Source organism: Dipodomys merriami, unplaced genomic scaffold (genome assembly GCF_024711535.1).
Source record: "Dipodomys merriami isolate MVZ:Mamm:240054 unplaced genomic scaffold, mDipMer1.0.p SCAF_17, whole genome shotgun sequence".
NCBI classification, from domain to species: domain Eukaryota; kingdom Metazoa; phylum Chordata; class Mammalia; order Rodentia; family Heteromyidae; genus Dipodomys; species Dipodomys merriami.
In genome coordinates this window covers 17891090-17963178 of record NW_027203048.1, presented here as the reverse complement: position 1 = coordinate 17963178, position 72089 = coordinate 17891090, and the positions used below count along the sequence as shown (strand labels likewise).

The following is a 72089-nucleotide window of genomic DNA, read 5'->3' as shown; positions in this document are numbered from 1 at the left end:
ACAAAGAGATCTATATAAGACTATTCAGTGAACATAGGTATAACCCAAACATTCATCTATAGAAAAATGGATGACCATACCATGACACATCTATGAATTAGAATATTAACTAGAAATAAAAAAGAGAAAAGCTACTGCTTATTCAACAACTTGGACACCATTTAGACCTCCAATTTATGCTGAATAAAAGAAACTGGGGAGTGTGTGTGTGTGTGTGTGTGTGTGTGTGTGTGTGTGTGTGTGTGTGTGTGTGTGTGTGTGTGTGTGTGTGTGTGTGTGGGGGTGGGTGTGTGTGATTCCACCTATGTAGAAATCCAAACTTTGGCAGAACTAAATTACAGTGAAAAAATACATGAACAGTGGCTGCCTCTTATTTGGTATAGTCAATCATTATGAGATATTCAACTATCAAAATTATTGAACTGAATAGTTGTTACTTTTTTGGTATTCATAAATTGTACCTCACTTTAAAAATTTTATTGCCTTTAACTTTTTTATTATACCTTGATTTTTTTCAAAGCAACTGGATAGCAGCTGTGTAATTAATGGGATAAGGGAAAGTTTGTTCATCCAATGAACATGTTTGTCCCCACAAAATCTAAAAGAATATTATATACTTCCAATATATAATGGCACAAAATTCCAATTCCAAAATGGAGGAATAGAAGCCTGGCGCTATGACTCATGCCTGTAATCCTAGCTACTAAGGAGGCTGAGACCTGAGGAAACTAACCCTAAGGAGGAAAGTCTACGAGACTCTTATCTCCAATAAACTACCAAAAAGCTAGATGGCTCAGACACCTCCCAGGCCCCGAAGTGAAGCCTCAAGGTGGCACAAAAATGAAAAACAAAACAAGAGGGAGGAATAGGGGAATAGCAAGAAAGGACTGGACCAATGCCAGACCCAAATCTAGCCAGATAAACATTAAATCTTATGATTCCAAGTCTGGCATCCAGGGTATGTGGTGTCATTATCTAAAAGGCTCCAACAGGCTGGGACACTTCCACAATATGATCTTGCAATTTGTAGCCCCTTTCCTGGCTCCACTTGTTGTCTGCTGCTTTCCATGGGAGATATTCCTTGGTCCTGGTTATCTCCAATATTTTATTTCTGTGGTAGCTTATGCTTTACCCTCACAGCATCATGCTTTGCCTTCCTGGATGCTATTTGTAGGGATTCTGACTCTTTCACATATTGCCTGGCCTGCCATGCCTTCCTTTGAAATCTGTGCAGAAACCTTGCATGACCCCATAACTCTTTCATTCAGGACACCTGCAAAATCAGCATCTTATGGATGACACTAAGATCTACTGTCAGCTTGATTCAGCAGCCTCTGAATGCCTATGTGGCTGAACTTGGGGAAATACTTCCCCAGGCAGCCTGGAAAAGAAGTGTTCTCTTAAAAAACCAGGTTTAAAACTTATACCTTTGAATCTGCTATGAATGGGACCCAACTAGTTTCTGACCTCAAGGCATCTTTGCACCTTATCCAGATGCAAAGTGCTTAATGGCACTAATCCCTTCTGAAAGCTAGGCTCCCTTGCACTCAATTTGATGCAGACTTTTCTGACCAAACTACAAATGTTTCAAGTCTTTCTGCTCTGCTTTTTGCTCCTGATTCTCACGGCAAATCAGAGATATTGCTGGCTGCAATATTGATACAAGCCTGAATCTTGTGCTGAAATTTCCCCTGCCAAATTAATCATCCTGATACTTTTTCAGTTCAGATTTACACAGTCTCAGGATACAGACAAAAAACAAATTAGACTTTTTTTTGGCCAGAATATAGCATGAGTAGCCTATAGTCCACATTCTTCATTCCCTTCTGATACCTCATGATAGGGTTTTTGGTGTCATGTTCCTGTTGGCATTCTCCTGGGCTCCCACTGGAATTGCCCATTAATCCCTGTTTTCACCATCCTGGGACTTTTTTGTCTGCTTCTCCAAACTCTCCCAAATTCTTCCCACAAAACAATTCCAAAGGCTTACGAGCAATATTGTTGGTATAGTTGCAGCAATAACCCTAATTTTCTGTGTTGGTTACTCTTGTGTTGTTGCAATCAAACAAATACCTGATAGAAGCAACCACAAGGAGAAAGGCTTTGTTTTCATCATGGTTGTAGAGAATTCAGCCCATTATGGGAGGAAGGATTTGGGGGAGAGCAGTTCATATCATGGTGGATAGGAAGCAGAGGCATCCAGTGAACATTTATCAATGGCTTATTATAATAGTGCCAAGCACCATGTTAATCTCTGGGAATATCAAGCTCCACAACATGTGATCCCAGCACTAAGGAAAGCATTGATTCTGAAGGTGGGAGGAGGCACAAAGGATTTGAAACTGCTGGAACAAGTGCTTTAATGCAGCTATAGATGAGAGCAGTGTTTAGGAGCACAAGGAGTAAGCAAGCAAGATATTACAGAGTAGCATAATGGCCTCTTGTGTGACCCATGGTGGCTGCATCATTGTTTGGAAAGAGCACAGAATGTTGCCTTTTATTTTTGGCCTTTGGGAGGCAAGATGATATTTCATCAGGTATACAGACGCCCATCGTCCCCCCAGAACTTTAAGATAAAGTCCTTTTCACAGAGGGATATTGGAGAGATCTTTTTATCTCAAGGACAAACAAAATGAACAAAAGCTTCCTGAATAACAGAGTTAAGAGGGAAGGAGCTTTCTCAAACCCACGTCTTTGTGTCATGCCTGCACAGCAGCCACAAAACACCCCCCCACACACACACACACAACCCCACAACTCCACACCCCCTAGGAAGTAGCTCAATGGCCATATCCTTTTAGGTCTTGACAAAGAATGTAGGGCCTTAACCAAAAATGTTCTAAGAACCTTCCAGTAAAACCACAACCAGCAATCCACCACTGTGCGTGTGTGTGTGTGCGCGTGCGCGCGCACGTGTGCTCCTGTTTTGCCCAATCTTCCTTGTTTCCTTTGAGCTTCCTCCAATTCCCTCTTTCTGAAGAGGAAAAGAGGTGCAAAAGCCAGGCCAGTTTGCTTGCTTAATGTAGAGAATGAGGCACCTACTTTCAAGTCTCCAAGGACAGCCAGAAGGAGACTTCCTCTGAGTATCTTTAGGTGTCTCTTCGAAGTTCCAGCCTTGGAAGGATTGTGATTGTGACTCTCAGCAGATGGACCACCCAGACAGTGGTGGCTGTGGGCAGAGCTCCAATAGATGCTTTCCAACCACAACCGTGTAGGTTTCCTGTGGCTGCTGTAACAAATTATGACCATCTCCATGGCTTAAAACAACATTAATTTATTACCTTACAGTTCAGGAGGTCAAAGTCTAAAGCAGATCTATCTACAAAGCTGTGTTCCTTTTAGAGGCTTCCAAACAGAATCCACCCTATACTATAGTTTTCAAAAATAGTAGATATCTTTTAACTTGTGGTCTCTCTCCATCTTTAGATCTTTCTCTTTGCCTGCTTCTGTCACCACACCTCCTGTCTGAATCTGACTCTTACACCCCACTTTGAAAACCTTTGTATTTGTACTGAGCCTACCTAGATAATCTCACTATCTCAAGATCACATCTGTAAAATCTCTTTAATCATATAAGATAACATTCATACATTCCAAGGCTTAGGATATGGAGTTCTTGGAGGAGTCATTATTCAGCTTACCACAACAACTCTAAGCTAATCTTACCCTAATACAATAATAAAAATAAAAGCATTGAGTCATCAAGTACTTCCTGTGTGATTATAAATATAACTATGGAGATAAACATAGATGTATATAGAGTCCATTTATACAGACATATATTTATATGCTTAAATTCATAGAGTATACACACACATATATTTTTTGTTCAACCACAGCCCTGCCTGCAAAATAATTCTATCCTACATATGAAACCAAGGTGAAGGGAATCAAATCAAATCAAACACTGTGTACAGAGGTGTCAGTCAAACAGTTTTAGATGACTGTAGAGCTGGGAATGTGGCTCAGTGGTAGAGTGCTTGCCTAGCATGCATGAAGCTCTAGGTTTGATTCCTCAGTACCACACAAACAGAAAATGCCCAAAATGTTGTGGTCCAAGTGGTAGAGTGTTAACCTTGAACACAAGAAGCTCAGGGATAGTGCCCAGACCCTGAGTTCAAGCCCCAGGACTGGCAAAAAGAAATATACAGAGCCAATGTTCTTTACTTCATAGTCTCCCATTTCTGTTCCATATTTGGGTGAAAGACTCAGACTATGAATTCTTGTGTGTAACATCTTCAGTGTAGTTTTTAAGTATTTTTATCATCTATAAGTAGTCCTACAAAAGAGTTTCAATTCGAACACATCAGTTATGAGTATAATCTTGATTAATGCCATCCCTTCTATTGTTCTTTTGATCTCATACATCCCTATCAATCTAGCTTTCTATCATTCACTATAGGTAGAGAAGAGAAGCCTTATATGTGGCTTTAAAGACTAGGAATGGATTCTTTGCAGGTGAACACATCTATAGAAAGCACACAAAACTATTCGCTTCTGCCCAGTATGCGGCCTTATTTATTCCTTTTCTATAGCATCATGTTTTTTCCTTTCCACATCATTCACCAAACTCACAGGAAGATGAACAACCATTCATCATCCTAAAAAATGTTTTCATTTTTGAAATTCATTTTTTCGTAAGACCCATCACAAATTATTTAATCTTTGGGTAAGAAAGTCTGGAAACAATACAGCAAAATAAGCAAAGTGGGGCACTGAATAATATAAATATATCACACCAGGTTACAAAATAAAAATAAAATGGAAATCACTATTCCATAGTAAAGATTGATTTGTTTTAACATATTATCTGGACAGAACTATTATCTCTGTAGTTGGCTTTATTTTTTAAATACTTCACTGCATGAATTAAATCAGAATGATTAAATTTTCAGAAGGCAGATGCCTTTCTCAGAGACAGTCCTTAAATGGAGGTTGCTGCTCATGTTTGTTTGTGAGAGCCTGTTCATCTCCATTTTAGTTAATATTGCCCTTTTAAGACCTTTTTTGAGCACAAGGATAAAATATGTTCTTCATTTTAATATCCTTTGGTCGTTGCCAAATCATGTGCTTTGAGAATTCCAGGTCATATTGCATACATATTTTTATAACTGTCTCCTCAACAAAATGGCTTTGGGAGTACTTATTGATAAGTAGAGCTATAATAAAATCAGAATCATGAATAAATGAATAAAATTGGGGCAGTAGAGGCAGGAAGAGACTGAACCAAAATTGGGGTCCCAAATCCTAGACTATGATAAGCTAACAAAGTAAGACCACCTGAGTGCCTCTAAGTTATCAGACCCAGGCCCAGGGCCCCTCCTCATCCTGCCCCTGACTCACAGCTTTGGACTGACAAAAGTAGGAAATAGTCCTATTTTAATACAGGTGATCGCAAATGAGGTTCCTCCAATTTTCTTAAATATTTAAATGAATGGGATATTCATTATTTATTATTTAAATACCTATATAATATTTTTTGCCTTTGTGAGCCTGAACTTTTTAACATGACTTTTGCAATTAAAAATGAATAATATCCATGATGCTTCTATCAAGAACTTAACATATTCACTTTAGATATTGCTGGTTATTTTTATCAAAATATGTGTGATCACCTAGTACAAACAACATTCCGAACACTTTCAAATGTTCTGAATGTTTGCACCCAGTATCAAAGAATGCCATGTGCAACAGCCCTCTGAAACAGTCAAGGGGAGACAATGGGGGAACTCAGAGCTCGGGTTCTGTCCCTTAGCTTTTTTGCTCAAGACTGGAACTCTACCAATTGAGCCACAGCTCCCCACTCTGGATTTTGGTGATTAATTGGAAATAAGTCTCAAAGATTTTCCTGCCCTAGGTGAGCTTCGAACCGTGATTCTCAGATCTCAGCCTCCTCAATAGCTAAGATTACAGCATGAGTCCTTCTTGAAAAACAATAAAGAAGTAAGCAGGCAGCAGTTTGGTGGCCGGTCTTGATGAGGAGCTACAGAATAGCAGTTTGCAGAGGAACTGACCTTGGCTTTTTTCTTCTGTACTCTCTGTTCCTTTTTGCTCTTTGTTCACGGTGTAACTGGGAAATCTTAGCACTTTAAAACTGAAATAAGGGAACAGTCTTTTGATTTACCGCACTTGATTACTCATAAAAATGTTTTGCTATGAGCTGTGCTATAACTTCTGAATTATGCTACACAAATGGTTTGAGGGTTTCTCTTTATTGCAGAAGAGAAAAATTTACTGCTTTCATTTAAAGCCTTAGTACTCTCTACAGAAAAGCTGCAGTAGCCACATATCCTTATTACACTCACCCTGAGAACTAACATGGTAGAAAACTGGTGCAAACAATGGTGTTCAGGACAAGAAATTTCTTGATTCAAAGACATAAGGAAATATATTATTTCTTCCTCTTTCTCCCCTCCTTCTCCCCTGCAACCAAGTCTTAAATAGTTACCTTTGTCTTCAAGATAGACACTCACTTCAGTGTCTGCATTACATATGACTACTGGGACCTAGTCATTCATACCACTGTATACAACCTTACTCCTCCCTTGTGGGAGATGGTGTGTAAACATAGTTGCAACCATTCCCATTGTTCCTGTACAAGGATGTTACTCTTCTATCAAGAGGTAGAGTCCATTTTCCCTCTAATAGAGCTGGCCTGGCCTTGTGACCTGTGTTGGTCACAAAGATTTTGACAAAAATGATGTTTTATCAGTCCCTCGTGTTCACTTCATGAAAGCTGAGAGTTACTTCTGCCCTTGCCTTTGGACTTTCAGTCACCATTTGAGAAATTCAGGAATCTGAATGTTGTGAGGCTGTTCCACAGAGGCCTTGGGGATGGAGAGGCCATCCAAGATGGAGCTCCAGGCTTAGTACAGCCATGGGAATGATCCTAATTAGCATCACATTAATAACTATGATGGATAAAATACTCAACTGAGCTCAATAAACCCACTGGTAATAAAATAATCAATTTTTTCCAAACTACTAAATTTTAAGATAGCTTGTTACACAAAAATAGACAACCAAAACATAACACATTCCCTTCCTTTACTCTCCTACCTCCCCTCACCACTCAGCATGGCCTTGGCCAACCTCCTACACTTGCTGTCTATGCCTATTGCTGCCTTATTGGCCCCTGCTTCTTCCTAGACTCTTACATAGGACTGATGAAAATTTGGGTAAGAAGATGGTTTCTCTATTAGACTGAGATCACAATCAAGGCCATTTGAAGGAGTGAAAGGTTCAAATTCACAAATTGGAACCTGACAGAATGAGTCTGCTTTACAGAAGCTGATAGGAATCATTTAAGAAAAGAGAGAAAGAAGGAAAGGAAAGGAGAAGGATGAAGGAAAAGGGACGAGAAAGGAAGAGAGGAAGAAAAAAGAAAGAAGGAAGGAAGGAAGGAAGGAAAGAACAAAGAAAGAAAGAAAGAAAGAAAGAAAGAAACAAAGAAACAAAGAAAGAAAGAAAGATTTATGTGCTTCTTAGCATTCACATGCTTTCCTGACCTATTTTTCCCCACTTTGACTGCATTTCCAATGTAGAAGAAAACTTGAAATTTTCTGATTATATGTGTATCTTTGGCTAACTTTTGGGTTAATACATATAGTTGAATAAAATTATATAAACAAATATCATGTGGCCATTTTTTTCTGTTATTGCCAGTCTGGATTCCACTGACCACACAGCTTATAAATTTCATGGGAGCTGTTGCATGGAGACCACCATCACAGACTCACTTGTCACACAATGCTAAAATCATGTTAACCACATTTGACTAGAGAGTCCCCAAAACAAACTCAGTTTCTGCCAGCCTAAAATCTTAAATTATATGGAGGATAATCAAAGCAAGTTGACTCTATCAAGCCTGAAAGCTATGTCATCGTTGATCATCAGGCAAATTGTCACAGATGCTCCTCTGAACTTCCCACATGCTCAGCCCATAGGACTCTGTCCAGCCACTCCCATCCCCTTCCTCATAGCTAAGTTCTCTGGAACTCATTTCTATAACTCAACCACCATATACTTCAACTTTTTCTCACATGTTCCTTATACTTCCTGTTCTTAACCAAAACTTCTCTGTCCCTTGAGGACAATGCCTTTCCCAAGTAGCCTTCCAAGTAGTCTTCTCAGTGGAAGGTGATCCTATATTCATGAGGGTAGACAATGAGTATCTTAAATTTAACAGGGAGAAGTGAACTTGTCATCCTCCCTCTATTATTCATTCTTTTCCCCTGCTTCTATGACACCCAAAAGCCATCCAGTCCACCTAAAATATCTTTCTCTTTCACTCTCCATATTCTATCACCACATCTTGTTAACTGTTTCCTGCTAACATTAATCCATTCTTTCTCCTGTGTAGTATTATTGCATTTCAGTTCAAGGCCTTTGCTGTCTCCTGCCTAGATTGTGACCCACTTTTCCTGCTTTTAATTGTCTCAGGAAATCCATCCCATAGCCTGCTGCCAGGGGCATTTGGCCTGTTATTCTTCTACTTGATGTGATTCAAGTATTCCTCCAAGATCAGCTGAGTTCTCTCTCAAAACAGACACCCCATGATCTGTCCTTACCTACTACTCTATTCTTACCTCTAGCAAAAGGTTTCTTCCTTTATGCTTTAATAGTACTAAACCATTAGCCCTTCTCTGCATTTATTGTTAAACACTCCCATGCTTTACTTCAGGCAATTCCCTTGCCTGCAGTGCCCTCCTTCCCTACTCTTCCCATTCTTTCTCATGGTCCTTACGTGATAAGCATTGATTGCTGTCATTCTAGCTAGACATACATTTCCTGAACTATTCCACTAAGCCCTGGTTCCCTCTCTGTGCTCTCAGCTAATTCATCTTGGCTTGTATTAAGCCTGAGAGTATCTATCATTCCCCTGCAACTTTTCCTCCTGAGGTCAAAAAAGCAACTTTTTACATTTTTCAAAAAAACTTTTCCATACATGGTTTAGCAAAGTGATAGAAACATATTAGGTGCTTTGATTAATATTTGATACACCTAAATAACTTCTTCCAAAAATGGATTTTTCTGAGGCCTAGTGGACTTTATGCATGAAGAAATTCATTTATTTTGATTCATCCACCAATAGAATACCTACTAAATATTTATGTCCTATTTATCTAGCATTCTTGAACGGTCTGCTATTTAGATATGCTGTAACTTCTTGAAATGCTGTGGTTTCAGTTTCACTCAGAAGCACCATCTCATGTGAACTACAGCATCTGGTTTGTGCAAAATAACTGACAAAGGTGATCTGAGACCAGGCAAAACTGAGATAACCCATGTCCTAGTGGAATTTACAATTTGAAGTGACTGTACATATATGTGCTATTTGGCAATGCATAGTTTTTCTTAAACCTTTCAGCAAACATAAATTAATAAAACATAAACTGAATACCCAAGTGTCGAGAGCTCAGAAAGGAAAAATAAAATGGTCAGAACTGGGTGAACTTAATCAGAACCAGCTGCAAAAGGTAAAGTTTGTCTTTAATGTAAAGACTAAGTGAACATGAGTAGCTGAAAGAAAGAAAATAGAATTTCAGTTTAATGTAGTAACATAGGCAAAAAAATAATAAAAACACAAAAGCTCTGTTGAGAAAAACAGCAAACTAAATCACAGAATCTGAGCCAGGAAAAAAAGAGGTGGTTAACATGTTGAACTGCATGAAACAGTACAAATCTACAAGGCTGAAATTAGTCTTCAAAGTTAAATGTAGGACAGGATCTCCAAATCAGTTCTTGACTCCTTTTTTTCCCTACCAATACTGTTGTTTGACCCCATGTGAAACGTGATAATAATATTATTTTAATGGTAAAAGAACAACATAATGCAAAATGTTAAACATAATTGCAGATAGGTAAAGAAGGTATTTTAACAACTAAGAAATTTTTCCTTTTGCTATAAGGTTAGGGAGAAATTTAGAGAATTCTAAGCTAAGTTTTTTAAACTGTAAGTTTTAGTGGACATGATTCAAGTTTACTACAGAATATTTGTGTTATAATACAATATGTAAATCCAGGGAGACCACAAAGGGAATGCTGAATGGAGCCCAAAAGAAGGAAAGGGAGTCCAGGGAAACCATAACCAATCAACTAAGTGATTTGAGAATAAACACTGAACACCAAATTAAGGAAGTAAAGAAGTTCATACAAGATCTAAAACAAAGCTCCAACAAATAATTTGAAGCCATCAAAGCTGGAAAGGAAAGGAAATAAAAAAACATAGAAAGTCTCAACAGTAGGTTAGAGCATGCAGAAGATCGAATCTCGGGGATTGAAGACAGCCTAGATAATATAGAGAAAGAACATACAACTATCCAAGACAAATCCAAGAAATATGATAGATCTATTCAACATTTGGAAGACACCATCAGAAGGCCTAATCTGAAGATAATGGGTATAGAGGAGCACCTAGAGACAGAAGTTAATGGTCTAGGAAATTTATTTAACAGGATCCTAACAGAGAACTTCCCAAACATGCAAAAAGATAGGCCTATTCAGATACAAGAAGCTTTTAGAAGCCCAAATAGACCAGACCAGAACAGGACATTCCACCGTCATATTATAATCCTCACAGGATCAATTCAGACCAAGGAAAGGATCCTTAAAGCTGTCAAGGAGAAAAGATCAATCACCTATAAAGGGAAACCAATTAGAATCACCTCAAATTTCTCAGCAGGAGCAATTAAAGCAAGAAGAGCCCAGAATGATGGATGCCACGCCCTAGAGACAAACATCTATCAAGCAAAAATACTGTACCCAGCTAAACTCTCCTTCATAACTGAAGGTCAAATAAAAACCTTCCATAGCAAAGAATAACTGAAACAATATATCTCCAGCAAACCAGCCCTACAAAAGATACTTAAAGATGTCCCACACATAGAAAATCAACAAGACCACAATAAAGGCCAAGAAACAGCACCCAAATGGAGAATCCAAGAGCTATAGGAAGAACCCAGTTGTCTTGGCCCCCAAGAATGTGGATAACATGGCAGGAACTACCAAACACCTCTCAGTCCTAACTAGCAACATTAACGGATTTAACTCTCCAATTAATCGACAGACTGTCTAGTTGGATTAAAAAGCAAGATCCTCTGCTGCCTTCAAGAGTAACATCTTGCCCATAAAAACAAACATATTTTGAAAGTGAAAGGCTGGAATAAAATCTACCAAGCAAATGTCCCCCATAAACAGGCAGGAGATGCAATCCTAACATAAGATAAAATAGACTTCAAATTAAAATTAGTGAGAAAAGATAAAGAAGATCACTACATACTAATTAAGGGATCTCTCTTCAGGAGGATATTACAATTCTAAATATCTATTCACCAAACAATGGAGCACCCAAATTTATCCAAGAAACACTACTTTCCCTCAAATCTCACATAGATCCAAAGACATTAATTGCTGGGGACTTTAACATACCACTATCCCCACTAGAAAGATAAACTTGACAAAAACTCAACAGAGAAACTGCAGATCTAAACAACTGCGTAAATCAACTAGATTTAACAGATATCTACCGAATATTTCACTCAGCAGCATCAGAATACACATTTTTCTCAGCAGCTCATGGAACATTTTCCAAAATAGACCACATTTTAGGTCATAAAGCAAACTTGTCCAAATTCAGAAACAATGAAGTTATGCCCTGCATTCTCTTAGACCACAAGGGAATAAAATTAGAACTCAACACTGAAAGCCACGAAAGAAAGTCCTGTAACACATGGAGGCTGAACAACAACACACTGTTGAATCACCAGTGGGTCATGGAAGAGATTAGAAACAAAATTCAAATGTTCATGATATTCAACAAAAATGAACATACAAATTACCGCTCCTCTGGAACACAGCAAAGGCAGTACTCAGAGGGAAGTATGTAGCTCTGAGATCCTACATCAACAAATTGGAGAGATCTGAAACCAACAATTTAATGAGACATCTGAGCCTCTTTGAAAAAGAGCAGCAAGATAAACACCAATCCAGTAGATGGTAAGAAATAATTAAAATTAAATCAGAATTAAATGAAGTAGAATTAAAAAAAAAAAACCATAGAAAGAATCAACAAAACAAAGAGTTGGTTCTTCGAAGAAATTAACAAAATTGACAGATCCTTAGCAAATCTTATCAGAAAAAGAAGAGAACACACCCAAATAAACAAACTCAGAGATGAAAATGGAAACATCATCACAGAAAAAAACCAAGATTCAGAACATTATAAGGGAATACTTCTCAAACCTTCATGCTAATAAGTTTGAGAACCTGGAAGAAATGGACTATTTCCTAGCAAATATCAACATGCCAAAACTAAACCAAGATGAGTTAAACCAACTTAACAGGCCCATATCAAGCATTGAAATAGAAACAGCAATAAGAGACCTCCCATCTAAGAAAAGCCCAGGACTGGATGGATTTACAGCAGAATTCTACAAGGCCTTCAAAGCAGAACTCACACCAATACTCCTCCAACTCTTCAATGAAATTGAAAGAGAAAGTTCACTACCTAACTCTTTCTATGAAGCCATCATAACCCTCATCCCAAAGCTAGACAGAGACCCATCAAAGAAAGAGAACTATAGACCCATTTCTTTGGTGAATATCGATGCAAAACTTTTTAACAAAATTTTTGCCAATCGACTTCAACAATTTATCCAAAAAAAATCATACACCACGATCAAACAGGATTCATTTCAGGGATGCAAAGCTGGTTCAATATACACAAATCAATTAATATAATTCATCACATCAACAAGAGCAAGGATAAGAACCACATGGTTATCTCAAAAGATGCAGAAAAAGCATTTGACAAGATCCAACACCCCTTTATGATGAAGGCTCTGGAAAAATTAGGAACCCAGGGAACATTCCTCAATACAATAAAGGCTGTATATGACAAACCTATAGCCAGCATTATACTTAAAGGTGAAAAACTAAAGCCATTTCCTCTAAATTCAGGAACAAGACAAAGATGTCCACTCTCTCCACTTCTCTTCAATCTAGTATTAGAATGCCTAGCTACAGCAATAAGACGAGATGCAAACATAAAGGGGATCCAACTAGGGAAAGAAGAAATAAAACTCTCCCTCTTTGCAGATGACATGATCTTGTATTTAAAGAATCCCATGGACTCCACTCCCAAATTACTTGAGCTGATTTGAAACTTTGGCAAAGTAGCAGGGTATAAAATTAACACTCAAAAATCAATGGCTGGGGGCTGGGAAGGTGGCTTAGTGGTAAAGCGCTTGCCTTGCATGCTTGAGGGCCTGGGTTCAATTCCTCAGCACCCATAAGCAAAAAATAAAGCCAGAAGTGGTGCTGTGGCTCAAGTGGTAGAGCACTAGCCTTGAGCTGAAGAGCTGAGGGGCAGTGCCCAGGCTCAGAGTTCAGGCCCACGACCGGACCCAAAATAAACAAAACAAAACAAAACAAAAATCAATGGCTTTCCTGTATGCCAACAATGAGATGAGTGCGGCTGAAATCAGGAAAGCAACTCCATTCGTAATAGCCCCACAAAAAATAAAATACCTAGGAATTAATCCAAGAAGTGAAGGACCTCTATGATGAAAACTTTAAAAACCTGAAAAAAGAAATCAAAACAGACTTAGAAAGTGGAAAAACCTCCCATGTTCCTGGATTAGAAGGATCAACATCGTGAAATGGCAATACTTCCCAAGGCTATCTACAAATTCAATGCAATACCTATCAATATTCCAACCTCATTCTTCAAGAGAATAGAAGAGGCAATCCAAAATTTCATATGGAACAATAAAAGACCCTAAATAGCAAAAACGATCCTTAATAGAAAGAACAGTGCTGAAGGAATATCAATGCCAAATTTCAAACTCTACTACAAAGCCATAGTAATCAAAACAGCTTGGTACTGGCACAAGAAGAGACCTCAGGATCAATGGAATAGAATTGAAAACCAGAAATGAACCCACAGACCCCTAGCCACCTAATCTTCGATAAGGGAGCTAAAAATTAGAATGGAAGAAAGACAGCCTCTTTAGTAAATGGGCTGGCAAAATTGATTAATTCCCTGTAGAAAACTAAAGCTAAATCCTTATATGTCACTCTGCACCAGAATCAACTCCAAATGGATCAGAGACCTTGGAGTTAAAGCAGACACCCTGAAAACATTACAGGCTGGAATAGGAGAAACCTTAGGTCTCCTTGGCACAGGTGGAAATTTTCTTAATAGAGACCCAGAAACACAACAAATCAAAGAAAGGTTGGACAAATGGGATTGCATGAAGATGCAGAGCTTGTGCATGGCAAAGGACATAGCTATCAAGATCAATAAAAATCCCATGGATTGGGAGAAGATCTTCACTAGCTATACAACAGACAAGGGTCTCATATCTAAAATATACTTGGAACTCAAAAAATTAAATCCCCCAACAACAAATCTTGAAAGAAACAACTGCCCAATAAATAAGTGGGCTAAAGACTTAAAGAGACACTTCTCTGAAGAGGAAATAAGAATGGCTAATAGACACATGAAGAAATGCTCAACCTCTCTAGACATAAAAGAAATGCAAATCAAAACAACATTGAGATTCCACCTCACCCCAGTTGGAATGGCTATAATCAAGAACTCTAATAACAACAGATGCTGGAGGAGATGTGGCCAGAAGGGTACCCTACTGCATTGGTGGTGGGAGTGTAAACTTGTTCAACCACTTTGGAAAGTAGTATAGAGGTTCCTCAAAAGACTCCACATAGAGCTCCCCTATGACCCAGCAATCCCACTTTTGAGCATTTACCTGAATGATCACAAAGAAGACCATACTAAAGCTACCAGCACAACTATGTTTATTGCAGCATTATTTATTATAACTAAGATCTGGAACCAACCCAGATGCCCCTCAGTAGATGAATGGATCAAGAAAATGTGGTGTATAAACACAACGGAATTCTATGCCTCCATCAGAAAGAATGACACTTCCCCATTTGTTAGGAAATGGAAAGACTTGGTGAAAATTATATTAAGTGAAGTAAGCCAGACCCAAAGAAACATAGGTCCCATGGTTTCCCTTATTTGCAATAACTAGTATATGTCTTGGACAAGCAGAAACATTTAGATAAGATGATGTTATATGAAATGAACCCCAAGATAGGGACACAAGTGGTTTTTTTCTTTCTTGCTATTGTTTTTAATATATTTATAAGGTACAATGTGATTTTTTTTGTTGCTTTGTATGTCCCTCCCCCATGGTATAACCCCTGTTTTCACTGTATTTGATGTTGGTATAATTTGGGGAGGGGAAGGGAAAAAACCAAAATGTTTAAATAGGGATACAGATTGACCCATTGCAACAATGAATGAGATGTCCAAGATGCTATGTCAAAAAAACGAACTTTACAATTTAGGCTGGGGAGGGGGAGTGTGGTGTGGGTGTGTAGTTGTGGAGGTGGGAGGGAAGGGATGGTAGGGGAAAAACAAAGGAGGAGGCAACAATGCTGGAAAGAAATGTAATCATTACCTTGCTCATGTAACTATAACCCTTCTGTACAGTATTTTCACAATAAAAAACTTATTTAAAAATAAAATAAAATAAAAATACAATATGTATGTATCTGAAAAATCTGAGTTCTAAAAAAAGCAAGCACAAAAATAAGACAGAAATGATGGAACTAGCTAGGTACCTTAGGGCCTAAGGAATAACACAGTGGCAAGTTTCCTTTATGTCAGATTTGCAGTTAAAACCAACAAAACAATAATAGCAATCTCGGAAATGTCAAGGGCACAAACAAAAATGAAAAAGCTAGAACAAAAGTTCACTTTTTAAGCCATATGGTCAGTAATGGAAAAGCCTAGAAAGAGAGAAAAAATATTTTAAGTGTTCAACAAGATGAATTAGTTTGGTGTAAATGTAACAAAAGATCGTATACTATATGAAACCATCTATATACTTTCTTACCATGATGAAATTACAGAAATGGAGAACTGACGGATGATTACAAGTTCTAAGCAGGACAAGGGAAGAGAAGATGATGAGGCTACAAATAGGCAATCTGAGGTACCTTTGTGGTGATAGAAATATGCATTTTCTTCATATCCTGATATCCTGGCTGTGATATTGCAGTATAATTTTGCAAGACATCATTACTGGGGAATCTGAGTGAATGGTACATGGTATTACTACATGCGAAATTACTACATGAGCTTACAATTAGCAAGATGGTTTTTAAAAACCCATAATTTAAAAAGCACTCTTCCATTAATAAATCCTTTGAAGAGAAAACCTTCCAAGACAGCACAAAGGCAAACAGAGAAGAGCAAAAATGTGCAGTGATTGAGAATTATGTCCTTCACTGTCTTGTTGTATTCAGTTATGACGGCATTCTGCATATTCAAAGTGTACAATACTGATATTTAAGTTACACAAAATATTATCATATGAGTTACACATAAACTAATAATACTTCTATCTTACTCTCATATTATTCTATTTACTAGTCATGTATAAGCTAACTTGCATTGCAGAAATTTTGTATGTTGAAATTCCCAAGTCACTATTCTGTCATACAGTAGATAATTAATTAGTATTTGGAGGGGGAATAAATGAGCTCAAGCCAGACAGGGGTTATTGAGTTGGAACTAGGAAGCCATTCTTGAAGAAAACTCAGCTAGCTACTAACTGAAAAATGTAACACAAAAACTTGAAACAGAACACAGAAAAATTACCTAGATTTCTTTTGAAGTCTAATTAGAGCTGACAAATAGTTGAAAGGGATTACCTCGTCGGATGGTATGCAAAAAAGGAACTAGCAAAACATAATACAACTGAAGCCAAATTCTCCTCACCAAGTCTCCTGCCTAATTATATGATACATTTAGAAGCAATGCCAAATCTTTGTTTTAATTTTATGGCAAGAATACTATCTCAGGCTCTATGTCCTTTACCCACATACAAAACTGTTAATACCTAATTTTTAGCTTATATTATTTAAAAATTAATCCTTTGAGACCTCCACAGTTTCTGGGGAAAAAAATCTTCACCTGTGCATAACACCCAGTACCTCAAACCCTTTCATAAGATCTTTATCTAGATAATTAGGTTCCCAAAATATTTCTTTTGCTAGAAAATTCTTCCCACAGCCCTGCTTCCTGAACTTGTCTAGAATATCTGAAGTAACAAACAAGTGTTTGTGTTGTCAACACTCTCACTAGACAATATTTCAATAGAAGTTTAATCAATAAGAAGCAGCACAATAAAAGGTAAATGGAAACAAAACTCCTTGTCTCACTGAAGTCCTACACCTGTATATGTGCATATGTTTTTCAACTATACTCATCAATGGCACAGAATGACTTTCTAAGGGCTTTTCCATGAACTTCTTTTTGAGATCTTCTCATAGGGTCCTCTTGAATCTCACCTTCTTCATAAATCTCCATTCAATCATTTAGCATCCCTGAGTCAGCTTAGACCACATATTTAATCAGCTATATGGGATTCTGAAAAATCCAATCTACCAATATCTTATTAGCATGTCAGACAAAAAAGCTGCCATTGTCTGACCTGTGTCATCAGGGTGACTTCCTCCTCCATTGTAAGTCATTCCAGTTGTGGTCTGCTCTTAAAGTTGCCCAGTATCATAGCTTACCTTTCACTTCTCACTCGACAACCAGCTCTTTTAGCTATTAAACATTTAGGGAAATTTTTTGAACAGCTCCTACTTTGAATCATTAGCAATCAAATCACTACCGCTAGCAGGAGACCGCTCAACAGGGACCAAAAGTCAAAACAAACTGGACCCTATAACCCTAGCTTCTCAAGATGCTGAGATCTAAGGATTGTGGTCCCAATAGCTATGGTGGCAGCCTAAGATTCTAACTACTATTTACATTCACACTATTTACATTCACAATCACAGCATTCATTTCCCTATTTGGGAAAATGAAGCCTGCATTCTAAATAACCACAAATGAACTTTTGGAATGTGACTTGTTCACACCTAGCATCTATAGACATCATTATCACTTTCTACCCACCTGAGAGTCACATTGGATGCAGAAAGCAGCAGCATCTCTATGTCTAAGACCTGGACAGACCCAGAAGACATGCAATGTTGCAATTTAGAGGAAGCCCATTGGCTGATGATAATTATAATAATACATTGATACTCAAAAGAATGTCATCTTTCTGTCCCATCAAATTTTTAAAACCACCCTTACCATTTCCAGAGCAAATAACATGGATTTGGGCAAAGAATTAATTATTGAGAGACAGAAAAACTGGCTTGAGGCTTGGCTCTGCTATTTATTAGATTTGTTCTTGGTTATATCACTTAATCCCTCTGAGCCTCTTTCCTAACAATAAGACAATAGAAGTAACAGTAACAATAATACCACCATATTCTCCATAAGATTTTAAGACTAGTCAGTAAAGGATGGCAACAAGACATGAGAGGGACAGGTGGGGGCCAGAATGATCACTGAAATTCAGACAAGAATTACCTTGACATAACAGCCAAGGTAATTATGCAACATCCAGACATAATACCACCAAACACAAGGGTAGAAGACATATTAGAAGAAAGCTTCACTCATGGTGACAGCTGGTTGACAAAAAAACTGGGTGCTATCTCAGTAGGAATGCAAGATATGGAGATCTTTACCAAAGTCAAGTTCCCTTCTTAAAAAGAGAATCAGCAATGAAAAGACCAGGGAAGTAGACAAAATAGGAACTTCAGCATAGCTCAGTTCTTTAAATGAAGAGGGACAAAGAATACTTAGAAACTTAGGTAGCAAACCACAGTGATGCTCTAAATTGACTAAGCCAAATTTTAAGACATACAAAGAATAAATCCTCCTTGTGACCTTATATCATAGCAGCAAAAGAACATTGGATCATGAAATTGAAACTCACAAATTGGCAAGGTAAGAGAGATGATAAGAAAGAGTGATCTAACCAAAAAGAAACAACCATTTTAAAGTTGAAATTAGATCGACTGACTGGGGCTCGGTGGTTTGGCCAGATGCTTATTCCCAGAGTGGGTGAAATGTCTCATGCCTCGTGGCTACAGGCTTCTTGGTACAGGCCAGTTGATCTAATATTGCTGGGAATCAGGGCACCAGGGACATGATTAGCACTACAGCAGGTGTTAGAAGAATGCATGGAGAAGACTGCATGAACATTCATTTGGGTACAAAGGAAAGTGGTGAAACATGAAGGACAGGATCTCATCCTTTACAATTTGGACTTTGTTAGAATGCAGCCTTTTGAGTGCAGCTAAAAGCCATGTAGGGGGCAAAAAAAAAAAAAAAAAAAAAAAGACTAGCAAGTATAGAAGAGTTCAAAGAAAAGAAGCCAGTTGTCAACAACAGATTCAGAGTTCATAGTTGAGGCTCATCAAAACTAGTAAACAACAAATGTGTTTTATCAGAGAGAGCTTGACACTCCATTAATACTTTAGTACCTATTTGAAATGGATTGACTTATCAGTCCTGCCATCACTTCCTCCTCCTGGGCAATGACTCCAGGAGAGTGACACAGGATGGAATTCAAGGTGTCAAGTTCTCTGCTTCCTGCTGGTTATTTGAGGAATGTGAACTAGGCTTGCCAGGTCTGTCCTTGAGCCTTATAGGATTTAAACTTGTGTTTGACCTTCAGAGAGCTCTGCTGGTGACAGGAGAAACTATGATCTCCCAGCACTCATTTCAAGCACAGGGCTCTTCTCATTTCCTAATTAGGCTATATTCAGTATTCACACAGCTAGTGATGGATGAGATACTGAAGTGTAATCACAACTGATATTATTCATGTCCCAGGAATGTGCAGCCCAGGCTGCCTGCTCACTCTGCAGAAAACTATGGTGTGGCTGACAAGCCATCTTTTTACATTGCAGCTTCAGATACACACTTCTTCCTTTTATTTGGTCATGTATGTGTTAGAGAGAAGAAACAAAACACACTGTAAAAATCTATCTCCTTATTATGTCAGACTTGTTTAGCTATATACAGACTGGCATCACCAGCTTGTCAGAATGTCCAGAAATAGGGCCAACTAGAGCTGACTCCACACCTACCTTGAGATGTCTGGTTGCCTAGAGGCCCAAGTAACCACAGAAAAGGTAATTATCTTAATCAGCAGGTGTTGTGCCAGGCATTGTGCTAAAATAAAAGCTGATAAGTTGCCTATTCTGCAAGCAGGTGAAAAAGCCAGACATAACATGCCAGCAATGAACACAAGGCAGAGACAACTCAGTACTATCATGGAGGGATAAACAAAGGCTTAGTGACTGGGGCTGGGGGGGAGGGATGGAGCTGATTAACTCTGACTAAGAGGAGAAGGGGAGAAGGGTTCCCAAAGGGAATCTTGAAAGATGAATAAGGATATATGAAGGAAGGAGAGTGGTAATAAATGAGACATAGCCACAGAAGTTAAGGATCTGTAATAGCACAGAGATGGGCTAGAAGCTCAGTGGATGGGATCCCACAGAAGACTGTGTTACTGCTGAGCCACCAAAGATATGGAGCTGTGGACAGTCAGACAGAGAAAGAACTAAGAACATTCTAGAAAAGGATGTGGCAGCCCTGCACATGGAATAACAGGGCAGTTTGGGATACATGGTAACTCACAATGCTAGTACAGTGGAGGCAGTAAACAAGGCAGGGCCAGGCCAAGACTGATTTTTTTCCTAACCAGCTATGTACTTTGAATTTTATCTTGATGGTCTATGGAAGCCACATGAGGTGGTCTGGTCTGTCTGATTTGGTGACTAACTGAACCTGGGGAGAGAGTGGACCTGGAGGATCTAGATGAGACATGATGAGAGATTCCCCCAAAGGTATAATTAGGTTTAACTGACAAATAGCCTCATATGATTCCATAGGTTTGGCAAGGCAGGTGGAGAAAATGAAATCATTTTCCCATTTCCTCAGTAAGGTTTCCCAATGCTCATTCTCATCCTTATTTCATTGTTTATACAAAATTTCCTGAATTATTTCCTGAATTTAGTTATCAGTTCCTTTAGGGAAGATCAGAGGGACTGTATTGTCCACTTTTCCTAGCACAAGTCTTATATATATCAACCAGTCTACGCATCTGTGTTGAATAAATAGAAAACATGAAAGTTACATGTGTTGGGGAGAGGGCATGCCATGGTCAATCTCGAAACAGAAAGAAAGCCCTTCAACTCTACATTGCAGAGAGGTTATTTTCTTTGCCATCCCGAATGTCCACAAGACACTTGAGGCTAACCAGAAACAATTAGAGGCTACAGAGTATCTACACTCCTCATCATCTTAGAGATGGAAGACATGTCAGTCCATGTTATTTCTAGAACATTCCAACATAGACTATCAGACATTTGAAAATGATCTGAATTCATGAACCAGTCATACCAGGACAAGTGCCAAAGGGACTTGGGAGTGTCTTGTCATTGATTCAAGACATCCACTCATCTGTTTATACCTGAGAGTTCAGGTTCACTAGCATTCTGTAAAATCTTTCTTTTCTAGGCATTTGCCAAAGCCAGCAGTATTTTGTGGAATAAAGCTATAGAGAACATAACTGCATGTAATACTTTATTTTTTTTTGTCATAGAACTTTCATGTTTTTATCTTAATAGTACAAATCTCAATATTGACACAATCAATATTTATTGTCAATATGGAAAAAGATTAGCCTTATAATTCTGCACATACATACACATTTGTTGTTTAACTGCTAGTTTAATTTGTTGGGTTAATTGTTGAATTTCAGTTTTCTGTTCTATGTAACATATTTTTTAGCTCTTTATGTATGATGAGTTAAAATTTAATTATTTTATTGCTATAAAAATTACTATTTGGGGGCTGGGAAGTTGGCTCAGTGGTAGAGCGCTTGCCTTGCATGCCTGAGGCCCTGGGTTCGATTCCTCAGCACCACATAAGCAAAAAGAAAAAAGCCGGAAGTGGTGCTGTGGCTCAAGTGGTAGAATGCTAGCCTTGAGCTGAAGAGCTGAGGGACAGCACCCAGGCGCAGAGTTCAGGCCCCACGACCAGACCCCCAAAAAATAAAAATAAAAATAAAAATAAAAATAAAATAAAAATTACTATTTGGCCAGGTGCCGGTAGCTCGTGCCTGTAATCCTAGCTACTCAGGAGGCTGAGATCTGAGGATCGCGGTTCAAAGCCAGCCTGGGTAGGAAAGTCCATGAAACTCTTATCTCCAATACACCACCAGAAAACCAGAAGTAGCACTGTGGCTCAAGTGGTAGAGTGCTAGCCTTGAGCTGAAGAGCTAAGGGACAGCGCTCAGGCCCAGAGTTCAAGCACCACAACCAACAACAACAACAACAAAATTACTGTTAATTACTATATAAATTTCCAAGCCCTAAATTTCAGGATGTAAGATAAAAACCAGCTTAATAACGGAGCACATATCTGAGTACTTTTTTTTTTTAGGTCAGTCATGGGGCTTGAACTCTGGGCACTGTCCCTCAGCTCTTCAGTTCAAGGTGAGTGTTCCACCAGTAGAGCCACAGCACCACTTCTGGTTTTTTGGTGGTTAATTGGAGATAAGAGTCTCACAGACTTTCCTGCCAGGACTGGCTTTGAACCAAGATCCTCAGATCTCAGCCTCCTGAGTAGCTAGGACTACAGGCATGAGCCACTGGTGCTTGGCTCCAAGTACTTTTTTAAACAACTTTTTAAAGTAGTTGTACAAAGGACTTGCCAGTCAACAAAGCAGTTTATGATTATAATGCATCTTGGTCAATGTCACCTCTTTCAACATTTGTACCCATCCCTCCCAATCTACCCTTTCCCTCACTTTTCTTAAATTTTGTAGTATATTGATTTTTTTTACTGTATTCTCTCCCATTCTTTTCTTTTGTCTATCTCCCGCTCCTTGACCTCACCATTACTCTTTCAAGTGCTCATTTCATGGTGCTTATTTTGTTGAATTATGTTTTTGCCTTTCTAAGAAATTATAATGTTTGAGTTCTCCTCTAAATTTATCATATTCCAATTAATACATTTATTTGCACTTGCATACCACCCAAGGTATTTACTTATAAACCAATTCTAGCTTCCATATATGAGGGAAAAATATGCAACTTCTGTCTCTCCAGGCCCTACTTAAGTCACTTAATGTAATTTTTTCCAGGTCCTTTTATTTCTTTGCGAATGATCAGTATCATTCTTTCTAAAGGATTAATAAAATTCCATTGTGTATATATACTACATTGTCTTGATCCATCTGTTCACTGAGAGGCATCTGGCCTGATTCCATACATGGGCTATGGTGAATCGTGTTGCAGTGAACATGGTTGTGCTGGTGGCTTTACTGTAGCCTTTTCATCCTCCACAATGCTTTCCAAAGTGGCTGAACTAGTTTACTCCCACCAATAGAGTGTTAGGGTTCCCTTTAGCCCACATCCAAGCCAGCATCTGTTAATATTTGCATTCTTGGTGATGGCCATTCTAACTAAGGTCAGATGGACCAGTGTTGTTTGAATTTGCATTTCCTTAATGGTCACAGATGTTGAGCATTTCTCTTTTTTTATAATTAGTTACCATCAGTTTATTATAAAAAGGTAGATATGGAATTATTTACATGAAGAAAGATCTCAGAACTTCCACGGAATGGGCAGCTTCACATGATGCCATTTTAGTGATATGTTCACTCTACATACTTCGCAAGAATGTCACCATCCCTAAATAAGGGCACCTACTTTGGTGCCTCCATATTCTAGAAGAAGAACTTTATCACCCACTTTCACACTAACTGGCTGAATCTCTCCACCCTTTCCTTTAGAGCCCGATTCCACAGCTTGCAATACTTTTCCTTGAGACTTTTCTGGAAGCATAATGCCTCCTTTGGTTACAGTTTCAGCTGCACTCCTTTCAACCAACACTCGGTCAAACAGAGGGAGAAACTTCCTAAACGCTTGTCTGGCCATGACTCTTCATGGTCACTACTCAGACTCTGCTCTCATGCTGATACTGCAAGGAGAGACCCATAGTCCAGCTAGGGGACACGTGAAAAGGCCGTACACTGCTGTTGAGCATTTCTTTATGTGTCTGTTGGCCATTTTTACTTCTTCTTCTGAGAAGTGTCTATTTAGCTCATTAGTCCATTTAATTTGGTAGTTGATTCTTTGAGTGTTTAGTGTCTTAAGTTCTCACGAGGCCATTGTCTAATGTATTGCTGGGAAAAATCTTCTCCCATTTTGTATGCCTTGCCACGCAGGAACTTTTCAGTTTGATGCAATCCCATTTATCAAGTCTTTCTATGATTTGCTGTGCTTCTGGATCTTTACTCAGAAAATTCCTGCCTCTGCCAAGGATTCCTAATGTTTCTCCTGCTCCTTCCTGTAATGGTTCATGGTTTCAAGTCTTACATTGAGGTCTTTGATCCATTTTGAATTGATGCTGGTGCAAGGTGACAGGGCTCTAGTTTCAGTTTTCTGCATGTGGATAATCAGTTGAGGAATTTTTCTTTCAGCCTATGTTTTTGGCTCCTTTACTGGTTATTTGATGATTACAGGTTTGTGGATGTATTTCTAGGTCTTCTATTCTTTCCATTGCTCTTCAGGCGTGTTTTTTTGCTAGTACTAATCTGTTTTCATTACTATAGTTCTGTAATAGAGTTTGAAGTTTGCACTACTATTTCTGCTCAGGACTGCTTTTGCAATTTGGGCCTTTTTGTGATTCTCTATGCACTTTTGGATTGTTTTCTCTATCTCAGTGAAGAATGATATTGGAATTTTGATGAGAATTGTATTAAATTTGTAGATTGGTTTGGGCAAGACTTAAACAAAATTCACCAAGACAATATAGAAGGTTCTAATATACTCCATGACTACTTTCACCTATTATATACATAGTATCTGCCACTAATCTTCATTTGGAATAATTAATGGACCAATATTGAAATATTATAATTATATAATTAATAAAAGACCATATTTTATTCAAATTTTCTCCATTATTACTTACTAATTTTTTTCAGGATCCAATCTAGCATATTACATCACACTTACTGTGATGCCTCCTTAGGTTCATGTTTGCCAGACAGTTTCTAAGACCTTTATTTCTGATGTCTTTGACAGTCTTGAGTAGTAATAGATATTTTTTAGGATTTCCTTGAATTAAAAATTGACAGTTTTTTGGGGGGAGAGTAGTAATAGATATTTTTTAGGATTTCCTTGAATTAAAAATTGACAGTTTTTTGGGGGGAGGTGCTTCTTTTTTTTTTCTGGAAAGGCTAAGGCCATGGGTTTGGGGTACAGGTCTCTGGATGGTGGCTGTTTTAAGTGAGAGTCAGACAAAGAGATGGGTGATCCCTAGACTTTGGATTGGTTGGTTTACAAGCAGCTTGCCATCTCCGGGAATTTTCTAATCCAGGGAGAGAACTCTTTGTCTGAAGGTTAGCAAGATCCTTTGACATTAGAGCATCAGAATAAAGAGGCATGCTTAATAGACTCCTTTTTACATAGATATTGCTGTTGGATCTGTGTTTACTGGAATTAACCGAGGCTTCCTGACCTTCCAGGTATGGGAGATCTGAACTGTGAAAGCCTCCCAGATACTTTGCTCAGTATTTTCCCACTTCAAGTCCTAGTAAGGCATGGTTGAATCTGGTATTGATGGTTCCCACACATCCCTTTTGTGTCTCACATTTATACTTTTGAAGCATGTCCATATACCTGTTGTACAAGCCTTTCTATGATCCCATCCCCGAAGTGAGAGAATTTGTCCTGTACTTTTACTACCATTTAACATTTTTCAGATCTTTCCATCTGCCAGAGAATCTAGATATTTACAGATTCCATAGCCATACTTCATCCTGCGCTTTGTGCTCCACTGCGCTCTTTTTTATCTCAGCTTTAAGTACCATCCTTTCTCCTCGGCTTCCTAGGAGATGCTTTCTTTATCCAACACTTATTTGTGTCAGAGACTCTATTATAGGAAGTGTGCCAGATGACAGAGATGAGCAAGGCAGTCCCTACATGGCAGGAAAATAGATATAAACATACACTTTTGAGATCTGGTATTAAGACTTTTCTGTCTTTCATCAAAGCAAAAGTGTTAACAATAATGGTTTACCTATCCAACACAAACGAATAACCAACAAATGAGGATGAAAATGTAAAAAGGACTTTAAAATTCATTTAAATCTCAAGTAATGCTTTTCATTAATCACTGGTTTCTATTTATAATCAATTGTGTCTATATTTGAAGGGCTTATCCAAAAATCATACTATTGCTGCCCTAAAGTCAGGAACTAAATTTTTTAAAAAATATCCTAGGATTTGTTGGCTATAGTGAGTGACTCTCTGACTTGCTTAGAACTATAGAACTTAGAACTAGCCTTGCAGAATGCATGCTAAGTCTCCTCTAATGCCATTTCCTGTTGCATTTGATTAGGTGAAATTGAACTCTCCTAACCAAGTTGTGATTAGAGCTCCTTTATTTACAAGGAAATCACTGGTTAGAAAATACTTCAGCATTTGGCAATTCATTAGCTAAATTCATTAGCTAAAGCTAGCATAATTTCTCCCATGGGTGAAATTCTAATTGGGTAACCAAGAGTGGGATACTCAAGCTAAGAGAATCCCTCTTGCTTTTAATGTTTTAACCAGGCTGGGATGAGGTTCAGTGGTAAAGCTTGTGTCTAGCATGTGTAAAGTCCTGGGTTCTATCACAAGGACCAACAAACAAATAACCTTCCAGTTGTTCTTATATTTTTTTTTCTTAACTCTAACTTAGGGGGATAATCATGAACATACACACTTGAGCGCAGCCTAAATGTGGTATTTTTGAGGAAAACCCCAGCTGAGCACACAAGAATATGTTTCAGCTTTGCCAGAAGAAAAATAGTTATGCATTATACATGGACTATAAAGACATTTTTTTGTAAGCCTTCCTTTAAAATGTTTGAATTTTTAAAACTTAAAATGTTCCATGTGTTTTGTATTTCATGTTCAGTTAAGACTAAAAAGAAGTGATTGAAATTTCAGTCTCAGCATCCATGTGGTATATCCCAGGAATGTTTAATATAATATCAATCTCTAGCTATGGGGTTTGTAAACAAGGCTTTTACACTCGTTGCTGGTTGTAGTTAAGGGATTATTTATTCAATAAATATGTGAGTACTTGCCATGTGCCAGACCCTCTCTTAGGTACAGGAGCTACAAAAGAACTTCAAGTAGATACATTATAGAAAACAGATTAGGAGTGGGTTACAAATAAATACGATGTCATGGCAGGTCATGAAGAAATTAATTCTTTCTGCTTTATTCAGGGAAAGGGAATTTAGGTGAGGTTGTTATTTCAGGGGGGAGAAAGCCTCTCCCTTGGTGTTCTTTGAATCAAGCCCATAATGAATGGAGAAAGGAGCCTTTGGTGAGTTAGGGAAGTGTCCCACACAGATGATAGCAGACTGTGCTAGAGTAGGCCAGGTAACAGCTTGACGTGGGGAAGATGAGACTGGGCAAGTGGTGAAACCTCATGTGATAGAGTTCTTGTGTTCCCTCATTGGGATTCCCCAATTGACTTCAAAACAAAAAACAAATTTTTGGAGTGTTAGGAAGTAATAAGGAATTGCCAGGAAAGCCTGCTATGAAAAACTACAATCTTCTCATTCAGTTTCATGTTAACACATGTGAAAATAGATACCTGGTATTTTTCCTCCTGGGTCATTTTCCTATACATTCCACCTGCCCAAATTACCCTTCATTACTCCTTTCTATTGCTAGGCTCAACTGGCTTCCTAAGAATATTCCACAAATTCCTCTTGTTGCTTGGTGACTGGAAGTTTAATCCAGGATTTCCTTGCCATCAATAGTTTGGTTTTCAAGGGAACCCTTGTTCTGAGACAACTTGTATGATTCTCTATGCTTTCCCAAGGGTTCATGTGCAACATTACAATCAACTGGTGACTCAAAAGGCGGAGAAGCATAAACCTGGGCTGCCTGAACGTTAAGTGGGCACACAAACCATTTATCTTTCATGAAATGAAGATTCCAATGGAGTATACCTGGGGTAGGCCACACTCAGCAGCAAGAGAGAGTTTATAGTCTGCACTTGTGTACACTGCTCCTGTGTTCTCTGCCCAGGTAGACTAGTTTCTCGGCACCGGGGACACTGCCAACACTCAGCTGTTCTCCTGAGTAAGGACTGATAGAAAAGCATTTACTGTTGGCCATGACAGGTGTCTACAAATACTAATCACCACTAAGTCCTCTAAGGTTACCACCAAATTTTCAAGGCTATAAACCTTTCCTAAATTCAGAGCAAAATCTCAGCACTCCTAAAATCTTCCTAAAGCAAAACTTGCCTCTTTCTTCTAGTTAGGAGAGCTCCTAACATATTGACATGTAAATTCATCAAGTCCAAACCTATTTCAGTAAGTATAAGAAAAGTGTTCATTTGGAAGGAAAATTCACTCTATGAGGACATTTTTCCTCCCTGAAGACGTTTAGTTAAAATAAACAACACTGGGTATAAAAAAAAAAATGCCAGGATATGTCAGACCAGCACCACTAGCCCCTGAAGGGGTAGGTTCTGATAAATTGTTTACAGCACAGAGGTAAAGTATTATTTTAAAAAGATCAGAGGGAGGTAAGCCTTCCTGGAATAGTTTGGAAGAGTTTAAACAAGGGTTTGGAATAAAATTGCTATCTCCAACAACCTGCCACTCTGCTTGCAGAAACTGTAAAAGAAGGTATTTACTTAGTTATGTGGAAATAAAGTGCTTTTAACAGCAGCTAACAATAGAGCAAATTAAAAAATACATATGACATATGTGTATGGAATGTTTGTATGTGTGCAAAAGGAATCTTTCATGTGGTAATTTATAAATATATAGTACACACACATCTTTGTACTTTTACCATATGTAATGAAAGACATGCACAGATGTTTATAAAATACCTTTAAAGTATGCCAAGTAACATTTAATATTTTTCAAAAAATTCATAAATATATACATTAGTGCCAAATGGAACATATATTTTGAAATATGAGCTCCAAGTAAAACTTTCAGGAATCTGGAGGAGGCACTCAGGTATCTGCCAAAGGAAACTTCAGAGCCGTTGTCATTGGGGGAAAAAAGGAAACAAAGCCGGGTTTCTTATCTTCAAGGGCTGTTTTGCTTGTCAAATTTCTAGCATCACTTCAGCAGTTTCTTATTTGACTTCCGACCTCATGGCTGTTTGACCTGCCAACTATTATTTTCCTTGAGGCTTTTAACACTCCACCTTAGTATTCTGTTTTCCACAACAGTCGCGTCCGCTTCCTTTTCAACTTCACTTGAACACAGACCGTGGTTTACAACTTGGGCTCAAGGTGCACCCTCGAAAATTCCAAACAGACCTGAAGACGTCTCCTTGAAGACCTGAAGCTGATACTACCTTTGCAAAGCCAAGGTCTCTTGGTTGCTTTGTGCCAGGATTTCCATGCAGCCCCAGAGTCCCAGGGCTGGGGATCCGGCCCCGGGTGCACGACTGGAGCTGCTAGAAGGGGGTGGGGGGTGGGTGTCCCAGCCCCCTCCCCAGGCTAACCGTGCCAGCTAAGACCTCACAGCCCGGAAAACACCACCCTTTTCCTGTCTCCCACCAGGGAGCGAAGCAGGGAAGCTCAGGCAGAAAACGACCCATGAATTCCCCGGGTTCACGCTCAGCCCGGGGCGACGGGGCGGGGCGCGCAGTGGGTCGTGGCGGGAATGACCGACGGGCGCAGGTGTCGCCGCAGGCGGAATTTCACGCTCGGGGGACAGCAGCTGCGCCCCGCGCGCCTCCGCCCTCGCGCGTCTGGGGCGGCCGCCACCCGCTTCCGCAGCTTTAGGTAAATCTCCTTTCTCGACCCGGGGGGGCGGGGGGGAACGCCTCGCTCCGGGCAGGAAAAACCTGCTGCGTCTGCGCTTCTTCGGCGTCCTCCCCGCCTCCCCCGCCCCCCCGTCCCCCGATCGGAGCTCCCCCGGCCCCCCGATCGAAGCCCCCCACCCCCCGATCGGAGCCCCGGAGTCCCGGGCGTCTCCCGGGCGCTAAATCCGCTCTCCGGGTTTTGGAGGCAGCTGCGAGGGGAGCGAGTTCGCAACTGTCAGAAGGCGACCCCCCCCCCCCCCGACCCCGCTCCGCCTCGCCCCGCCCGCTCGCCGTCTCCCGGGAACGGGCCCCGGCTGGCGGGGGAGAACGGGCCCCGGGGGACGCGGGGGTCGCCATCAGGTGGCTCTGCCGTCCCCGCGCGTCGCCCGCCCAGCCGCGCTGCGTCCGAGCCTGACACCGCTAGGTTCGCTTCCTCGGACAGGGAGAGACGGGGGCTCGAGGCTTGGCACGAGCGGCGGGGGTGCGGGCGGAGTCCCATTGTCCCCGGGCACCGGACTGGTAGGTGGCAGCACTCCGGGCTCCCTCTGTGAGCCTAGCGCCCCGTGGCCCTTCTTTTGTGCCCAGGGACCGTTTTTTTTGTGCCGTGGCGGCTTCTCTTCGGAGAGCCCACTCCCCGCCCCCCCCGAGGGTGGCGCCGGGAAGGTAACAGTGGGTTCCCATTGTCCTCCGTGGGCCGCCAGCGGTGGGCCCTGCGCGTGCGCCGCAGCGGCGCACAGGTACCGCGGCCGCCCGCGCGCCAGCCCCGCCCCTCCCGCCCGGGCCCCGCCCCCCGCAGGCCCCGCCCCCGCCGCCCCGCCCTCCGCAGGTTCAGGGCGCTCGTCCCGCAGCCGCGCGCTCAGTCCGGCTCGCACCTTCTCTCCTCTCCCCGGCCCCGCGGTGCGCAGCGGGCCGAACCGATCAGAGAGACCGCCGGAGACCCGGACGCCGACCTGAAGCGTCTTCGTGTGGTCCCCGCGCGGATAACGCCGGGAGCACGCGCCGCGCCTGGATCTGCGCGCCACCGGCACGGACTGCGTGCGCCCGCGGGAGGCGCCGGTGCCCGGCCCCGGGGCTGGGGCTGTGCTGCGGCTGGGGTCCTCGGCGGCTGTGGGTAAGTCGGTGCCCGCCCAGACCTCTCGTCTACCTGCGCGCCTGTCCGCGCCGCCGGGGGTGGGGGGCGGAGGAGATGGCTTCCGACGCTTGGTCGCGAAAGGCTTGGGAACGTCGGCGGGCGAGGGGGACCCGGGCGCCGCCGGCTCGGCGGGGGTGCGGAGGGCCTTGGGGCTGTAAATGTCGCCGGGGGCGGGGGGGGGGGTCGGGCGGCCCACGCGGAACGCAGAGCCTCCCCGCCCCCCGCCCCGCGCTGTTCCCCACCGCTTTTCAGGGTGGGACTGCGCGGCTGCACTGCCCCCCTTGGAACGGCTGACAGCCATTCCTGGACGCCCATCGCGTGTTTCCATCCGCGAACGAGCAGCACTGAGCTGCCGCGCCCCTCCCGTTGTGTATTTGCACCCGGATGGCACATGGGGTGCACCCTGCACATCTGTGGTGGCAGCTACCCCCGTCCCCACCCTTGGGTGCCCTCTCCACGGGCGACACGGAGGCGAGGCTGCCAACCTACAGATCTGGCAGTTGCATTGCTTTTGTGGTTTCTTAACAGCTGAGCGTTTACAAGATTCCCCCCCCCCCCCTTTCTTAGCAACTGTCTTGACATAGACGGGTATTAGAGACCGGAGGAGGAATGGATCTGGCCATTCTTTTTTTTTTTATTTTTATGAATTACTATACTCCACCCCCTCCTCTCGCCTTTGAGAGGCATGTGTTTCATCTTATAAATAGAAAGTAGCATATTTTTTTGGCAGGACCTCCTTTATACTGTACCGTCTAGGAGAGGTCAGTTTAAAAATAAATACGCACTTGAATGATACATTACCGAGCCGGGCTGGAGCTGGGACAAGCCGCGTGGATAGCATCATCAAAGCCCAGAGCACAGCTGTGTTGAAAGGAGTAAAAGCCCCAGAGTGCGGCTCCGGCCAAGACAGTCAAGTAATTACATTTTGTCTTTAAAAAATAAAAGTGAGTAGATTAAAATGAGGGTGGGAAAAGGAATGTCAGGAGGATTTAGAACATGAATCTTTCCAGCCCTGATGTATTTAGGGGAGTGGGCTGCTGATGTGTTCTGAGTGTGCTGGGCGCTTTGGGAAGGAAACTGATGGACGTGTTAGGGAGACAAAGGTTCCGTCTCCAACTTGCAGCTCTTAGCTTCACAGTGAAGTTTTTGGCTGGGAGAGGGCTGAAGTACTGTTTTGGGTTTTTGTTTTTGTTTTTTTCTTAAGTATAAAAACTAGGAGGGGAGCAGATGACCCGATTTTAACAGCAAAGCCAGTTTGGGGATTTCCTCCCATAAAATCATAGGGAGAATAAAAGGCTAGCCAGGAAGCAGCAGAATGCCTTAAACTGAGTCAGCTGAAAAGTCTAAAATACAGCTTCTCTTCTCTTCTGGATAGTTCCAGAAGTCTTCTCTTTGACATCACCTGTAGTGCAGGGGGTTGAGAATGAACTCCTTGGGTATGTGTGTGACCCAGACTCTTCAGAGCAAAGCACTCAGAAACAAGGGGAGGGGGCAGTTTGTGGATTATACAGCGCCATCTCATGTAAAACAAATGATACATATTTCTGTAGTCAGAGGATGGTTGAAAATCTCTTTTCAAGGCTTCCAAAAAAGCATAGATTTCCCAATAGGCTTAACCCATGGCAGAAAACAGGACTACCTCCCACCCCCCCTCCCCCCCAAGGCTCACAGATAAGAACTTCAGAGAAGTTTGGAAGCCTCCAGGGATTTCTGGCAATTTCTATTTTCCAGTGGTGTCATCTGCTAGAGATTTACACTATGAATTCCATGACTAGAACACAGTGCTAAGGGCGCCATGCCCCTGCAGACATGCAGTAAGAGGAGCTCCCCTCTCTTAATCTGAGCCTGAAATTCTGTTCATAGAAAGGCAGCTAGAGAAGTGTTTCCTTTCCCCTTTCTATGTTTTTTTCCCCTTCTTATTGTAAAGTTAAATGTGGTGTGAGACACCTAAATAGAAAGCCTGAACAATGATTGCAGAAGGGCTCTCCCCCAAGCTGGTTTGCCCTGTCTGCTCTCCAGCTTTTCCTTTAATGTGGTAGTTTGTTTTATGTCCAACATATTCACAAAAGCTGCCCGTTTCCACTTGTAAAATTCCTAGTATTCAACAGCATTGGGAGTAAAGTCACTTTAACCTGTATCACCCAAAGATTTTTTTTTTTTTTAACCAGGCCATAACATTTTTACAAGCTGTGTGTCCATTAGCTATAGCATGTATCCAGTGGGTGGAATACAATTCTCAAATCTAAACAGCCTCCACAAAGGCTGCTGTGACTTACTCTGTTTTATTTTTGCACTTTTAAAGTATATATGTTCTTGCTTTTGGTCTGATTTTATATAGGCCTAGGCAATTTCTTTCTAACTAGAATCTGGTTTTCTTCTAATTGATTGAATAAGAACTTAACATCTATTTTTAAATATGCACTATGTTTGCCAGAGAACAAGTATAGTTACTTGAAACTAGTGGATTCAGCCAGCCACAAAATCTCTCCCCAGCATGGAAGCCTGAGAATTGTTCAAGTGTTCATTACTCCTGATGTAACAAATACTTTGGCCTGAAGTCTGAACTGCGTGCTCAGTGGTTTCTACCAATTATTCTATGAAAGAAGACTTGTTCATAATTCATCTTGTAGGTGTGGAGACTGAGGGCACACCAAGTTATATTAGATGCCCAAATTAAGAAAGTAAATACCTAAATTTGTATATGCAGAATACTGAAGCTTCTGAAGCCAGAAGTTATTTGAGTGAAGGAGAGAAAAAAAATACTTTGAAGTTATTAAGTCCCTGGGTCAGACTAACCTCATTCTAGGACTAATGCTTGTGTGACTTTGAGCAAGTGACTTTAACCTGTGTATTTCAGTTTGTCCATTGTAATATGCAGTGGCAGTGTTACCCTGAGTATTCAAGCAGTTGAACAATGTCACACTCAGGATTATCATGCCTGCTCCCAATAGGCATGATAAATGGTTGATATTATCAGTGTTTCTTGGTTTTGGTAGGTACTGAACACTTGTCCTCTCATTTAACATTTGTAACTTTGCTTTGAAATGCATGGGAACGCCCTTCTCTTCCACAGGAGAACACACATGCACAACAGTTTAGTAACTTGGTGAGGATCACACAGCTCAGTAAGTAGTGGTAGCAGGGTTTGAACTCAGATCTGTTTCACTTTTCCCTAATGCCACACCCTCATGACTTGGAAGGAGGGATTGGAAAGCTATTAAGTCTCATTATTGTTATGGCTTTTGGCCTCTGGCAAGGAACTCATTTGTATAACTCTGTGGAGCAGTATCACCACCCAAAGGAAGATAACAGTAATTGCCACCCTTAGAGAATACAGTACGAATTATTTAATAACTAACATTGGCTTGGTCCTACATGGATGGTAGTAACCTTCTTCTACAGTGAATCCAGCATGAAACTGCTTGAGTTAACATAAGCAGTTTAATTTAGACCGAGAGATTACTAGGTACAAATATGGAACTCTGAAAGGGGAAAGAAAGACATGCCACCACCAAAGAGAAAGCATTTCAGAGGCCAGGGATGTTGTAGAACTCTCATTATATCCTGTGTCCATAAGGCCTGGCCTGAAGTCCCTGACAACAACTATTACCCAGAGCAGAGTAGAGAGAAAGGCAGGAACCACAAAGAGGCAGCACAGGAAGGCCTTGGGCTCTGTCCTTGCTGTATGGGGCCAGTAACAGTTCTGCACATGCCCTGGATACTGCTAGATAAACTTCTGGTGTGAAAGATAAAGCAAGAAGGCCTTAGATACATAGAGAGTGTATGTGTGCACTCAAGACAGTCTGCCAAGCCTTCACTGGGAAGTCACCCAGGAGCTGCTCAAACTGTTCAGAATAGCTCAGGAACCGTTCAGAATAGCTCAGGTTGCCTCAAAACCAGAGGTGACAGCCCTGGAGCTGTCCAACTCCTTTGGAACCTTCTCTTATCTGTTCCTGTCTCCTCCTTTTAAACCACAAAACAGAACAATACCCACAAGAAAGAAAGTAGCCAAGTAGTTCTACAGCAGTAGTTTGAGAGCTCTCCCTTAAAATAATAATAATAATACAGCAAAAATAAAAACAAAAACCTTTACCCTGGTGGATTATTTCAATGCCAACTTCAACCAGAGCTGAATAATAAACTTTGACAATGCCTTTGGTGGAAAAGCAGTTTTAAAAATTTAATCATACAGTTTTGTAATATGAAGCATAGCATTGATATTGAAAAGTGACTTATTTCTGGATTTGGGTTTTTTGTTTGTTCTGCAGGGTTTTTATAGTTCAGGCTGGCCTTAAACTCTCAACCTTTTTTTTTATCTCAGTCTTCTGAGTGCTGGAGTTACAAATGTATACCACCATGCTTGGGGGACAAAGAGACTCTTTCTAAGTCATTTAGCGAACTGTGAAAATTGGTGAGCTCCAAACTAGTGTTTGCTTAGTTGTTACTGTTTGTTTGTCATTAGTTAATAGTAGTTAATTAGAATCCCAAATTTAAAAGTAAAAGAAGAAAGGATTTTTCAGTTTGCACATTTTAGAAAGTTAGGAGTGATCATATACCAATAGCTAGCAAATATGACTGCCTATATATGCATACTGAAAACTGAATCACCTCAGGAAATGGTTCTGAGGGGAATGATTTGGATGAAGATCCCCATCTGCAGGACAAGGAGTTACCATAACAGGGTGCACAGTGAGTCTCTACATAGAGATCAGGTTCAGAGTATCTTCACAGAGCAGCTACAGGACTCTAGTACATAAAAGAAGCTACATAGTACAGTATATCTTAGCATCGCTGGAACACAAGACATCCTTGTCAACCAAAAATGGTTGGTACAGGTATAGAACTGGAAGAGCATACCAGAAGATGCTGGCTGAGCTGGAGGCATGGCTCAAGTGGTAGAGAACCAGCTGTGAGCAAGAAGATGCCAACAAATGCCTAGTGGTTCTGTGATGGGGACCATCCAAGGATAGGAAAGACTAGAGATTGGAAAGCTGAGGTGGTAATCTTAGCTCTGACCCAAATGGCGTAACATTGACCTCACAGGGTCTCTTCTCATTTCTAACATGAAGCATTTGGTGTTAGATGATCTCAGATAATCTCTAGGCTAGAATCCAATGAGTCAGGATCTATGTCACCTATTAGCATAGTTATCATGCTAATAATAAGGTGAATCCCTAAGCTGGAAGTCATTAGAGCAGTACAGCTCTTTGGGAGAGCAGCCTGAGCAGGCTGGAAAGTAGGAACTTCAAAGGCAGGCCTCTATTTAGACAGCTTACACATTTGGGAATCAGTCATGTTCTGGTGACAACCAGAAGGTCATATGTGTAGACACATGATGCCAGTGATAGATCATTGTCATGCATTTAGTTGTAAAAGCCATGTTCTATTCAAATATATCATGACAATTTAGGCTTCAGACATTGTTAAAACAAGCAAAGGTATTTTGGGTGAAATGAAGTTTTACTGCTTGGAATGTGTTTGATTTCTTACCCTTTTAATTTATGTATTTATTTTAAATTTTTTTTCTTGCCCAAGGTCAGTTCAGACTTAGGCTTTTTACCCCAGCAAAAAACAAGGCTCTATGCTTTTAGTGAGCAGCTGGCCACAGGCAAATCCCTCCCTGCCTTCTCAGAATGGTGCCTCTTCCCATCTGCAAAGAAGTAGGGAATTGGAGAGAAGCATGGTATTATCTAAACTTCTGGCTCTAAGTTTCTATTCAGATTTTCTTTTTTTCTGAGTATCTTGTGCCTTCTCCATTGTGACACGTGGTGCATTTATAATAATCTTTTTTTGGAGAGGGTGGAGAGATTAAGACAGAATCTCCCCGTGTGGCCCAGGCTTGTCTGACGATGCACCACGGTACCCAGCTACAGTGATCATGTATTGATCCATGTGGATTCTTAATTAGACTACCTAGAAGGCAAGGCTGTACCTATTTTATCTTCACCTTTTCTGCTTTACAAAGGGATTTAGTTTTTTGAAATAGACAATCTCGCCCTATCTATATTACTAACTTTGTTCTCTAGCATCCTCTTCTAGTCAGCAGTTGTTGTCTCATGTAAAACATAATCCAGTAAAATCATTTATTCCTTGGCTAAACATTCAGATTCAAGGGGTAGGTGGTCCTGATGGGCAGGATCATCATTCCTTACTGTGGAAATAGATAGAACTCTCATTGGGCCTTCTCAAAGTCTTTGCAGATGAGCAGTTACAATCTCCACCAAATCTTGTGTTTTGATTGTAGTACCCAGGTGTCTACTTAGAGCATAGTGATTATTTCTTAGTGTTGGCCTAGACCTTCTAGGCCACGTACATGGGAGTATGTTCATCTTATCTGCCTCCACACAACCAGGGCATCATTACTAAGACAGCACCTGGCCCTTCATAGGTCCTTAGTGGATGTTTGTTGTTGAATAGATTCACGAGTGGCTAGCCCTTGGGCTGGATGAAGGTTTAGGGAAGCCGTATCTCACTGGTTCCTGTATACAAAGTCCTAGCCTAGTGGAAGTAGTTTCCTTGCTCTAAGATGACTTCAGGATGAAGCAAGCACTGTTTCAAATGTGTTTTGCTTGAGCCCTTGGGGCTCCAAAAGACACTGAACACAGCATAAAGAACCACTATACTAGTATCCTTTGTCTCTGACATGAGATGTAAATACATCTTGAGCACAGATAAGTGTGTTAATCACTGTGGTCTATATGTGTGTACGGAGCAGGAGCTGCTCCTTGATGGTATGGTAGAGGCTATCTGCCCCAAGTCCTCCCATTACAAGAATGCTTACATGCTCCATCTCTGTTTCCCTCATTCCCTGCCTTACCTCTGAAGTCCCAACTGCCACCCAGACCCAACTGGGAATCTTCCCAGAGTGTCTTCTTACCTGCTCTTCAGTGACTAACTCAAGCTGCTTTGGACTTCTTCTTCAGTCCCCACCCAGCTTCCTGTTTTATTTATTTTTGTTTGTTCAGTACTGTATATTGAACTCAGTGCCACCCTCCTTTTACTTTGGTCTGTTTTTGATAGGGTCTTACACTTTTGCTTGGGCTGCCATCCTTCCTCCTCCTCCTCCCAGGGAGCTGAGATTACAAGCACGGGCCACTGCACCATGCTCCTCCAGACACATGCCAAACTCTGTCCTTGGACCCTATAGAACAATCATACTGAAAGGAAGTAACAGTGTGGTCTCTTTCTTCTCTCACACATCAACTGTGTGTGTGGCTCCACTTTTTCCACTTAGCTGCCTGCTCTTCTCTGGTGGCCTCTGGCGTCTAGAGTCCTTTAGAAGGGGTGGTCCCCAGGTGTGTTCTAGGACTTATGCTAGTGGGTCCTGTGTAGCAAGCCTTGGAGAAGCTATAGCTCTCTCAGCCATGGTCTCAATCAATGTCAGTTCACAGTAAGCTCGTGGTGAACTAAAATGCCCAGGTCTATTTTTTTTTTTAAGAACTGCTGGCCACATCCTGCCTCATTCTGTACTTACGTGATTACATAATTAACTTTAGCCCAGTGCAAGACTTCCTCCTCACTCTTATTCAGTTTATTCCTGTGGTTTTCCTCCTCCCCCTTCCAGTCTGTCAAGGTAATTTTGGAGCCCCGCTTGTCAGTGGTACAAGGAGGCTCCCTGTGGGTCCCATGCTATCTTCCGATAAGGGCATCTGCTATGCCTTTCAAGTCAGTTGGCCTATCAGTAAGATTCTTCTCATGTTTGGCTAAAATCAGCCTTTGGTATGTAATCTACCCATCTAGCAACTCTCAAAAAAGAAAACCCCATTGCTGAGTGAACTTATCAGTGCCTACTGAGCAGTGCTCAAACCTCAATTTCTTAAAGATATGATAGTCAAGTTATTTGGGAATGTACATGTGGTCCACTGCTTGCCTAGCATGCCTAAGGCCCTGAGTTTGATCTCCAGCACTGCAAAACAAACAAATGAAAAATATCAAGTCTTTTCCTAGGTGTATTTTGTAAACAATTGTGTATACATTTTTCCAAGGCTCTAAAATATGGATGCTTGATCGGAAGGACAGAAGTATTTGTAGGACCTTGGGCTGTGACTTCATCAAGTCTGGGAACTCACACCTTATATGAAGTATAAAAATCCTTTCCCATGACTACTGCTCCACCTTGAGCTTCCCTTTTCTATAGAATGACTATTGTAATTTCTCGAGATTTCCTAATACATGTTAGGTCACATAGGCCAATTTCCCCTCTAACCAGTTTCCTTTTGGAAGGAAAGGTTAGAAGAGTGGGCTCATTGTTTTCTCCAGGACCTCTTTTTTTCAGTTGTACTTGACTATAGCCAGAGGAACTGAATCATTCAGGGAACTGTGTTGTCAAATTTGCCTTGAGTCTTAACTCTCTAAGACTCTATTTGCACATTCCAGACATGGATAGAAGTCATTTCCCTTTTCAAAAGCTTGTCTACAAATATTTGTTATAATCCCAAAGATCTGTACCATCTTGTAAAATCAGTCTGGTTTGTACTGATACTCTGTTAAGATTGTTACCGTGCACGGATGGGGGGAAGTTAAAATGCCTTACAGATGGGAAAATGAAAGAAAGCCTTTACCACCAGAAAACAGATGACAATGTCTTGTTAAATAATTTTTGTTTTTCCTATAGGACTTGTAGACAGACTCCATCATGTATTTTCAGCAGGGCAAGCAGGCTTGAAGAAGCTGGTCAAAGCTGTTAAGTTTTCTTATTGTTCATTTATTCCATAAACATTTACTCAGTACCTCCTGTGAACAAAGATCATTCTTTCTGAACTGGGTATGGTGTATGTCTGTAGCCACTTGGGTGGCTAAGGCAGGAGGACCACAAATTTGAGGCTAGCCTGGGCTAGAGCAGAAATAGATACTAAGCTCATAACAATGAAAAAGATCTACTCTTAGATGACAACCTAGAGGGTGGCCAGTGTAGTCACATGCTGGCTTGTCATGGCTATAAAGGTGGGCCTGCCCACAGTAAGTGAGGTGGTTACTGGAGGATTCCTGATAGGTCACTGTGGGATAGTTTGGAAGATAAAGTAGGAGAGAAGAGATGCACAGGGACAGATGAGGATCAGATACTCTGATGTGGCAGCACAGTGAGGGACAGAAGTAAGGTGGAGGCAGTGGGGTAGTGGAGGGAGACATAATGAGACATAACTATGGAGAATGAGGTAGGAGGAGGAACCAGCATGACAGTTGGGTTTGGGATTTGGATGACTTTCTGCCAGTTACCAGGAGAAGAAAGTGGAGAGGGCATATGCCCCGTCCAGGCAGAGGAAAGAAAAAAATCTTCCATCTGCAGAAGAAAAAGTCCAGTGCTTCTCAAACTCTAATCAGGGCCACTGTTTATTCATTTGTTTCAATGTTCAGTCCATCATAATAATACTACTGTGTACAATGAAGTAGCAGTTTGGCCACATGTAGCTCTTATGCAAGTTCAACTGGTTACATCTCTCAGACTTATTCATAGTCTGTTCTGTGGAGGAAAAAAAAGTTACTGATCATATGTTTGATTGTTATAGCAATGGCAAAACATTTTCAAGAGTTTACTTCTTAAAATGTATTCTCTCTCTCTCTCCTCTCTCTCTCTCTCTCTCCCTCTCTCCCTCTCCCTCTCCCTCTCTCTCTCTCTCTCTCTCTCTCTCTCTCTCTCTCTCTCTCTCTCTCTCTCTCTCTCTCTCTCTCTCTCTCTCTCTTTCTCTCTCTCTCTCTTGCCAGTACTGGGGCTTCGACTCAGAGCCTGTGCACTGTCCCTGAGCTTGTTTTTGCTCAAGGCAAGCACTCTACCATTTGAGCCACAGCACCACTTCTGGCTTTTTCTGTTTATGTGGTACTAAGGAATCTAACCCAAGGCTTCAAGCACTCTAGGAAAGCACTCTGCCACTAAGCCACATTCCCAGCCCTTCTCTATCTTTTAAGTTGTGGGTTCCAATTCAGTAAATCTTTATAAATGCAATATTTCTTGATCCAGTATATCTTGTTACCCTTCTATTTTTCTCCCCCATCTTTTCCAGCTCCATACAACACACTCTCTCCAGTTATGTGATTCTATTTTCACAATATATACATTGAATATAATTACTATATTTGGCCATCTTTCCTCTCGTTCATCTGCCAAGAGCTTATTTTTGATTTCTGTATTGATGGATCCTGTGCTGTGAATCCTGGTCCATGGCCCCACTTAGAGCAGCACTGGTGCAGCCTTAGTATATCCACAGCCACTTGCCAGTGTGATTGCAGGGGACAGACAACCCATCATGAAACTCTGTAGACAGGCCAGTTTAAGGCAGAGGTGTAGCCTTCTGTCAGAATTTGGTATTTTAGACTTTGAGGACCACATACAATCTGTCTCCCAGTTGCTCAACTCTCATCGTGTGGGGCAAGAGCAGCTATACTCCGGTTTCTCAACTGCTTTTCTCAACTACGTTTGAAACGAGACAATCTTTTGATCTGGTGACAGTCTTTGAGCAATGGAGGGTGCCAGTAGCCCTTCTCACCTCAATCATGAGAATCAAGAATGTTTCCAGACATTGCATTATGACACCTGGGGGTGGCAGGAGGCAAACAAAACCACCTCCAGTGAGAATCATTATGCTGTAGGCAGTACTTGAGTGAATGCTCATTCATCCATTATGTGTTCCACTGAAACTTTATATATATGTACATATGTACATATCTGTGTGTATATGTATGTATGTCTTTGAGCAGCAAGATGCCAGATTTGACTCACCTACTATAGTTTATAGACAGGCAGAAGGAAAACTAAAAGAGCCTATTCAACAGAATTTAAGGCCTATCAATTTAAGGCTCTATCAGTGACTACCAACAGAAGCCCTCATATTTGTAGCACCTTTGTTTACCTTAGTCTTTTTGAGCTTTACTATTTACCCAGAGGCATTAGACATAAAGTCACAAAGCCAGAAAACAGGAAAATGACAAACTGCATAAGCTCTACACAAACCCTAAGAAAACCAAGACAGGGAGCATGGAGGCTGGATTACGTGAGGTGGCTTAGAGAAGACTTCCTCCAGGAAGGAAGTGACTCTGAAGCAGGTCTCAGAGGATGTGATGATTCGTGGCTGATGGTAAGAAGGTAGGAGAACATTCCACCTCAAGAACTTGGAGTTCTTAGTTTCAGAAAGTTAGGAGGGAAGTGAAATGTCAATAGCAAGGGAAGGGAGCTATTGTCCCTGGTGAAAGCTGTGTGATTGTCACATGCATGTGCTTCCTCTGAGAAAAGAATTAGCGGCACTTATTTTCTAAGAACAGGATGTTTGTTTTCTAACTTGAGGCTCAGGAGACTTTTTTTTTTTTTCATTTTAATCTTCTGACCTCTACTATAAGCTGAAATTCCATTTGAGATTCTTTTTGACAATAGCCGAATGACTGAGAATTCATAGTGAGTTATTAGAGTTGGAGGCTCAAGTATCTAGGACCTCTCTTTTATTCACTATTAGCGTCTGACAAAGCCGAGTTGGCATCTCTGCCTGTCATTGCTACTGAAATCTCAGTGCTATAAGATGTTAGGTAGTCTTGGTTTGCAGTTCTTATGTGATCAGGTTGACAGTAAAGCTGTGGCTAGAATTCTAATTGCTCCATCTTTGATTGACCTGAGGTATGAGCTTAAGCTGAGATTATGTCCTATGAGATACAGTCCAGGTATTATATGCGGTGATAACTTGTTTGGCTATCTTAGAAAGCACTTAGATATTAGCCATTACTTTTCACATGTGTCCTGTATCATGATGCAAATTCTAATAGGTTAATGGATGTAACATCTCTGAACTTGAAGTTCAGCTGCATGCCTTATGTTGTGAGAGGAAGAAAGATAAATGTGCCCATTCATGCCTACAGGAATACTGCTTAGACAGTACATTCATTCATTCATTCATTCATTCATCAAATGTGTGCATATAGGCAAGAATACAGTTCATACAAGGGAATCTGCCATGGAACTGGTGAAGAATGGAGTGGCCACTGCTATATAGTACAAATATATACAGTGTTGGTTTGATGCAGGAACTGTGTATTCAGCTCATTCAAGGAGTAGTGGAGATTGCAGAGTGCTTTACCAGGATGGAAGAATAGAATGGAAATCCCTATCTTTGTCTCTTCATCCCACTGGAGAAATGGAGTATTCAGAATGTCTAAATTTGAGGATGTGTCTGTCATAATGCAAAGGACTAAGAACATGGCCCTCAAAGTTCACATGGAATAAGAGTGCCTAATCTGGACTTGTGGGTACCTGTCAACTTACTTTAGATCATTTGAGATATACATATCCATTCTTCTGTTTTGGGGCATCCTGGTTTACCCTGTAGCTTAGCTGTGGTGAACAGGGTTGAAATAAACATGCCTAGCTCATGTTTTTGGTAAAACAGTTTACTGACCAGGCTGTGTACATTTGCAAGATGAAGCTAAGTTTGATCATTCTACTATTACCACAGTTGGGGTTTTACATTGGAATAATTGCTGACTGAAATGTTAGTAGTTCTTCTTGTGAGCAACTAAGCAGCTTCTCATGTTCTGTGCTTTTGGAAAGAGTTTAGAATGAATATCATGGCTAAATTTTGCTGGAAGTCAAAATCAGTTCCTGTATTGGTATAGTCTCACCCTAAGACAGATACATTAGTTACGGTGTATGTGAACAATTCACAGCCATGGCCTTATTAGATTCCTATCCATCAAAGAAGAGTGCTGCCTGGGTGCTTCTGACCAGCCCTGAGGCTGAGTCCTATGTTAAACCAGTCATGCAGAATGAACCAGGCATGAAAAAACTTGCCTGCACCTGCCTCAGTGTAACTGTCAGGAATCAGTGTCCATACTGGATCCTCCCCATTAACCTACTTTTATAGAGAAAAGGCCCCCATGGCCTCTCTAAAACAGCACTGGGACCCAGTGGAATGGGTGTTCTGCCATCCAGTTTTGTTTCTAAAAGATCTTTCAGATAGTACAATTAGGTGCTATCAATGTGAGGAATGAATACAAACGAGTAGTGAGTCTCATATGGAATGTATGGGGCCCAATATAAGCAAGGTTGTAAAAGGAAAGTAAATACAAGCTGCAGCTGAGTCATAAATGAGAAGTCCACTTACAAATAATTGAAGGTGAGGAGTTGTATTAGACTTTCTGAGTAAGTCCATAAAATACAGCCTACTCAGTCTGGTAAAGATTTGTATAGTGCAGCTCAGCTGCACTAGCTGTCTTGTAGCATATAGTTCTGCTATCAGTTTAGAGGATATGAGGAGAGGATAAGAATCTAAAAATAGAAAAAGCATCATAACTTCTCCAATGAGTGGAGTGGAACAGACTAGAAATATGAAAGGCATGCTCTTCAGGATGTTTTTGACTGAGTGTTCTCTGGTTACACTGAATTCTGCCTTAGACTTTCATTTAAGTTCAGTATTGGATTTCTAACACTACCATTTCTTTCACCTAGAATTTTAAAGTGCTTTTTGTCTATCTTAGACAAGCCCTCACACAGAGTTTACAAATCATTAACAACATTGCATACACTGAAGTAGTAACTTCAGCTTTCAGATACCAGAGGTTGGCTATTCATCTCTATATTAGTCAAAACAGCTGAATTTGAACAGAAAGCCTTTTTAAAGGATGTTCTATAAAGGCAAACACCTTTATAGTCTATGGGAATATAAACATATAATATTTATATGGGAATGTGATAAGGGACCATAAAGAATTAGCAGTGATAGTGTTTCTGCATAAGAGGTTAACACCATTGTTTCAGGTACATTAGGGAGGCTCTTCCCCTTGAACCCCTCCCCACCCACATCCCCATTTCATGACCTCTTTGCTGCCCCATACCACTTCCCTGGCAGTCCATTCCATTTTTCAAGAAATCTGTGTTGCTCTTTGGAGAAGCCTGAATCTGTTTGCCCTAGGGCTTTCTAGAACAAGCTAATCCCTTTTCCCAGAGAATTAAATGAATCCCTAAAGATTAGTTTTCCCTCTCTGTTTTCTTTAAGCTGTTGTAGTATTTTTCAGCTTCTTACTGAACAAGTTCAGTTATCCTCCTTAGAACATGTGGGAACATGTTCTTGGTAGCCTTTATCCTTTCTGAAGTGTGAAACCCAGCCACCAATATAGTTTTCTGGGGACTGAGTTCAGTGGACTTTTCTTCTAGTTGATAGAAGAGGGAAATACTCCAGAAATGATTGGGGTTTGGGACGTGGTGGAAAGAGGCATCATCCTTCCTTAGGACTGTTGGTTCAGACAGGAAAGAATAACTTAATATTTTTCCTGGCCGAGTGCTAGGAGGAAGGACGCATGGCTACACTGCTGGGACGGAGGATGACATGATCACTAGTGGGATACCCTTCAAGGATGTGATAACCAAGCCAGAAAGGGGGGGGGGGAGGCAGGCTCACTTCCTGTAAGCAGAAAGGAAAGGACTTCAGGTCCCTGGGGGTACCCTGTCTCCCCACTGTCTCCCCACCTGCCATTTTCACACGTGTGTTTTAAATTAACATTGCAGGCTATTTTGCAGGATGCAGGGAATTTTTTGTTCCCATTCCACAAAGAATCTAAAAACAATTAGTAGACAAACCAAGCATTCCTTTCTTAAAATAAATGGATTTTTAAACCTTACCTTTTGTTCTTTTCAGAACCTCGTGAGTTGCTAGTACAGTCAACTCTGAGTCATTCAAGAACTGATCCCCCCCCCCCTTGCTTTTCCTCACCTGTTGGCTGTTGCTCTGTTTGGATATTTCCAGCATTATTTTGTTTGTCAAAGGGATGATAAAGAAATGAAGCCAACCAGGCCTGGTGGCTGTTAACTCCCAATACTTAGGAGGGTAAGGCAGGAAGAGTATGAGTTCGTGGCCAATCTGGGATGCATAGCAAGATCTCATCTCAAAAAAACAAAAACAAAAAAACAAACAAAGGACTACTTCAGGTTTTTTTCCTAATATTGCTGTGATCATTTTTCATTGTTTTCACTGTCATTTATATTCAAGGCAATCAATAGTGAGAATTGGTTAGCCTGGTGCAGGAATGAAAACCTAGCCATCTGCCATTCTTACCCAAAGTGTGGCCTTACCTTCCTTTGAGGTCCTCTGTTTTATGTCTTGACACACTTAGATTTCTCACAGATACTTGTAATGTCATGTCCATCTACAGCTGGTTACTATGTGCTAGACTGTCCCTCCCATCTGAAGAGAGGATGCTAGCGGGCTGGATCCCTTTCTTTAGCAAATCTTACTCTCCAGAGACTAAAACTAGAATGTTTGTTTTCCAAGGAATGTGATTTCCTAGATTTCTATTATTTTATATGTCATCTAATAGGGGAAGGGAAATAAACCGTAATTCATGAGCTGAGAGAAAGGGATGCAGTCATGGAGAGTTCAGATTTTAGGGATAGGGAAGGGTGTTTTGAGGAAGGTCCATGCATAGGAACCATTTTACCATATGTCTTTTAAGATATCAGGAAGATATTAGGAGTGACAACTAACTAAGGAAAGTTGTGACAGAGGAAGTAAGATACAGACCAAGTAAGGAGCTTTTGACTGAAAAAAGGGTAAAGACAGAAAAGCCAGGGACTGAGTGTGACTGGCCATTGACTAAATGTCCAAATGCCCCAGACTTCGTGCTGGTGTTAGTCTTGACTGATACACAGAGCTGTCAAGTCCCTTTATTTGGCTCAAAAAGGACAAGTGAGGGCTCGTTCTCCCACTGCTAGTCTAATCATTCACTTCTGGCCCATTGGCTATCTTCTGGCCTTGCTGTCTAGCTCTGATTCATCCACCACTCTGTCTACTGCTACAGTCCTCAGCGGCCCAAGTTGCCATTTCTTAAAATAAGGAAGAGGGACAGGACTTCATGTCCAGGCACTCAGAAACATTTCATCAAAATGTTGCCCATCTGTGTCACCACCTCCCAAGTGAGAAGCTGTGCCTTGAGCCTGGGCAACTCCATTGGTGTGCACCCTGATGAGGGTGCCCAGCCTGAGCTCTAGGCCTCTTGGCCTGTTCTCATTGCCTGTCTGACTGAACACATTTTTATTCTGAGATCTCTCCTATCCTTCAAAGTACAAACTGATGCAGCCTCTTTGATGATCTTTCCCTTACCATGCTGTGGTGAAAGGACCTTGTAAATCTGAGGTCATCATCCAGATGTGGCTTTGAATAGAATACCTTTTCCATAGAAATGTTTGTGTGATGGTTAGCAATTCCCAGGTCCCACAGACTTTGCAGGGTCTAAACAACATGAAATCAGCTCTTCAAGAATATGCGGTGTGAGCCCTGTGCAGTTATCGGTTATGTTTTGATATTTTTATATAGCCAGATAATTACATGTTAAAAATCCAAAATCACTAAAGGAGATATGGAGAAAGTTCCTTTCTCACTCTTGCCTGTCCTCTTCATTCACTCCCCCTTTTTGAAGGCAAATACCATTATTAACTTCTTGTGTGTGCTCCCAGAAATACTTTATGGATGTAAGCCAATGCAAATAGATTCACATACTTTTGTATCTTTTATTCCCTTTGGATATATATATGTGTGTATATATATACTTTCCATATGATGATATTGAAAGCTTCATTTTCCTCTAGCTATAAATAGCATTCGTTTGAATGGTATGTCTTAATTTATTTAACCAGTCCTCTGTAGATGGACATTTGGGTTGTACCTAGCTCTGGATTCTGCTTGTTTAGACACCTGAATAATGTTTCCTGGTCCCTCAATGTGGTGTGGAATCAAGTCCAAGAACATGGTCTGTAGGTGAGAAGATATTGTCTAGCTGCCTTCCATTGAGATTGACTTATACATGTTCCCACAGCCAGTGTGCCCAGAGCCTGTTCCCCATCCTCCTCAGCCCAGCACACAGGCTCTGAAGTGTACTCACGTCATAATTTGAGAAATGACTGGATTCCCAGGGAGTATACTCCCTAAACACGTGGCATGATCTCAGATAACATAACATGAGGTCTTGATAGATGATTCAACCCCTGTGCCTCAGTAATGTCTCATTTGTAAGATGGGTACATTAACATATTAGCAGCCCCACGAGTTCTTGTGAGTGAATGAGTACATATGGGAAGTTAGAACAATGGCAGCACAAAGAAAAGCCAATGCTTACTCCCAAGATTATATGTGTATGTATGTCTATACATGGGTGTATATGTGTGTGTGTGTGTGTGTGTGTGTGTAAATGCCTACTCCTTATCTGTAAAGAAGCCACCCACCCTGTCAGGTGTCTGCATAAGCAACGGCAGAGATGAAGTTGAAAGAACAAGGGGAAATGGTCTTGAAAGGACAAAACCCATGGAAGCTTTGTAGATATGCCCTGGCTGCTGAGCTAGAAGAAGAAGGTAATGGGTACAAGAACCTTGGTGTACTGGATATTAGCTCACCTCCCTGGGATCAACAGAATCCATGAGCTGGGAGAGGACAGATGACACAGAGAGTCATGGTCAAACCTGCTAGGTGCCTCCCACCATCACACAAGCCACCTCATCTGAGGTTGTAAGACTAGCCCTTTGCCCCGAATTTCCTTTCTTTTCTTTTTTTAAACTTCCAGTGCACTTGGGGAGCTTTTAGGACTAGGATATAGTAGACACCTCTAAACTTTTAAGCAGTAATAGTTTGTATGTCCTATAACATATCTGGCTCTTTGTCCCCCTTCCCCTTTTTCCTTTTACATTTAGCCTTATTATTTCCAACCTTTGTCCCTTTGCCACTGACATAAAATCTACCTTTCCCCAGGCTGGAGGCCTCAGGGCTCACTCGTGTCTAGAGATTGGGGGAGAAGCAGCTTTCTTCCTCCTCCTCCTTCTCACCACCCCAGATCTTTATTTGGTTACAGAGTAGATGTAAGTGACCCAGGCAGAGTGGCAGAGAACTACCCTCTGGCTGCCTCTTCTTGGGAGGTTGGAAAGAATAATATGGACCAAGTTGTGCTGGATCCTGGCCTTATATCACCCTCCTTCACCAGCTGACCCCAGGCAACCCTGACTTGTAGTATCTTTCCATGGCAGCTGCCATCCTTGCCCTGTGTGCCAAGGCCTCTGCTTCATGGGCAGCCGTTCCTCGGGGCTGCCTACCACCTCCTGTGGTCTCCTCAGCCCAGCGGGCTGTCAGCCGTCTTGTGGCCAACGAGGCAGGAGAGTAGTGCTGGGTCGCTTGGCACTTAAGGGAAGGAACTGCTGATATTTTAGCAAGAAACCCTGGAATGCTTTTGTTTCTTGTGTGGGCAGGTCCAGGGCCTTGACCTCAGGGCCTGGGCTCGGTCCCTGAATTTGTTTTTGCTTAAGACTAGTGCTCTAGTTGAGCCACAGCTACACCTCCTCCTTTTGAGTGGTTAATCTGGAGATGAGAGACTCTTTGACTTTTCTGCTCAAGCTGGCTTTGAACCTTGATCCTCAGAACTCAGCCCCTTGTGAAGCTAGGATTGCAGGCATGAGCTGCCCGACCTACTAGTTTCAACTTTTGTTACTAGGATAAGATCCAAATAAGAGCTAAAATTAAGACTATGAAGACCCATAACCCCGTTGCATTTGGCAGCTCCCTGGTTAGCCTGTTCTGAAGAATAAAATTGCTACATGGGCCCCTCTCCACATCTGAAGCCGCAGTGGGTATCTTCCATTTATCTTTGCTTCCCTTCTTAGGCTTGCCTGGCTAGACAGCATGCATGTCCACACACTGAGACGCTGCTGTTACCTTTGCCAGTGGGTGTTGGAGCACAATCCTTGTCACCTGCCACTGATAAGTATATTTAAAACTCTTGTTGAAAGGAAAGAAATATGGGGAAGATGCAGATGGCCTCCAGCTGCTACAAAACAAATGTAGCAAGCCACTATCTTACCCAGCCCTTGTAATACTGTTGTCAGACTGTGTGGCCAGAGACACAGAAGAGGGAGATTGCAGTGAAGATGAGGAATAGTTTAGCTTGTGCATGTCATCTGATGCAACTGAAGACCTGGAGGATTATTTTCAAGAGAAAAGAGCGTGTGGCGTCTCTGGAGCTTTCTTCTAGCTGTTCTTCATTGCTAATCTTATAGTGGTTGTAGGGGGAATGGGTTTTCTGTGCTGCTAAAAAACTTAATGGCTTGCATCAGCACCTATTGATTATCTCATCATTTTTGTGAGTCAAAAACTGAGCGTGACTGAGAGTCAGGGTCTCTCTGTGTTGGGATTAAGGTGTCTCACTAGAGGCTCAACTGGGGCAAGTTCACTACCAAACTCCCTAGCATCCTTAGCAGAAGTCATAGTCATAGCCTTTCTCATAGTATGACAACTTACATCCTCAAAAATGGCAAGAGGAATGAATGGTTTGACTGTCTGTCTGTCCCTCTGCTGCTCCCTTTCCCTCTCTCCTCTCTGTTTTTTGGGATAAGGCCTCTACTTGTAACCCATACTGGCCTCAAACTCATTGTCTTCCTATCTCAGCTCCCTGATTACTGAGATTACGGGCATGTGATGGTGTTAGCACACCTCCTACCCGCTCTCTTTCTTATTGGCTCAGATAGTGTCTTCTGTTACATAACCTACATGAGGCATGACATACCTTTGTACAGAAGCAAGTCCCAAGTTCTACCCACAAAGGCAGTAAACTGGCAGGAGGCAGATGCTAGAGCTACCTTAAAATCACACCTACCACAAGCAGAGGCTACAAGCCTGACCAATAATGTTTTAAAATATTGCTAAATGAGAGCCCCACTGTATTATATCTGTTTTTGTGAGTGATTTTTAAAATTTCTTTGTTTGGCCCTACTGAGGGGCTCTACCATTTGAGCCACACCTCTCCACACCTCTTATATCCTGTATGATCATCATGTTTTGTCTTTGGAATGAAGCAATTTTGTGGTTTTCTTTCCATCTCAAAATACCTCAAACCCTGAAATTCTCACCATGCTACAATTTGATTCCAACATTTAATTTTAATAAGGTTGCATTAATCTTGTTTTAGCTCAGGGGAAAACAAAAGATGTTTTTATAAAGCACCAAGAAAAAGAGGGACTTAAAATCCTTAAGAACTTGTGAAACATGACCATAGACACAGTTTTCAGAACATGTCTAAGATTCTTGTCCTCCACTGCTCACAACATCTTGTTTTTAAAAGGTATTTTGTTCTTTTGCTTTCGTGTGAATACCAGCAAGACTAATACTGTTTTGTTACTGAGTTCTTTATATAAATAAGATCAATGCATTTAATCGAATAGTCTTAGAACCGAACTGGAAATACCATTTAGTAAGTGATAAATATCCAAACCAAGCCTTAATGGAAAGCATCCTTGAAGATCTGAGAACAGGTGAAGAGTCAAGAGGCTTTAAAAAAAAATCACTGTGTTTTTTATAATGCTTATCTGAGAAGGAACAGGATAAAAGTGGGCTTTATGCAGGCCTGAACCTGCCATGATTTACAGCCTTTTGTGAAATAGGCAAGCCTGAGTAGTGCAGAAGGATGGGAAGATCATAACTTCTTTGTTTTTTTCCTCCAGGTCTCCTGGTGTTGTGGAAGGAAGCAGATGATGTAACCAGCCTCCAGGAAGCCCAAGGTTGCCAGAAGCTCAGCAAGGTCTCGTAGACGCCACTTGATAAAAATGGTATGACAGTTCCTAGCAAAAAGAGCTTTCCAGAAACGTGTATTACCAGTGAAGAAAGTAGCCCTTTTCTCCTTTTGTGAAAGAGATATTCGCAACTTCCAAAATGCCAGCCAAGACCCCAATTTACCTAAAAGCTGCCAACAACAAGAAGGGAAAGAAATTTAAACTGAGGGACATTTTGTCTCCTGATATGATTAGTCCTCCCCTGGGAGACTTCCGCCATACCATCCACATCGGCAAAGAGGGCCAACATGATGTCTTCGGAGACATTTCCTTCCTGCAAGGGAACTATGAGCTTCTGCCTGGGAACCAGGAGAAGGCGCACTCGGGCCAGTTCCCTGGGCACAGCGAGTTCTTCCGGGCCAACAGCACATCAGACTCCATGTTCACAGAAACACCCTCCCCTGTGCTCAAAAACGCCATCTCCCTCCCAACCATCGGAGGGTCCCAAGCTCTCATGTTGCCACTGTTGTCACCAGTAACATTTAATTCCAAACAGGAATCCTTTGGGCGGCCCAAGCTGCCCAGGCTCATCTGTGAACCTGTCCTGGAGGAAAAAGCTCAGGAGAAGAGCAGTTTGCTGGAGAATGGGACAATCCACCAAGGAGATGCCTCCTGGGCCTCCAGTGGTTCAGCATCCCAGTCCAGCCAGGGCAGAGACAGCCATTCCTCCAGCCTGTCGGAACAGTACTCCGACTGGCCAGCCGAAGACATGTTTGAGCATCCTGCCCCCTGCGAGCTCATCAAGGAAAAGACTAAGTCTGAGGAGTCCCTCTCTGACCTGACAGGTTCCCTTCTCTCCTTACAGCTGGATCTTGGGCCCTCATTTTTAGATGAAGTGTTGAATGTCATGGATAAAAATAAGTAACAGCTCTTTCCCTTCAGAGTAAAAAGGTACCAAAATAAACAACACCCCCTCCCCCCCTCTACACACACACATTCAACTAACCACAGTTGAAGAGAAAAACTTCCCTGGCTATTTTCTTTTGGTTTTGGTTTTTCTTCTTGCAATTAATTATATGATACATTTTCTTAAAACAATGTTACTGTTCCTATAAGATATTTTTTTACCTATCATGCCCTATTTGCAAAAACAAGTTAGAAAGCAGCAACACCAAAAACCTGGGCTGGCACTAAGAGGAAATGAGTCAGAGCACATTTTCCGCAGGCATTGCCGATCAGCTCACAGTTTTGGTGTTTTTTTTTCCTTGTTGTTGTTTATTTGTAGACATGTAAGAAATCTGGCTTGGCCAGGAATTGGCTCTGGCTATGAAAAGGCTGAGAGAAGTTCCCCGAGGAGCTTCACCATTCTCCAGCATTTTCTGAACAAGAGGAAATCAAAATGCATTTAACACCTAAGCCTTTTTTTCTAGACTCTTTTGTACAGTATATTGTTTGGGTTCACCGTAGGCGAGTTCTCCCAAGTGTTTAAACTTTCTGTGTTTTCACATTTGAACAATTTAATGGGATTTGGGGATTTTTTTCTTGTAGTTCTTATATATTCCTGTATATTGTACCTATATTGCAAACTTTTGACTGTCAGCTACATGTTGGTTAAGACACAAGCAAGGTATTACTGTAACTAAGTTATTTTTAAAGTTAAAATATATTTTTATGTGCCTTTGGCTTTTTATTGCAGAGTCTACATTTTATAGATAATACATCAAATGTCATTTGACTTGTTTCCATGGGGCTCCACTGTAAGCTGTGTATATGTGTATTTTGAAAAGCATATTTGTTATCAGCTTTATTTTTTGTTCCTTCATCATGTGTTAGCATACTTTTAACAGCAGCCAATAATGGACTGTAAGATATAAAGGCACAGGTTTGCTTTTGATGCTTTTGCAGAGACTGTGACCTATACCATGTAATGTTATTTGGAAATATGGGTATTTTAGTACAGTACATACTTGGATTTCCTAGGTACTTCATACCACACAATAAAAGTAAATGTTAAAATGAACTTGCTTGTTTATAGTAATAAACAAGGACATGGAGAATATTTTAAGTCTAGCTAGAAAAATTGCTTCTCTAAAGTGGCCTAAAACCTTTCAAGTAAGGTCAGAGATGATTCTCATCATCTACTCTGGAACTTTTACTTCTTTTAGTTTTGAGATTCTTGAAACTGAGGCCCTAGACTTTAGGAGAAATTAATATGGGAAGTCAGGATTTAAAAATAATATATCAACTTCCTAGTGCTTGTTTCTGTGCATGTTTCCAGTACAGAAACCCTGGTTCAGACTCATACAACAAAGATTTTGCCCCTAATCAGTTACCATATAAACAAGATTAAGGAGCTACAGAGCCCAGTTAAGAGCCCTTTCCCTACCCCAAGGAGTCCAGGATGTGTTAAGGGTGTTGGTTAAGGAAACAGGAAGAGGAAATGTGTGCACATTGATTCCTGTCTTTTTTTGCAAGCACAACCTGCAACCACCAGAGAAAACACTTATACACACACAATGCCTGCCTACTCTTTCTCAGGCACTTAATTTCTCTTTGAGTTGTATTCCTGAAATGCCACCCTCTACAGTCCCTGCCTCACCCTTCCAAACACACACCACTTCTGTGCTTCTTGCCCTGGGTTTACTCTTCTATCACCTGAGTCTGTAAAGGAAACTTTGAACCCAAAATGCACTTAGTATGATCAGCTGCAATAGGAAACTGGTTCCCTTAGTGTGGAGTGCTAGCCATCAGCCTGGTCTTCTCCCTGAGACTCTCCAGTGTTCCTTTTCTAGTGGACCATACCCCTTCTCAGTTCCAGAGACTTCCCAGCCCCTTCTAAATTAACGCAGCTGAGTCTCATGAGCTCATGATGTTGGATTCTTTCAATACTTAATCTAATAACTATTGATCAGATTCAGCCTCTTACTGTACTCCTGTGTGTTGCATAACCTCAAGGGGGAAAGATTGAGTTATTAGGAGAGAGGAGGTGCATGTCTATGTATATTCTCTGCTGCCTCTCTGGGGATTATGGAGGATAGCCATGCTGTTTGTTTGATAGCATGTAAGTGATCAGGCATCATAAATGTTGTTGAGCTATTTTACTTTCTTTTCTCCAAGGCCTTTCCCATATAGTCTCTCTGTCTGTCTGTAAATGTAATTGACTTAGAACAAACAAGCCCCTGTTAGAAAGAGGAAACACAGCCACTTCCAGCTTATAAATGATTTTTATTGAGTCAGTTCTCCTGTGTGGGTCTTCTGATGCCTGGTCCCTTCTCTGAGAGCAGGTGCACAGCTGGTGATGATTTTTTTTCTTGCAAAGAGGCACTTTAGACTCACACCTGCTGGGAGCTGAATTGACGCTCCTCTAAAGTCCTGAACATGTTCCACTTAGAGCCTAATTTGTCTGCCCTTGTTGAAAGATAAGAAAACCTAAGATTCATTTTATTTGCAAACTGAAAGAATGGTAAGCCATTTATGACCCAACAAGATGGAAAGGTATGCAGTTTGAATAAATAAAATCTCTTCTTGTGAAGACGGAAAAGATTCTTGGTGAGTAAACATTTTCCTGGGCAGCAAGACCTAACCAATGACAAACCTTATTGTTTCACTCTTAAAATTACTGGCTTAAAAAAGATAAAGAGATCAGAGTACTTAGCTTTTCACACTATATAAAATCATTTCTTATCACAGTATCAGTGAGCCAACATCACCATCAAGCCTACAAAAGACCAAATTGAACAGAAAAGAGAACCCAAGTTCCAGAATACAAGTCCTTTTTTTTATGCCACTGCCTGCTACCGCTTTTTTTCTGAAGGCTCCTTGCAAATACTTGAAGTCATAATCTGTGAATTAACCTGATATTTTATAGATTAGAAGAAAGAGAAGTATACATTAAGGTGATGCTTCTAATCCTCTTCCCAAGATAGAGCCTGGTAAAATCATTTCACTATGAAATATATAAACAGGAAGACAAATCAACAGGGTGATCTTTCTCCAATAAGAGTTTCTCATTTGAAAATCTGACAGCAATCTAGTCCCAGATAAAATTCTCAGGTTTTAGAAGTACATCTCCAGATTATGAATAATTGATTCATTTTTAAAAGCCAGGGTGCTTTGCTGTTTCCCCACCCAAACCCTTGGGCAGAACCAGTAAAGGAAGACAAATTTCCAAATGCTACATCACGTGATAAGCCATCATTGGTTCCCCTGAGTAGCCTTCAGGTTTATTTGACTATACGAGATTCAAGAAAGCTGTAATACTCAAAAATAGTCATGCATACTAATTTAATTGGTCCTGGTTAAGTAACTCATTTGTTTTTTTTAAGTGTCCTGATAGATCTGTTAACCTTTTTGTTCCATCTGACTCTACCCAGAATATCACATTTTATTCTGATGGAATACTTTTACACCCATTAGGCTTCCCATCTGACAGAGTTTCTTTTTTGCCTTATTCTTAGAACAACTAGGTCTCAATATTCCCTGCTTGAGTTGTCAGGAAGTCATTATTCTGTGGTAAAATGCTACAGAGAATGTCATGTGGAGGAATGGTAAGTATGCTGATTATACTAAGTGATGCCTAACAATGAAATCTGTTTTACAGCTACTGTGATGCATTTAATTATCTTCTATTTTTATTTTAAAATTTTTTGATAGTGATGTCAGTTCCACTGGCTTCCAAGGGAATTCAGTAATCTCCATCCTTTGAAGGTCTGCCAAACTTCCCCCATGGAAAGCAGATTGACATGGGTAAGAGATAGAAAACATCTGCCCAAGTCAAAGGCATCGTGCAGAACATAGTTGATATTCCATAGACTCATCATTTAGGCAGAGCTGTGCACCATATTCCAAAATTAACAAAGCTGAGTAAGTGAATTAGGTGTTAAACTCACCATAAAATCATTACTGGAATACATCAAATCATGTGCATGATTCATGGATGAAAGGATTGTTAGGGGAAAAGAACTCTGAATACTGAAGGAGATGCCATGGGGAGGTTCATGGAAGAGAAATGCCCAAAGGAGACCTCAAGATGGGTGAAACTTAAGAAGAGGGGTCATTCTTAGGAAGAACATCATAAACAAGCAAAGCCCAAGTATATACGTCCTATATTCCCATCCTCATCAGATTTCTTTTAAAACCAAGCACAAAGACTGGATTGTTTTGTTTTGTCCTCACTAGGGTTTGAACTCAGGGCCTTGTGCTTGCTGGCTAAGGAGTAACTTTACCACTGGAACCATGCCCTCAAGTTCAAGGACTGGATCTTAAAATGCCTATTTCCAGGCTTGAAAGATTGGACCCACTCCTGAGGCCCACTCCAGTGGCAAAAGACATGCCTTAGGATCAGATTGCCGGATGAGTAACTCCCAGGGTTAACTATATAAAAGTAACCACTATCTTGAGGAAACTCAGGCCCAGTCAGTAGTGCCTGTTCCAAGACCTGACAGGCCAGAGTGGGGACTCACAGGAGTGAGGCTGTCAGGAGGTGTTCAGAGATGTCATAAATAAGGAGGGAAAAAGCAGGCACTAAGTAAAAAGCAGCACCAGATGAAACAACTTACTGCCCTTGGACTTAAGCAGCGTTGGGGCAATTGTCTCACTAAAAGTGTCTGCAGGATCTTCACACATCTCTTGGGCATCTTTCCCCAGGCTGACTGCATATCCACAGCACCGAGAAGGAAAGCCCCCAGCAAACAGAAAAGAGAGTATAAATCTCCTGAAGCATCTTGGCAAGAATTCTTTTTTTTCCAACCACATTTGCAGAACCTGAGACTGCAAGAGGTTCTAGCTTACGTAGTAGGAAAACCAACCCAAGTAGAAACAAACATCCTCAGAAGTTTTCTCAAATACCTTTAAAAGTCTGGACTTAACAAACAGGCCGAGTTCCCAGGGGTGGTTTCTGGACTGTGCATCCCTCAGGGAACATCCACACTATTCCCAGAGTGAGCTCTTACCCTTTAGGGCACATAAAGAAAATGGTCTAATCTCAGCACAACTTAAGGCCCTAACATTAACAGTACAAATAACCTCATAAAGTAGGTTTTGGGTGTTTTTTTTTAATGATCCTTGCATTACTTTTGGAGTTTGAAAATCTCAACAAAGAAACACTTTGTTGTGCTTCCAAGGAAAATTCTAGCTTTAATACAAGCTGCACACACACACACAAAATGTGCATCAAAATCCCAAAAGATGTGGTCATCACACTCATGTCCAGCCTTGTTTGTAAGTGAAATAGGCAAAGCCTGATAAATTCAATCTACTCTAAAACAATTCATTCTCTACCTGGTTTCCTCAGAATTAGAAATCCAGTACTAAACATGGGTTCCTTTGGGTGAGAGATCATGTTAGGTATGGAGTTTTGGAATAATATTCCAGGAGTAACAATAATTGAGAGCCACCAAGAGTGGGATGTGAACTTACTTATAAGATACTTACAATAAGAACACAGGTCCCTAACAACTGAACTAGGACCAAGGAGCAAGAAAGTTGAGGAATGAGTTCACTTAACACACAATTTTTCTTGTGATCAAGAAGGAAAGGAGGAGGGAAAGGAGCTGGGGAGGAGGGGATTGGAAGTAGAAAAGAGGGGGGAGGGGAAGAATGAAAAAGGAAAAAAGTAAATAAGAGTGAAATCTGCTTTCTAAGAGATTTGCCTGTCACAAATGTGAATTACAGTTCTCACCAGAGATGATAAAAGTAATTTTGGTTGGTCTCTCTGTTGCTGGAGAAACACAGGAAAGTAGTGCGATTAAATCTAATTTCAAATCAACCAAAGTAGATAGTACAGAAAATTTATACAAACTTCTCAGTGACTGATATGGTTCCTTTCACCCTACAGCCACAGGCTTCAAGGCATGCCTCTGATACCAAATGTTGGTGTTTCTAAATTGCTATCTGATCATCCTTCTGCCTTTCTGCTCTTTAGCAGCACAGATTGTGGTTTTATGATAACTTGTTTATTCTTTTTCTGCATCTGAAGACAAGCCATTAGCTACAGAAACCATGAATCTTGTAAAAGCCTGAAACATTAAAAATTACATAATGAAATTTTTAGTTAGCAGTCATGTACAGACATACCTTTGTAAAGAAAGCAGGGGCGTTGTAAAAGTGAGAGAAGAAAACGGGTAATTATTTTCTAACCTGTACTCCCATGGCATGAAAATGAGTTGGGGCTGGGATTAAACAAGAAGCAAAACATTTACGATGCTCTGGCAGCAGATCTTTTTGCCCTAAATGGCAAGAAGGAAGAGCAATGAATACAATCTTAGATATTAGATTAGCATGCAATAAAGCTCTCCCATCACAGGGTCAGACCACAGCTCCTCTGACCAAATAAAGCACTGTTGTTAGGCCTCACTGAGCAGTAATGCCCCTCTGCTTTTAAAACACAAAATACTGGATTTACTGTTGATTAAAACTGTTCATGTTCAACACGCTGGCTGTAAACTTTATAATGACAATATATATCAGCCATCTTATGTAACTGACTGGAAAACTTAAGTGTGACAATAGGACACAGAAAAGAAGGTGATTTGGTAGTTTAAAAAACAACAACAAAACAAAAAACAAGAAACAAGACCTTCCTACCAAAGCTCAAGCTCCTGGAAATTGCTCTAAACAGAGGTAAACAAAGCATTGAAAGTGAGTGACTTCCTGGAGGAAGTCCCACCCTTCCACCCTACCACGAAGGAGGAATGAATAGGAGAAAGTCTTCTGTCTAGGCATTCTACCCCAGACCATCCTAAGCTTCATCTCTCCAGGGAGAATCAGCAACTCCCCACCCCCACCCTCCTTATCCTTTCCCCTCAAGCTGTAGGTGATGACCCAGCTATCTGTCATCAGAATGATTTGGAGGATGTGATCCTGCCTGGACACACACAGGAAAGACATCTTTGAGGCTCTTGACCTTCCACAAAAGCTCCCTGTGGAAGTTGACTTCACTATGAAAATATCAAATGACATTATGTGTGTAATATACCTGTAATAAGCTGAATAATGGCTCCCAAAGATAAGAGGTTCTCCTTCCTAGGATACATAAACACCACTCTATTTGAAAAGGGGGACTTTATAGACATGATGAGCTTAGGGTCTTGAGGTGGGAGATCAGTCTGGACTATCCATTGTAATTACAATGGTCTGTCTTCTTTAAGAAGAGAAGCAAAGGGAAACTGGACCCACAGAAAAGCAGGAGACAATGTGAGCACAAAGACAGAGATTGGACTGATGCTTACCCAGGTCAAGGAACGCTAACAGCCACTCAAAGATTGATGAGCCTAGGAACAGATTTCCTCTAAAGTTTCCAGAGCCATGCCCTGCTAACAGCTTGATTACAGCTTGTGATGTTGATTTCTGATTTCTGACTTTTCTAAAACTATGGGAGAATTTGTTTTAAGCCAATAAGTTGGTAGTGATCTGTTAAAGCTACCATCAAAAAATTTAAACAATACTCAAGCACTGTAAAGACTACAGAAGAAAGGAGAATATTGAGAGTAGAGAATGTTATGGACTGAATCATGGTCTCTTAAATTCATATAATGAAGCCCTAATTCCAGAGGTGACTGTACTTGGAGCCAAGACTCAAAAGGGGTAAGGGAAGTTGAATAAGCTCATCAAAGTAGGAGGGCCCTCATAAGGAGAAAGAAAAGCCATGAGGGGTGTTACAGAGGACACAATAAGAAGGCAGCCACCTGCAAGTCTAGGAGATAGACTCTTAAGAGAAATCAGCCCTGCTGGCCCCTTGATCTTGGACGCCCATCTTCCAGAATTGTAAGAAAATTAATTTCTGTTATTTAAGCCCATCCAATATGTTGTATTTTGCTATGGCTTCCCTACCAACTACTATGGAGCTTAAAAAAAAAAAAAAAACTTTAAATTGGCTGGTTCTTTAAGGAGATAAGGCAAAGAGAACCTTCTCTCTCCACCCCTGACCCCACTCTCCATAGTAAGAAAAGGAATTGCACTGATTTAGAGGTGCTTTTACTAGCAGCAAAGAAGGGGAGACTATTCCAGGCAGGAGCAAGGCTAAGGCTAAGCTGGCACCCCCAATGGCTGCTGCCAGGTATGGGTGAGCATGTGAGCAGATTTAGGGGAGGCGTAGGGGGAATAAAAAATTTACAACATACTTGTTTCCAGCTCTAAATAACATTAGATACAGGCAGAGGCTAGATCCAATCCCTATCACCTAGACAACAGCAAAGAGGAGAGAGAAAGCTCGCGGATGGGTGGGTTGTGGCTGGTCGTTGCTAGGGAGATGGTCTTCTAGTAACTCCGCCTAAGATGCCAGGCCAAGTTAAACAGGCCTTCCCAGACAGCAAAGGGCAACTCAAAGAAGAGGCCACAGGGTTCACTGAGAGCCGACAGTTATGTCAGGCATGTTTCAATGCTGCTCAGAAAGGTGGCTGGCAAAAATCAGCCACTGGGCTGGAATGGAACCCCAGAATGGTATCTTCCCACCTCAGGAAACCCCTACCCCCTGCCACCCCTGAAGTGATGATATTGCAACAGTACCATAGTCGAGACACAAAAGGGCTGGCTAGCCCAGGCTCCACTTAACCTGACTGATACTGAGATTCCAGGCTCAGCACCTGTCATACATTTGACACCCAATATCTGTCCTGTGGAAGATGATGAAGGCCCCGGGGTGCCTTGACTCACTGTCCCTCTGGTTATATATGACACAAGCTGGAGCTCCTTAGAGGATTCAGAGTCCTGGGTGTGGCACAAGCAGGTGGAGGAGAAAGGGAAGTCTTCAAGAGGATTGGAAAGCCACAATAAATGGAGGACAGGACTGCTCTGGAGACAGCAGCAGGAGCACAGAAAATCCTTCACTTCTAAGGTGGTCAGGAACCCAGGTCGGAGAAGCTCAGGCGTCCTGAAGCCAAGTGATGAGCGGAAATGGATGGACACAGAACAGGTTTCAGTCTGGGAGGAGCGGCACAGGTGACTGTCTATTAGTCTCACTGCCTGAGGACTTCTGTGGAGAACACTCAGGGGCCTCTCTCTGAAAACCAAGCCCCGCCTATGAGTCACTACCACACCTCTGGAGGGCCACTGACAACCAGTGCTCCATTTCTTCACCTCGCCTTCACTGAAGCCACTGTCGTCTGGAGGCCCCATGATTCTGCCACTCAGCCTGTGTTTTGACACAAATCAAATCTGACATTTGACATCCCTAAAGTCACAGCTACTTCCCCTACCACCTCCTTGCCTCCTCTGTAGCAGGATTACAGCACCACAGGTATTGTTTCTCCCCTCGTTCCCTGGTGGTCTTCTTTCTCCATCTCTTAGCATGCCACTCTGAATCCTTCCTAGCTATCATTCCCTTTTTTCCCCTTTCACTACTGCACACCAGCTAAATGACCCAGAATAGTCACCTATATAAAGTCCTGGAGAAAAAGTCCCAACTGCTAAGCATGTGTCCTTTTCCCCAAGTTGTCTTGACAGCAGGGAACAGGATAGGATTGGGGGCTTTAGGAGGTGGTCTATCTTCTCTTGGTGAATCAGTAGGTCTTTAATTCACCACCAAGTAAGCATTCACCTGTGGGCCACCTAAAAGTATTCTGGCTCTTTAAAAAAAGATTAGGCAATCTTAATAGCCTGCAAGTCTATGTTAATTGATCTTATCACAGCTTACAATGGAACAGAAACAAACCGTGATCTATCAACAAGCCATAAAGCATTTTTGGTATTTATAGCCTTCTCTCAAAGACCGCCAAAGGAAATACAACAATCCACATTTCTTTCCAAATTTTCTTGGAGAGTGTGAAGGACAAGACTATGACTAAATATAATTTTTAATCAATTATATTACATAATAAATTTCTCCATAATCTCAGGAGAGGTCTTGATTTTAAATCCTCATTTCTACTCACACTGTTTTAGGAGCCTTTGATTTCAATACTATCCATTCTTTTTTAAAAAAAATTTCTAAAATTACCTTCAGGTAGTTGTACAAAGGAGTTTCCATTTAACAAATCAGTTTATGAACGCAATATATCTTGATCAATGTCACCCCCACTCTCACCCATCCCTCCTCTACCGCTCTTCTTAATTTTGTAGGCTATACATTGGATTCCTGACCACTGCTGTCCTCTCTGAAGTTACCATTGTAACCATAATCCTCTCCAGGTCCCCACAGCTAAGGGACAAAGTTAAAATTCCTTATATATGACATTCAGAGCCCTTCCACTCCTGTTTCTGGCTTTGTCTCTAGCTTCTTTCACACCACTGGCCCCACCCACTCTGCTTCTACTCAGTTAATGGCTGTGGAACTCCCCAAATTCCTGACTTTTCAAACTATGTGTCTTTGCCTGAGCTTCCTTTTCCCAGCACAATAATACCTCTGTCAGAGATGCCCCCCCCCCGCAGGTTGCATTACAGTCTCCAGCAGCCAGCTGTTCCATTTTTGACCCCATCTCTCTACTCAAGGCCTATTCAGTGGACCTCCCACCATGCCATACATGTCCAAATCTATCTTTCTCATAAGCCCATGTAATAATCCTAATGCCCACCCTGGTACAAGAACTATTGTTGAATGAAGGTAAGGGCAGTAGAATGAATAAAAGTAGAGACTAAACCCCAGCACCAGGGGCTCATACCTGTAATCCTAGCTATTCAGGAGACTGAGATCTGAGCATCACAGTTCAAAACTGGCCAAGGTATTTACCCTAAAGCTCACAAACAAGACCATACTAAAGCTACCGGCACAACTATGTTTATTGCAGCATTATTTACCATAGCTAAGATATAGAACCAACCCAGATGCCCCTCAGTAGATGACTGGATCAAGAAAATGTGATATATATACATATATATATATATATATATATATATAATATGGCATATTATATATAACATGCAATTCTATGCCTCCATCAGAAAAAATGACATCACCCCATTTGTTAGAAAATGGAAAGACTTGGAAAAAATTATATTAAGTGAAGTAAGCCAGGCCCAAAGACACATAGGTCCCATGGTTTCCCTTATTTGCAATAACTAGTATGTCTAGGATAAGCAGAAAAGGTCAAAAGCTATGTAGATATGACCATATAAGATGATGTTAAGCGAATGAAGCCCAAGATAGGGACACAAGTGGTTTTTCCTTTCTTGCTATTGTTTCTAATGTATTTATAATGTACCATGTGTATTTTGTTTCTTTGTATGTTCCTCCCCCCATGGTATAACCCCTGTTTTCACTGTATTTGATGTAGGTGCCCTGTATCTTGTATATACACTTCTCTAATTTGAGGAGGGAAGGGAAAAAACAAAATGCTTAAAGAGGGATACATGTTTGACCCATTGTAACAATGACATGTACAAGACACTAATTATGTTGAAAAACGAACTTTACAATCTAGGTGGGGGGGGGACAGTGTGGAGGTGGGAGGGAAGGGATGGTAGGGGAAAACAAAGGAGGAGGCAACAATGCTTGATAGGAAATGTACTCATTATCTTGCTCATGTAGCTGTAACCCCTCTGTACAGTATTTTTACAATAAAAATTTATTTAAAAAAACTGGCCCAGGCAGAAAAGTCCCCATAAGATATAATCTCCAATTAACCACTCAAAAAACTGGAAGTGGAGTTATGGCTCAATTGGTAGAGTGCTAGCCTGGAGCACAAAGGGACAGTGCCAGGCCCCGAATTCAAGCCCCACCCCTGGCAAAAAACAATTTTTTTAAAATAAAAAGTAAAGACTAAATGTTCATCTTTTTTTTTTACTATTCCACAAGATATAGCTTCTCAGAGGTCACAAAAAGATTTTTCAAGGAAAAGAGAGCAATACACATGCACTTTTCAAATATATTAAAAGGAAGAGACTAAAAAGATCAACCAAAATCATTCTGGCTAAGTTTGGATACTTGGCTGGTATCTATGGCTTACTATGTAAGCCATACGTTGAAATTTGCTTTTGCTGGTCATTTTGGAGATGGTTTCTAACAAACTCTTTTGCCCAGGCTGCTTTTGGAAAACAATCCTCTGGATCTCAGCCTCCAAAGTAGACAGGATGCTAGGCATAAGCCACCATCACCTGGCCACAACCAAAACCTTATAAAAGCATGTGTACCTTTTAAAAGCATATGTTTCCACAAATCTGGATTTGTCTTTCATTTTTAGAGGTTTTAGCTATTTACCTTGTAAAAAGAAAATAGTGCACTATAGAAAACTGTTATCATTTACTAAAAAAAATAAAGTCATTCTAGCAGATTTTTAAAACGTGGTTGGCTTCAAGGACAAGAATGTGATTTGGATCTTATAAGCACTTAAGCGTTCTGAACAAGCCTAAACAAACATTTTTAATCAGTGTTAGTGCTTTAAGAGAATTTTAATCTGCTGCTTAGGAGGCACTAATGTACAAGTTGGCAAAAAAGAAAACAAAAACCTGTCACCTTTACCACACATTATCTAAATGCACTAAAAAAAAAATACTTCAGGTTCCCTGACATGCTGTGTATGAACACATAATAGGATAGGAATTTTATATCCTAATTGGTGACATTGACTAGTTCAAGGACAGACTAACACTGTCATGATTAAGGAAATACAAATTATGCGCCATAGCAGAGGGGAATAATATGTAAAACAGTTAACTGTAGTGCCTCATATGAAGCCACAAATAGATCTTTGAGTATCTAAAAGTGTTTAAAAGGTATAAAACGTGATTCTAGTTCAATAGCCTCTAGTCAAATATATACATATAGGTTAGGCATGGTGACATATGCTTATAATCCTAATACTGAAGATGTGGGAACAGGAGAATCATGAGTTTGAGGCTACCTTAAACTACTTACCAAGTTCTGACTGAGCTATATCCCAATCCAGAAAGAAAAGGAAGAAAGGAAGAAAGGAGAAAAGGAAGGAAGGAAAGAAGGAAGGAAGGAAGGAAGGAAGGAAAGAAGGGAGGGAGGGAGGGAGGGAGGGAGGGAGGGAGGCAGGGAGGGGAAACAAAGAAAGAAACAATGAAAGGGAAAAGAGAAAGGAGAGAGAATGAAAGAGAAAGAAGGAAGGAGGGAAGAGAAAGGAGGAAGAAGGAAGGAAGAAAAAGAGAGAGAATCATGAGTTTGAGGCTACCTTAAACTACTTACCAAGTTCTGGACTGAGCTATATCTCAATCCAGAAAGAAGAGAAAAGAAAGAAAAGAGAAGAAAAGAGAAGAAAAGGAAAGAAAGAAAGAAAGAAAGAAAGAAAGAAAGAAAGAAAGAAAGAAAGAAAGAAAGAAAGAAAGAAAGAAGAAAGAAAGAAAGAAGAAAGAGAGGGAAGGAGGAAAGGAGGGAGAGAAGGAGGAAAGGAGAGAGAGAAGGAGGGAGGGAGGAAAAACAAAAAGAAAAGACAGGAAAAACAAAGCAAATGTAAGCACGTAGCCCTAAATTACAATAGCACTCAGAACTCATCCAACATTCCAGTTGCCACAGGCCACAGGACACTTGATCCACAGGCAAGTGGAGAGTTAAACAGCCAAGTTCTAACCAGAAACACTCAAGGGCACACACATGGATAGCACACCTAGAACTCCATTTGTGCTCATCTGAGCATCACCGCATTCCTGGCATACCATCAACAGATCATCTGGACACAAGATGTGAATATGAAGTCAAGCTTCCCTTTCTCATAGTTCATGGGTTTTATAACTCCTAAGGCAAGGAACAAATTATATGTAAACATGATTCCTATGCATTATATCAAAATGTTCATCAGGTGTGTGTGTGTCAGGGTGTTAGATATATGTGTGTAGACAGTATGCAGAGACAATGACTAGGTAAGAAAGACAGAGGATCAATAGTAGGATATAGCAGGGAAAAGGTGGCAAAATCTTCTGCTTGCAAAGATGAGTGGTGTTCAGTACCACAAAACCTTAAGTTGATTATTGAAAATGAGATCGAAATATGAGGAAAACACTCTGAATTGCGCAAACCTGAAGGAGATAGGAGAAAAGAAAGCAAGAGTGACACCAAAAAAGAAATATCAAGTGCCACCAAGCACAGAGCCATCCACTGAATGTCAGTCTCTGTTTTGTTTTTTGTTTTTTGGGTTTTTTTTGGAGGGGGGTTTGTTTGGTTTTGGTTTTGTTGCAGCATCCTTGTCTAAACAGGCACTTGGAAGCCTAAAGATTTTTCAATGAAATTCCCGACTAATGGGTAAAGAAGAGGCATTTACTTATTTGTTTACTATCTCATCAGTGTAGGTGATGGTACTGTATCTTAGACAGCCGGCTTCCTGCAGGTGCCAGAAGCAGCTCTTTCGTTCTTTCTTGTCAGCTGAGTGAATGGCACTGTAGCATGGCATAATCTAGGAGAACAGGATAGGGACAGCACTATGACTCTCGCATTGGCTCTGAAGAATGCACTCCTCACAAAACCAACCTCTTCTGCCTCTGCAATTCCTTAATGTCATTTATTTAAAGCAAGTTATGTCACCACTGGCCATCCGCCTCATCCTTCCTGGCACTCAGGAATCCCAGCTTCCACAGGACTCCTTCAAGAGTTGGTTCTGTGCTTTGTGGACGATGACACAGAAGCAAGTGTTGCCCAGAATATACAGGAAAATGTGAATGCTCATTCATTTTCTAATCCTTTTAAATTCAGTGCCTGGTATTTTACAGCATAAATACAGCCCAGCATTTTCCAACCTCTTGAACTCCTTAGGGACATGGCTGCATTCCTCCAACATGATGCTTTTGTGCATTGACAGCATCCCTGTCTTTCATGCACCACCTCTAGTGGGAAGAGGAGGGAGAGGTCATGGGTAGAAAAAGAAGAGTGATGCCATTTGTGGCGAGGAATGTCCACTCTCACCAACAGAGCTTAAGTGTGGAGACTTCAATGTCCACACATGGATGAGAGGCAAGAGACAGCATCAACCAGAGTCTCCTTACATCACAGAACTATCACAGAACAAAGCCATGCTTACCTCTGGCCATGCTGAGGAAGGGAGCTGGGCCATCCCGGCGGAACAATGCCACCTCCGCTACCCTGGGAGGCAACAGACTAGAAGCTGCCATCCACTGGAACATGGAGGGGCAAGGGCTGATGCATGGGCCTCACATGGGCCTCAAGTCCAGGGGTTGGCAGTAGATCATATATGTGCATCTTGTAAGAGGCAGAGATGTCAAAAATAGCACATCTGCACTTGTATGGTGGTCCAACTGCAGAGTCTCCACAAAGAATGGGTTACCCTGAAGAGCGATGCTTTGTCAGCACCCTCCTATAATTAGGGCAGGCTGAGGTCCCTGAGCATCATGCAGAGTCCTGGACCTCCTTGGCCAGCCTCAACTGAGTACTAAGGAGTACAGATAGATAAAAGAGCACAACAAATAAGAGACAGGAATCAGGATCCACCTCAGTACATCCCATCCAATAGCATTGCTGAATGCTGAAAACTCTGAAAAATACTGAGGAAGGACCTACAGAGCATGGTGGAGTGGGGGAGGGGAGAGTTTGGGAATGGTAGGGACCAGGCAGACATCTAGGGTCCAAAGACTATCCTTATATCTGCTATAAACCTTAAGAGTCATAGAAGAATCCAGACACCTAAGTGTCTAATATAGAGCTACTGATGGGCAGCATCTGATTTCGACCCAAACAACCTCATCTTAACAGCTGAGTTCTCACCTGCGAGGTTATCTAAAGAAGATTATCAACTTTGTATTCAAACAGACCTGGGTTTGAATCACTGTTATAACGAATACCAATCTCTTTTCAGGGTTGTTTGCAGGGATTAGATAACTTCTATAAAGGACCAGTGATAAAGTCTTTAGACTGCCATGTCCGTAGTCTTGTCACAATCACTCAGTTCCTTGGTGGGAGAGCAGCTGTAGGCAATGTATAAGTGAATGAGTGTTATTTTCATCTGATACAGCTAGGTATCAAGCTGAATTTGGCCTGCTGGTCTTTGTTTATCAACTACTTGTCTGGATATTTAACTTACTTAATGACAATAAAGATTTTATAGTAATTACTTGTACTTGGTAAATATTTAGTACTTGCTGTTATTATACTGACTAAATGACTGCATGTTAAATTTGATGGTTTAAGGTTTAGTTTAAGGTTTAGTATGCCTGCCATTTCCTACAAGTGTCATTAATTTGCAGTGACTCCAGGGGAAATCATGAGTGAATAAATGCTTCTTGAATACTTGAATTCTTTCTTTTAACTGTCATTTTTCAAAAAAATTTAAGATTTACTTTCCACTTAAACCTTCCATTATCTTTGCAATGTGAATCAAAGGGAGTTGGTGATGATAAACTAAAAATTATGATGATGAGCACCAAATATAGGTACCAAAAAAAGGTATTTGGGCATAGTTTTAGTATCTATTTAAAATGTTTCCATTTCTTCATGTTTGTAATTCAGTAATATAAAATAATGAGTTTCAGCTATCATAGTCAATTTTTGATATCTGCATTTTAAACTTAAAATTATACTTGTATAATATATACGGTTTTATTATTGTCATGTATTTGTAATTCCTATAGCTATTTATAGCATTGTTGATTTGGAATTTCCATAGCATTTTTAGCAGCATTTTTGGCTTTGGTAGATGCTACCTTCCTCCATTCTATTCCTGTGTTTTAGAACAGTTACCATCCAGTGTCAGGGGGTTATGCGTCTTGGCACTGTGAGCTATGAGTTGAGAGGGTGGGCTGCTCTACTGTTCTTATGTCCATCTGCTATGAGGATGTTGGTCAGACAGAATGGAAGCTGTAGTGCAGAACGGCCGAGGTCATGTATGGAAGGCTAAAAGCTATGATAATCTTGTCTCATGTGAACCATCTGAGATCCAGCTATATCCTTGTCCTCTCAAGGTTTAGTAAGAAAGACACAAAATTCCCCTTTTGCCTAAGCAAGTTTCGGTTGCTCTTGGTCTATGACATCATCCTTAGTAATGTGAATTATCCCTCCTTGGCTTATCCAAGGGAAATTTCCTCATCTGCCACTCACGAGTTTTGCGGTTTGGGCATCACAGAAAGAAGAGAATAGACCTCATTCAAGAGCAAGAGTCAGCTGAATGTGTTCTATTTCTTACACCCAGAAGACTAAAAACAACCAACTGGATCGAGATAAGTAACATAAAAATCACTAGATGTAGATTTTTTTTCTGCATTTGCCTTTTATACCTGATAGAATTGGGAACACTGTACCTAATCAGAGAAAAAAGAAAACTCCAAGCTGATATAATTAGGCTAAGAGAGATCGTGGTGGGTCATCTTGCAGCATGTGATCTATACTCTGAGTTTCACAAGCAACACATAATTTTAGGAAAGCCTAGAGGAAAAAAGAAGTAGCATAACTCTATCATTCTTTGTTTTAAATATAATTTGTATTGTTATTACTAAGATGTTATACAGGTAATGAGTTCTCATTCTTTTTAAAAACAAAGTTTATAGTTCTCTCTTGGAGTCAGGGCACACATGCCCATTCAGTAAGTAGACCTCAGCGTAGCTGCATAGTTACTATCCTCTTATCCTTCTGAGCAGGTTGCTTCTTATATGTGATCAGCCTATTTAGATGTCCTTAAGACTGAGAAGAATACACTACCCAAACATAGGTCCATCTGCTTTTCAGACAGCTGGTGCAAGGGAGTAAATAAGGTCTCTGAAGGCTAGACATCCGAGTGGAAGCATTGCCTAGGCTCCCCATCCTGTACTTCCCCTTCTGGCAGTAGGCTTGAACTCAGAGCCTCAACTTGTTTAGACAAGTGCTCTACCATTTTATACCTCAGACTTTTTCATCTTAGATTTTATTTCAGATAGGATAACATTTTTATTTATTTTATATTTTTTGTCTATGTAAACCCGGGATTGTGATTGTCAGTAGAGGGAATCTGGAGCCTTCACTTTCTCAGCTTCATTGCTTGGATGGCTCTCTACCACTTAAATCATGCCTGTAGCCCAGCTTTTTGCTGATTATATAGAAGATGGAGTCTTTTCTGCCTGGGTAGACTTCAAAACACAATTCTCTAAGTATCAGCATCCAAAATAGTTAGGATTACAAGCATGAGCCACCAACCAGTAATTAAAACAAGCCATTTAAGGGTTCTCAGTTTCAGTTTCCTTTCTAGTAAACTGAATTGGTGAGACTATGTCCAAGAGATATGTAGGATAGTATATTCAAAAAGAAGATATAGAATATTCTCCTAGATTTTACAAGTGAATAACCATTTTAATTTTCTTTTTTTCGGGGGGGGGGGGTCCGGTCGTGGGGCCTGAACTCTGGGCCTGGGCGCTATCCCTCAGCTCTTCAGCTCAAGGCTAGTGCTCTACCACTTGAGCCAGAGCGCCACTTCCAGCTTTTTTCTTTTTGCTTATGTGGTGCTGAGGAATCGAACCCAGGGCCTCATGCATGCAAGGCAAGCGCTCTACCACTAAGCCACCTTCCCAGCCCCCCATTTTAATTTTCTAACCCAAGGGTACCAATCATTCACAGATTAGTGTGAAATACTCAGTCTATTCACTTTGCCTGGAGTTATCCCTGAGAAGATTTTTTGAAGAAGTGAAGGTAGGGTTATATAGAAAGGTGAGGTATAGATAAAGGAAGAAGGATTTTGATAGCCTTCTGAACAAAGATTAAAATTGGATACTTAGGGAGTAGTGTGAAAGGATTTACAACACCAAGAATGAGGGGGTTGTGATGGAAAAGGTCCAAAAAGAATACAAGAGAAAAAATAGTTGAATGTTATCAAAGAATGGATTCAAGGCTTTCTAAAACTCTGCTCCAAAGACAAAGACACAGGACTTTCTCAGAGCCCATTTTGCTCCCTTCATTTCCCTGGGGAGGAGGGGGGACCCAAAGGACAGCAAGAATCTCTGTCCATCCCTGAGCATCTTGTAACCAGTGCACCTATGGCAGGTGGGGCGAACAGAGATCAGTGGGTCCCACTCCGTTGAGACTCATCATTCCACAACTACACCTGACCCAGAAAACAAAAACAAAAACACAGCTATGCTCAGAGCCAGCTATACTCTATAGCTTCATGAGGCCCACAGTCTAGGGTTTTCTGAGAGTAGGGACCATTGTACCTCTGCCAGGAAGTGCCCTTGGAAGGCAAAGAAACAAAGACCAGACACCCAACTTCACAAAAACTAACAAGTGTCTGGTCCTCACAGCAGTTTGCTTGCACAGCTGTAGTGGAGCCTGAGGATCTCTGTTATCCACCAGCTTGCCAACTGTAACACTCACAGAGAACGCTCTCATAAAGGAACAGACAGACCCGAATGCCATCAGAGTCTTTCCAAAAGTGACTGGAGAATGCCCTTCCTCTCAGAATTACTTAGTCCTACTACATCTATCTTCCTAATATTCTTCTGTCAAGACATTTTGAATTCCAGACAAGAAAACTGTATTTTCCGGAATCTTCCACAGTGTAACTGCCTATTAATTACCTCTGCTTTGTCAGCTGGACACACACACACACACACACACACACACACACACACACACACACACACACACACACACACACACACACACACACACACACACACACACACACACACACACACACACGCCCTAAATGTTTAGTCTGCAGTTTGTATAATCATTCTGCTCCATAATTATTCTCTGGAATTACTTAACTCAGAAAGCACCACCACAAAGACTGTGTGTCCCATTTACTTATAATAGCACATTATCAGGTCTGCACGCACTATGCCTCACTCAGAGGT

General features: G+C 41.2%; 1 protein-coding gene across 1 annotated transcript; it reads left to right on the top strand.

The window, feature by feature from the left end:
- The first annotated feature begins 30676 nt into the window (after positions 1–30676).
- On the top strand, positions 30677–53493 carry Cdc42ep3 (CDC42 effector protein 3). The gene is made up of 2 exons (XM_070025386.1): positions 30677–30922; positions 51387–53493. Exon 2 carries the CDS (start codon positions 51595–51597, stop codon positions 52357–52359), a length of 765 nt encoding a protein of 254 aa, XP_069881487.1. The 5' UTR covers positions 30677–30922; positions 51387–51594; the 3' UTR covers positions 52360–53493.
- The last annotated feature ends 18596 nt before the right edge of the window (positions 53494–72089 follow it).

Bases quoted from the DNA above. Each gene is read 5' to 3' on its own strand.
- Cdc42ep3 (XM_070025386.1), top strand. From the start codon at position 51,595: ATGCCAGCCAAGACCCCAATTTACCTAAAAGCTGCCAACAACAAGAAG.